Source organism: Sciurus carolinensis, chromosome 5 (assembly GCF_902686445.1).
Source record: "Sciurus carolinensis chromosome 5, mSciCar1.2, whole genome shotgun sequence".
NCBI classification, from domain to species: Eukaryota; Metazoa; Chordata; class Mammalia; order Rodentia; family Sciuridae; genus Sciurus; species Sciurus carolinensis.
Genome location: NC_062217.1, coordinates 22,586,508 through 22,658,596, shown reverse-complemented (window position 1 = coordinate 22,658,596; position 72,089 = coordinate 22,586,508).

Here is a 72,089-nt window from a genome sequence, read left to right as displayed (position 1 = left end):
ATAAATGGGTTAAAGGATGGTTCCCTTCCAAGTTTTCTGAGGAATCTCCATACTGTTTGCACCAATTTGCATTCCCACCAGCAATGGGTGAGTGAACCATTTTCCCCACATCTTTGCAAACATTTATTGTTACTTGTTTCCTTGATAATTGCCATTCTGATTGGAGTGAGGTGGAATTTCAGTTTAGTTTTGACTTGCTTTTCTCTAATTGCTAGAGAAGTTGAACATTTTTTCATACATTTGTTGACCATTCATAGCTCTTCTGTGAAGTGCCTATTCAGTTTCTTTGACATTTATTGATTGGGTTATTTGGATTTTTGATGTTAAGTTTTTTGAGTTCTTTGTGTGTCCTAGAAATTACTGCTTTATCTGAAGTGCAGATGGCAAAGATTTTCTCCCATTTTTTAGGCTGTCTCTTCATGCCCTTGATTGTTTCATTTGTCCTGAAGAAGCTTTTTATTTTGATAACATTTCATTCATTTATTCTTGGTTTTTCTTCTTGCACTTTAGGAGTCTTGTTGAGGAATTTGTTTCCTAAGCTGACATCATGGAATGTTGGGCCTATATTTTCTTCTAGTAGGCACAGGATTTCTGGTATAATGCCCATGTCTTTGATTCGCTTTGGGTTGAGTTTTGTGCAGGATGAGAGATAGGAGTTCAATTTCATTCTGCTACAGATGGATTTCCAGTTTTCCCAGAACCATTTGTTGGAGGCTATCATTTCTCCAATGTGTATTTATGGCACATTTGTCAAGTATGGGATGACTATTTATGTGGGGTTGTCTCTATGTCTTCTATTCCATTGATCTTCATGTTTGTTTTGGTGCTAATATCATGCTATTTTTGTTACTATAGCTCTGTAATATAATTTAAGGTCTGGTATTGCATTGTTTCCTGCTTCTCTTTTCTCACTTAAAATTTTTTTGGCTATTCTGAATTTCTTCTTTTTTCAAATGAATTATATGTTGCTTTTTCTATTGCTATGAAGAACATTAGAATTTTAATAGGAATTGCATTGAATCTGTATAGTGGTTTTGTTAGCATGACCATTTTGACAATATTAATTTTGCCCACCCAAGAACATGGGAGGTCATTCCATCTTCTTAGATCTTCTTGAACTTTTATCTTAAGTGTTCTGTATTTTTCATTGTAGAAGTCTTTCACCTCTTTTGTTATATTGATTCGCAAGTTGTTTCTCCCCTTCCCTAAGACTATTGTGAATGGGATAGTTTTCCATTTTCCTAATTTCTCTTTCAGCCAATTTATCATTGGTGTAGGAACACAATCTATTTATGAGTGTTAAGTTTATATCCTTCTACTTTGCTGAATTTGTTTATGAGTTCTAGAAGTTTTCTGTGAAGTTGTTTTGGTCTTATAAATATAGGATCATGTCATCAGCAAATAGGAATAGTGTGAACTCTTCCTCTCCCATCCATATCTCTTTAATTTTTTTCTTTTGCCTAATTGCTCTGGTTAGAGTTTCAAGGACTATGTTAAATAGTTCATGAAAGAGGGCATCTTTGTCTTGTTCCAGTTTTTAGAGAGAATGCTTTCATTTTTTCTCCAATCCTAATGATGCTGGCCTTGGGTTTAGCACATAGAGCTTTTAGAATATTGAGGTATGTTCCTACTATCCCTAGTTTTTCCCGTGTTTTGAATATGAATGCATGTGTATTTTGTCAGTTGCTTTTTCTGCATCTATTGAGGTAATCATGCAGTTCTGTCTTTAAGTCAATATGTGATGAATTACATTCATTGATTTCCATATGTTGAACCAACCTTGCATCCCTGAGATGAACCCAACTTGATCATGGTGTGCTATTTTTTAAATATGTTTTTGTATGCAATTTTAATATAACCATAATTGACTTGTAGTCAATACATGAATGGACCTAAGATTTTCTTCCTTTTTCCATGGTTTTATTTTTGTTTTCTCAATTCAATTTTATTTATTTTTGATGACGACTCCCTAAACTTGTGCCATCCCTCTAGGCCTCATTGCCATTATTTGGTTAAGGTTCACTATGTTCGTAAATACTCTATTTATTTTAGAATATCTTGAGGATATTCAACTTTCTTTCCACATTTGTTCTCATGAAGAAAGTGTGTAGATCACAATTGATTTGTGTTGTTTTTATGTATTTTAAGAGTATATAATTGTGGGTGCACTTTGTGAGGTATTGTCATTACTTAATCTTAATTTTTTTTCTGGATTAATATAAATTTCGTAGCTTCTTCAAGCTGTCATTATAAAATAAAGTTAATAGTAACAAGTCACTTTCGTTTTCCTTACCTTACCAGCTTTCTGATGAAGGGAGGACTCAATTTTCCAGGAAAAATCTTATTGACTTATCTCTAATATGTCTAGTTTCTGTCATATATTCATAGAAACATATTTTTAAGTTACATCTGCAGGCCACAGCTAAGTATTCTGTAAATATGTTTTTTTTAAATATAAGCTTTAATTGACATCTACATGATTAATCAAGTTCCAAATTCCTACTGAATAATCTCCTTCCCAGTTCAGCTGGGAAAGTACTGTGGATACTGTAACTTCAAGGGGAATGGAGGAACAATGCCTCTTATTGCTTCAGTCCTCAGTCCTGCTGAGTGTTCCTAAATGTTACATCTTGATTTGTAAACTTCTCTCCTTCTACATGTCTCTCCCCTTCTATACCTCCATCCCATTCTGTTTCCTCTTTCTTTTAATTTAAATTATTTATTTGCCTCTTCATTTACTTTCTTATTAATTCTCCATAGTCTATAAGATTCTAATAATCTGTATAATTTGAAAGTAATCTCAATGGTAGAAATCTAATATACCTTCACTCACCTCACCACTCAGGCCCTCCAACTAGGGACATTTGAATGAATCAAGTGTTCTGAGTTTTTGAGTCTTAAGATTCTATCCTAAGTTGCTTCTTCTCACAGGAGACTTTCCCATTTCCATTCATATAAATTTGTTAGGCTATTCTATAAATTCTAATATATGTCCAACATGAAGCAGTAATACCTTTTGTTGAAATTGTGTAATATTATGATAAATGTCTGAAAGTCTCCTAAGCTTGAGATATACTTACCATATTGCTAAAGTATCATATTTTCAATTGTATTTTCAAACTAAATCGAGTGGGCATATTAGAACCTAATCAGTGACTTTTCTGTGCTGATAAGAGGAGAAAGTTTTAAGAAACTACCATATGAATGATAATACATATATTCATTTAAATACTTCTGTATATTATATTTGTATAAATTTGATTGCTTTTAAATTTTGTATATTTAATTGATATGGAATGTCATTTTTTCTTTTCTTTTCCTTCTGATTTTTTTTTTGTATGACAGATAAATCTTATTTCAGCTTTTCCATTATATAATTAGTCTTATTTATTACTTTCTTGTCTATCATCACTGCATATTATATTCAATTAGGTCATTTGGATTATCAACTTATTGGGTTGAGAAATGCCTAGTTTTAGAGACTTGTGGATTTGTCAATGAGGGAGTTTCCAGAAATGATTGGCATGTGTCATGGCAAAATGACAGGTGAGATCCACCCTGAATGTGGACAACATAGTTCAATAGGCTGGGACCTGAATTTAGCAAAAAGTGGATGAAAGAAGAAGTCAACTTAGAAGTAAGCTCAATTTTTCTGAGTGGGTGCTTTGATTCCTATTGCTATCACCTAAGGACATTGAACTCCAGCTACTTCATTCTTCCAAAAAGATTGTGACCAGCAATTCTCCAGAGAGTTCCTAGGCCTCCAGTGTCTGACTGAGGTTGCATGATTGGTCCCTCTGTTTCTGAAGCTCCAGCGTCTTGAACTGAGGAGCTGCTGGTTCCTCTGGCTCTACAGTTTGCTGACAGCCACTGTAGGACTATCTGGCTTTGGCTGGTGTAAAGCACCCTATATATTCCATTTATATATATTTATATTCAACATATTGAATTTCCATTTATATCAAACTTACTGAATTATTTGAAACTTATTGAATTTATAGGAAACATTGAATTTCAATAAGTACTAAGCTACCTCCAGTAATAGAAATACTTACATTAAAAATCAAAACCTTTACAGATTGTTTCCATAAAGTATCTGAGTACTTACCAATCATCTTTGATTGCATATTTTATATTTAAGTCACAAAGAAGAAGATTTTAGCTGTTGTTTGCAGAGTTCTAAACAAGTAGTTTAAGTATTTGAGTTTGAATCAATTTTTCCTTTATAAATGACTGTCAACTTTAAAAATTATGCCATACATACATTAAGAGGGTTTTTGTAAAAATTGAATGAAAGTACTATAAAATATTATATGATATGAAATGTTAAACATAAAAGTCAATATGTGCAAATACACATAAATAAATATGCATGCAAATACATAAGTATGTAAGTAAGTCTGGACTTATGTTAATTGAAGAGGTTACAACATATATAAACTTTATTTCTCAAATACAATAGAGAAAAACATAAAAGAAAGTTTTATCAAAATATACTCATAAACTATTTCTTTTAATATGTAAATTGTTTATATTTTATAATATATTTTATCATTAAAAATTAATTGATAGTGAGGTTATACATTTCAATGTCAGTTCTTAATGATGAATAATATTATTGTTATAAACATATTTTTGAACTACCTAAGTGTAGTCAGAAAAAATATAATTTGCAATCTTTATACAAAAACTGGTATTATATTCTACTTAACATTTGAGATCTGTAATGTTTATTCAACTACTTCTAAGTGTGAACTAAATTCACGTGTGATATAGGCTACAGCCTTTTTCTATGAATGAAATAACAAGTAGCAAAATTGAATTGGTATTGCATACATTCTCAAATACTTTGGGCTGCAGAAAGTTCTTATTGGGTGTATATTATGTTTAGCTGGAAAGTCAGACTACTCATAATTTAAGTACTCAGAATATAGTTTAATCATTTTAAGGGTTGAAAGTAACAAATGTTATTAATAAACTATCTTTTATTTATTTCAAGTGTATTATTCATAACTTATGTAGTGTTTTGAAGACATTGTAATTAAATATAAAAAATTTAATGAGAAATGAAATATTGCCTGAAGTAATAGTACATAATGGTGAAATATTCCTTGGCAGTATACCACTTTAATGGCAAAATTTCACAAATATGTTCCCTAGAATGCCATACCTAAATTATGGGAGATTTTACTAAATTCTTAGTGAAAAAGAAGATTTCATGTATTTTCAAACTGGGAAACAATACATACCATATCCTTTCTTGGTAATTTGTGATATTCATTTGCTATTATTAATATCTACAATTAATCTGAAGACATAATGTAAAAATATGACTAAGATACAATTGCTTAAGTAAATTTTGCTAGATAATTATTTTGTCACAATATGCCTACAGTAGCTTTGCAGAATATTATTCTGCAGTCTTACAGGAATGTACTTTGAGATGCTTAATTATAGACGATTTTTTAAAAATTCAGCATATATTTAAAAGCAGTATATGCTAATATTTTTCTATGCATTTTAGAAATATTTACTAGTTTAAATATAATGCCAAAGTTGTCAAAGAAGCACATTTTCAAAAATCTTTATTACACCAATGAATAAAAATGATGCACAATACATGAAGTTTATTACCCAGACTCAGAACTACAGAGTTCTATATTTAGGATGTGGGACCAGAGTTTGTGGGTTGAGTCTGGCCTCAATATATGACACTAGATATTATTTCCCATTTATCTTTATTTACTTTATTTTATTACATTTCAATTAATTTCATTATATCAGCTATAGATTATAGAACTAGTTGTGCACGTTCAATGGAGTCCACCTATCCACACCTACATGTGTGATGGGAGACCACTGCAGCTTGTACTGTAGTGATCCTTTCCCAGGGGGAAGTAGATCAAGACAGAGCACGTGCTGAAATTATAAGAAATCCTGATGGTGGCAGAGCAGTAGTAGAACACTATGAAAGCTAAAACATGTAATAAAAGAGACTGGATCTCTGGACATGACTAATTTAATGGATGTGTCTGTGGTCCTGTGGAGACACTCCCTGGAAACCATTTATTGCGAGGACTGAGTCAGAGGCTGGATTCTGTATTAAGAATAGGATAAATGAACAAACTGAGTAATTACTGTAGCCATAAGCACACAACTCTATTCACACTCTGGGAAGGTCCTGGAGATCTGGTACCTTATTCTTTTTGTCCTGATCAAATTGATACATGTACAAAGGAATCACATTCTTAGGTCTAGGAAACATTAATTCTACTCTAAGCCAGAAGAGTGTTGACTGAGATGCAATTGCAAAGGTAACTGTATATACTGTTTAAAAAAAAATTCTTTTATACTTGAAATTTGAATCTAATCTTTTTAGGGCAGCTTGTGATTAGGTTCTAGTGCTAACAAGAAAACCAGTTGGAACAATAATTTAGAAATTTACATTATATATATTCTTATTGCTTTTAAATAAATAAGTCAATAATCTCTTAAAAAATAAATTTGCAAGCATGGACTGAGGATACTGAGTTTTTGTTTGATCTGTCATTTACTAGTAATTTGATTTTTGATGTTATGTAATTCTCCTATTGCTTAGTTTCTTCTTCTGAGTTTTTGAAGCTACATAATCTCTAAAGCATTTGAAAAGTTTAAGTTTCTTTTGGGTCAAATATTAAAAGATGCTCTCATGGGTTTATAATTGTGTGTGCTGTCTTCAAATGGTCAGGCACCAAAAGAGGTTAACAGAAAATTTCCTTGGTGTCCTGTGTTGAAATTCGATGTGATAACAGGAAAAGTAGTATTATCATATATATAATATATATGATCATCTATCTATATGTATATACATACATGTACATATACATATACATATGTGTGTGTGTGTGTTTGTGTGTGTGTCTCATAATTAAAATCACCCATTCTTCCAGAAAGGATTAATTGATTCTACAGAGTTTTGTGTCAAACTTAGACAGACAGTAGTAAGCCACACACAGCCCCAGCTTTCATTATAGTTTAAGAATATTTATGAGTCTTGGCGCATAAAAAGATCTTACAGCCAAGAGCAATAAATGCTAAGACAAGGATAAGCACATGGAATGAGTAGCCTAGATGAGCTAACAGATTTTATGAGTCACTAATAACTTTTATTTTTTTATTGAGTAATGACTTAGAAACTCAGAACGAAGGATATGTGATCATTATCCAGGTGATGAACGAAGGACACCAGAAGATGAAGAGAACAAAATGCAAAAACCTGGAAGTGAGACGAGTTGGATGTTTAAGAATTGTAATCAACGTTTGTCCGGAGCATTGAATTTAAGAATAAAAAGTGGCACTGACAAGGCAGCATTTGTTGGAAGGATCCAGATGGACGATTACAAAAATTTTCTGAGGAAAGGCATTAAAGCAGAATGGTCCATTTAAGATAAGCAATTTGTACCTATGTAAAGATGGAATACAGTGACAATATTTGTTCTTGATTTCTTCTGTTCTTTCCAATACACATGGAGTTGAAAATGTGAGCTCAGTTTCCTTTCTTTCTCTCTCTCTTCCTTTCCCTCCATGTTTTGTCCCACAGATATGTAATTTCTCATTGACACAGCTCTGCTGTTTTTCAATGATGTTGATTTAAAAATAGATGTGATGTAACTGGTCCCACTCTATTAATGTTAATTTGCCTGCACTGTATCTGATGTGTTAAAAGAAAAACTATAGATGGATTAAAGTTGGCAGAGTTTATTTGAATGAATACCCAATTCATGAATCAGGCAGCCCTCAGCATAAAAAGAGTAGTGAAGTTTTATAGGGGAAACTCAGTAGTGAAGAAAAGCAGTCACCCTATTGGTTAAAGCTAGTTAACTACATGATTGCAACATAATGTGATGACTTGGTGGCCTGTGATTGGCTAAAACCCAGTACAAGCAGAGTTTTGAGATAAACTTGATTCACGGCTTCTGCTAGCAGGTGAGGTTTGCACAAGCTACAGGTCTCTGCAGCTGAGATGTGTTCCAGCTCTTAATGGTCTACTATGACCTCCTGTGATGCAGCAGACCCCTTAGTTCACCACAAATTTCTTCTTTCTGGGTTCTTGTCTTCTGAATTAGAAGAATGAAATCCAGAGACCAGGATAAGTGAGTGCCAGACTAGGATCTATTCAACTGTGCATAGAAACAAAACTGCCACAAAAGAGAAGGGACTCAACAGGGGTTGCTATCTGAGAATGCTGGTATATGAGTGTATATAGAACTTGAGTCTATGTTATTGGTCAAACTTATGAAAATTAGGGTTTAGAAAAGTATTAATGCTATTGGTCCAAAATTAAGCTAATTAGGATTTGGAAATATAATGATGCTATCAGTTATTCCTGAATCCCATTCATGTTTGCCTTGCTTCCATTTTCTCCTGCTTTGGGAAGCAGTTAAGGTCATTGAATTGCATGTGCTCAATGGTGGTAGTGGGGGAGTCAGGGGGTCTGGAGTTGCAGCACAGCATGAAGTGTACTTCTGCAGTGGGTATCCGCTCTATGCAGGCAATGATGCTATGAGGTGGCAGGTCCTCTCGCCCTGGATCTCTTCCTCACCTACTTGGTACCTCAGACCCATGCCAGCATGGCAGGCTTCCCACAGCAGGGCATGCTTCTGCCTGCGCGTTAGCTTGCGCAGGCTGCAGGTCTGCTGCTTTACCACTCCTCTGCTGCTTTATGGCAGGGACCATAGGGGCTGGTCGCATGGATTGGTGGCTGGGGGAGCCATGTCATCAGCTACCTGTGATCAACTGAAACTCAGAAGTTTGCTATACTCCTAGTTAGGTTTTAGTTTATCTACTATGTTAGGATGCGGTTACTTAGATGCACAAGGTTGAGTTCTTTCTTGGACAAACCAAGAAACAGAGTTTCAGCAAACATCTCTGAAAACTAGAAAATTCTCATGGAAGAGATTGCACATGTCTTGTTGAGTCTGGAGAATCTAACATTTTTTCATAATTGCAATGGCACTGTTCTAAGATTCTTTAATTTATAAATATTCTCTGAAGTTCCCCTTCCCATTTATTTGTGGGAGGGAGTGATATTTGAACACTACCACATTTGTTGATATTACATTTTAAAAAATAATGTTTACTTCAGGCCAGACTTTACAAGGCCTGGGTACAATTTAATTAGTCAACATTTTCCTTTCACTGTCCTTTCCAATTTTACAACTAAAATATTTAAAAATTTAATTAAATATATTTTATGACATAAATAATTCAAACAGAGAATAAGCAAAAACAATGATTGCTTTATAAATCATTTATTCCATTTTAATCAGATATGAGTCTTACCAAAATCACAATTTGGAAGATGAATATCTAAAGTTGACTAATTTTTTTGTGTGTACTGGAGGCAACAGAGGCTTTTAAACATGACCAATGTGATTAATAATGATTAATATTTCAAATGCGATTTGCTAACATAATTGCTCTGTATTAGTGTCATTAACAAATCATAATGTTTTGTCTATTTAAAATTACAAATGTCAGCTTTAATGAAACAAAAATTTACTTACACTAAAAATATTTTAAACACTACAAACAGGAGTTTGGAAAATGCTTTTGAATGGCTGACTTACTTATTTGGGTGGAAATTCTTTTTTAATTGTCTCATTTCAATTGTACTTAGCATCTAAAACCGTTGATCTCCATATGCTCTTTAAAGTATCTCTTTGAAAAGGGCAGTACTGTAGAAAACTGAATTTACCAATTTTTGGTCTCAAACATTAATATCAATAATTAAAATGTTAAAATGTATTTCATAAAAATGTTCTTTAGAAATTTCTCAACCATAAAAAGGATAAAGAAAAAGTTTTACTTTGAGATGTCAATTATAGATTCTATTGAAAATACTACATTACTTATTAAAATATTCAAAATCTCATTTAAGTTGAAATTATTATGTAAAATTCCATTAAAATCACCAGGTCTCCTGGTAGTTAATGTTCAATGGAGAATGGTCAAGCTCAATATTTATAGAATCTTTCTATTTACTGCCAATATTCACAATAAAGACTTTTAATTATTTTAGCACACCCCACTATGTTATTCACTGCATTAAGTAAATGATCTACGTAATACAATTGGTTCTAATATCACTGGATATATATATAAATGGAGTTTTGAAGTATGAGAGGTTGCAATTGTTAGGAGTTTTACAGCAGATGTTAATAAGGAATCTCAAATTTCTCTTGCATTTTAGCAAAGAAACTTTAGTTCTATGTTTCTTAAGGTAAGAAATGAAAATAATGATCCTTCTTTACTTATTGTGAGTTTAACAACAACTATAACAACAAATAATGTGTGGGTGAAAGCATTCATGAGCTATAGAAGGAAACCATTGCTTTGTTGACATTGACAAAATGAATATAATTACTGTAGGATTATTTAAAAAACTAAGCAATAGCGTAAAAAAGTAAATAATAAAATATCTGACTTTGTGAGCACTGAATACAAGTAAGCTAATTGTCACAGAAAAAAATAACATATCTTTTTGAAACTGCTCATGAAATCTTTTTTGTACAGATGAATATCATAGTAAAATATACTATGTGCCTTTTAATAAAAATAAAATTAATTGATTAGAATGTGTTATGTGGGCTTAATGTATATTTTCTTTGCCAAAAAAAATCAAAAGGATAATTCTAAACAGTAAGCTTCTGGAAGTGGTCTACAGTTTGTTTATATAGTTCTCAGGCTTTTTTCAGGTCATTGACTTCAGTCATACTAACATTGACACAGTTTCTTTTTCAAAAGACATTATTACCTCATGTACATATATGACTGCATGACCAATGGGATCCTACAATATGTATAGTCAGTAGAATACATTTATGTATGATATAACAAAATGTATAAATGCATTCTGCTGTCAGGTAAACAAATTAGAACAAAATTTTAAAAATTAGGAAAAAAAAGAATCAACCATTAATCCCAGGTCAACATATAACAACTATCTAGTGGCTCGGATGTATAATACGGTTTTAAAACATTGGAATTTTCATCTCATTTTTAACCATAGACCTAGAACAAATCCTTTATTTAAATAATAGTGATCAGATTAGCCCAAAGGCACTAAAGGTAGGGTATGGTACGGACAAAGTAGCTCTACCTTTTCAAATAAATGTTGTATATGAGTTTACCAATGAAACAGAAGTTCTGAGTCTCAAAACTATCTTTACCAAGTTGCAGAAAAATTTCATGATTTAATACTAAAATATGGAAAATATGAAATTAAGCCAGTATAGTTCAATCTCTTAAAGTTCAAAGGCTCACTAAATTTAAAAATAATTCTTGCTATTTCTTCACAAATCTAAGATCAATTTCCAACTTGGATCTCTATAAACTAATTTCACTAATTTCAAAGTCAGATTATTAGATGTTGATTAGGTTTTCTTTTTTTTTTTTTTTTTTTCTGTCTCTTCCCTTGTGGAAGAACTTCTATAATGCGTCATAAGAATTGAACCAAACTTAACATTGTCAACTTCAAAGAAAAACACCCAGTAATATGACTACTGAGTTAAGAAAATAATTAAACTAAATAGTATTGGAATTAATAAAAATGAAAAAAACTACCAAGGGGAAAATGAAGACATAAGGGCAGAAAATAAGTCTGAGCTTTTCTGTTCAGGGTCAAAGTGACTTTGTAGTGCTGCCATAAACAGAGATTAGGAAATAAAAGGAAGTTAAAATCTAAGTAAGGAAAAAGACCCTGTCACATTTTCCCTAACTTGGTGACTTATTTCTTGTTTATCATACTTGGCATAAGTGAAAATTATAGGCAGATGTTTTGTTGTGTTTCTTCTTTTCTGAGAAACAAGAAAGAAAGGAAATAAATACAAATAACTGCATCAGAGAGAGATCAGAATGATAGACTTTTTAGAAAGGTTTTCAATAAGTCATGTTAAACTCAATGTATTCTGAAGAATTTTCAATGATGTTATATCTTACTGAACAGAAAGATGCATATCAATGGAACAATGTTTTATCTATGAGTTCAATATCTGAGGAAAGGAGCTATAATATAAGCAATTCAATTAGATATAAGGGTTTCTGAACATTTTTTAAAATATGTTTGGCATTTTTTGAAAGATGTGAACAGATCTGTTGTAGTTTATGCGATGTCCCTTTCAAAATGAGAAAACAAGGTACACTGTATAAAATGTATAATTGAAGATCCATTTTTCTCTAAAAATGATTTTGGAGAGTAGTAAATGATACAGAATGGGACCCGGGGTTATACATTTTTTTGCATCTCTGATTGTAATTCATAGATATTAGTGGGTGAGAAGAGGTATCATTATATTCTCCCAAGTTTAAATCATTTATTTAAATTTAATTATGTCTTTTAAATTTAACAGAATTATGCTAGATTGATGGATAAATGAAGGAACAAGTTTTCCAATTCTTGAATAACACAAAAATATTATGGAAGACAAAAACAAAAAAGAAGATGAAAATGCTATGTGAACTAGCAGCCTGCAGAAGGTAATAGCTGGGTCCAGGAAGAAAGGCATGGCTTCAGTCCACACTGGCTTTTATTCTCTTCACCATACACTTGCAAATCTTCAGCATGGCTACCAAGGCTTTTATGTCTTTCCCTGACTTATATCATGTTTGCATTTTCCATTTAGCTTAATTATATCTGCTCACAAAATTCCAGTCACACTGTGTTTCTTTCCATTATTAGAACACACAAGATTCTTCACCCAGTTTTTAGACTTGTTATTCTGTATCCTGAAATAATTTATGTTGTGAGGTTCCTTATTTTCCCCTGGGTCTCACGATTTGTTGCTGTTGTTATTGTTCATTCATTTTTTTCTTTTCCTCATGATACTGGGGATTGAACTAGGAAACTCTACCAACAAGCTTCATCCCCTGGCCCTTTTATTATATTGAGACAGGGTCTCGCTAAATTGCCCAGGCTGGCTTTGAACCTTCAATCTCAGTCATCTGAGCAAAATAAATAACCAAAACAAGGCAATTAAACTAACAAATTTGGAGAATTTTGAAATTCCATTAATTTTTAATAGTGCTTTTAATTAGGGGTATATCTCCATTGCAGAATCTTATAACTCTCTTAATATTTAGCAAAATAGTGATTCTAAATGGAATACAAATTTCAAAGAGGGTAATAGTCATACTTTGAAATCAGATGTTGAGCAAAATAGGGTCTTGCATTAAGGGAGAGGATGATTTTGGTGGGGGTTGGAAGAAAGAGTTGAGAAATTGCCTTAAATATGCTTATTTATACCAAAGAAACCTAGATACCCTATTGGACCACAACTAACCCCAAACAATCTTATCTGAAACAATGCTTTCAAATGTATTCAAGTTGCCACTTTTCCATTTGAATTTCATTAAAGTCAGGGCATTTAATTTTTCTAACTTTATCAAAAGTAATTGAATTAATGTCATTCTATGTCCCATCTTCTTTCATCTTCACCTTTATCATAGTTCATATAATCATTTTCTAAATAAAATTATCCACTTCTGTTGATGACTTTCTTGATTAATTAAATTTTTCTTGTGATTTTAAATATTAGCTCTAAATGCTGCTTTAGTAATTTTATGCTCCATTTTCTCAATCATTCGTTATAGCTATGAGCAACATGCCATTAAAAGGAGGGTTCATAGGTTATAGATTATGATTTTCTTCTAAATGTGAGATGACTGTCTGGATGTGATTTACATGGTAAGAAAGATTTATTGTAACCTTTTCTTGTTTATATCTTCCTTCAGATTACTAGCAGATTTAATTATGTCAGTATACCAATATTTTCAAGTATATAATGCCTTCAGGAAACAAAGACAGAAACTGTTGAAACTTGAGGTCAGCACTTTTGAAACCAAAGTGATAGGTTAAACTTTTTTTTTCCAAAATTGTAATTTGTTAATCTGACACAAACTTAACTATGCAGTTTAGAATAAACCTAATTCTCTAATTTCTTTCAAATGATTTTATAGGTCCTTCCAATTTAAATTTTCTAAAAAGGCCTTTTAAAATACTGCACTTTGTAAGGAAAATATCTTTAAAAAAATGAACTCATTAAATCTGCAGTAAAACTGAAAGATTATTAAGAATTTAGAGAACAGAGATTTTAGGAAAAACTCATTAGAATGAATAAACAACAATCATTTTCAAGAGAACGTTATTTAATTGACCTAATTTTATCATTTTTCTCTTTTTGTGTTGAGGAGAAGTGTAATTTCTATCAGGATATGTGAAATATAGTGAACAGTATTTCCCTACTTGAAATTAAATTTGAATATGATTATCAAAAGATAATTTGGTACTTAGAAAAACTATATGCCACCATAGAATCCTCTTACTTTCTAACATCCTTTGAAACTATGAAAATTTATGAGTTGATTAATCACTATTCTCCTGATGGTTGTACCAGGCAAGTTTTTCTTTTTAAATCATGAAGAAAGAAGTAGATTCAGAGAAAATGGGGCAGAACATAACTTCACAGGTTAACAAAAATACAAGTAGACATGTTCTAGAAAACTCAGATGCTAATTGTCAGAATTTCAAACAAAATAATTCCAAGAAGCTAGTTGGTGAAGATTCAGTTGACACTAATGCTGACTTCTGTAACTTGTAGTATTTCTTTTTTTTTTTTTGAGCAGGGATGGTGGTGCTACCAGGGATTGAACTCAGGGACACTCAACCACAGTGACACATCCCCAGCTCTATTTTGTATTTTATTTAGAGATAGGGTCTTGCTGAGTTTCTTGGCACCTTGCTTTTGCTGAGGTTGGTTTCGAACTCAAAATCCTCCTGCCTCAGCCTTCCAAGCTGCTGCTATTACAGCTGTGTGCCATTGTGCTCGACTGTAGTCTTTGTGTCTTGGATTGGATATTAACGAACATTAAAAATTGAAATCAGCATATAGACCCTCATTATCATTTAACAAATCTAGCTGGTTACCTCATAACCATAAGCACTGAATGAATGCTAGTATTGTATTATTGATATGAATTGAATAACGATGAGAAAGATGAACCAGGCATAGTTATCAAGATTAAGAAGACTAAGGAAGCATGGTTGTTTTTGTTAAGTTAATGAAACTTGCAGAAACAAATAATGCATACCATTTTGGAAGGTTTGTGCTTGATCTTGATTCATAAAGTACATGGGTTGCTAAGAGAATGAGTTTTTGTTTCACTTGATGAATGGAAAGGCAATAAAACTAATAAAAGGAGCATATTGTAAAGCTAAGAAAGATTCCTACAAGAGCAATTAAAGTGTTGAGGAATAAAATAGCATAGTGTTTGAGGTGCTGTTCATTATTATTGCTGAGGTCTAGGCTGCAAGGAGCTAAATGGGTAATTAATGGAGACTCTTGTAAACCATGTTACATACAGAATGTTTGTGACACTGTAATTTTAGTGATCGTTTCCTTCTCATTAAATAAAAGTCTCCATTTTAATCTATTATAGTAATATAGGTAATAGATGAAAGATGGTAAAAATCTTTCAGAAAAGGAGTTATTTGTGGTAGAACAGTGATAAATATGAGATGAAGCATATTAAGAATATTTAAGAATTATAGTCAGCTCAACTTAATCATTGAATATATTTAAAATAAAAGGAAAAGTAAACTAAAAATAACAGTAAAAGGAAAGAGGATGTGTCCTGAACTTCTGGATGTTTAAATCAGTCAATGATACGTTTACTTATAGAATAAGAAACAAGCTTTTGTGATTAAAACAAAAGGCAGTAAATACAGTTAAGATATATTTACTTTTAATTAATTCATTTGGTGCAGTTCTGGAGATAGAACCCAGGGCCTCCAGTATACTAGGCAAATGATCTACCATTGAGTTACTTCCCCAGCCTGTAAATATTTCTTAGGTTGAATTTGAGGTCATTATATGTATAAAATTGATTTGTTTCAAATAGGTGAAATTACTATGCAGGTGGTGTGAAACACATTGGACAAAAGAGTGAATTATTATTCTCAGTAAAATAATACTTGATGCTTGTTGAGCATTTATTAAGTGTCTTAGTATTAGCACATATTAAAAATTCTAACCCCTTAAACACATAAACTATCTGAGACATGGGGATTTTAAATCACTCCTCCGGTTTTGCAGAACTAGGAAATGTGCTTTTAATCATGGCATCATGGCAACTATCAACTAGAAATAATTAAGGAGGAAGTGGTTTTCAACTAGGTCAAATAATGCATAGGTTAAAATTGGTTATTAAAACCCTGTGAAGATATTTTAAAATGTAGTCAGAAACAAGATCAGATAGAGGAGAGAACTTACAATATTGTCTGGTAACATATGCATTTATATTTGCACAATTTTGTACAGCGCAAAGAGAGATTTAGATCTTGGGACTCAGAGTCTAACACAAAAGTCTCTTCAGATCTGAGAGATGAAAATGTGGTGAGACTATATAGAACAAATTAGTAGACAGAGATGGAAACTTTTGACAAAAGGAGACAAAATTTTCAGGTCTTGAAGTAAATGGAAGGATTGAAATAACAGGAGTGGAGAAATTAGTGTTAAACTGTAGGAAATAAAACTACTTTCTCTAAGTTTCAGTGAAAAAAATGAGTGAATATAACAAGAGTTTGGGATTTTATTTTACTTTTTGGAACAAAAATGTGATTGAGAGAACTCGTGGCTTAATTTAGTATTTTATGATTTTTCTCAGTCAACATTGTAATTTGAGATAATCTTTTTTTAGAAAATAATTGGAGTGTTTCTCCCATGTTATTTGAGAGTGCAGTGATCATATATGTACTTTTTATGTGCAATACACATAAAATCAACCTGTCATTATTTTTCTTAAAATAGACAAAACAATTTTTAGTTTATTCCCATAAGCATTGCTCCTTACAGATGATTATAAATGATGAAAAAATATAACAAAATAGCAATTTAAACTCCATTCTCTCACTTACTGTGAGAATATTAACTCATATCATAACACACCATGTAAATTTGAAACCTATCAATTTCCTCATCATCCTACATATTTATTGTGAAAAATAACTCTACAGTATATAAGTTGAGATAAGTTTCTAGAATGATTGTGCAGAACTCAGCTGATTTACTCCCATATGAAATTGGTGAAAAAAAAATATAGGTGTATGTTTTTAGGTGTTCATACCCTTAAAATTCATACAAATTTATAAATATAAACATGTTTATATGAATCTGAATAAATTTCATATAAAGTTTATTATACATGTATATACACTTTGTCTATACATAAATAGTATATATGTACATACATTCATGTATACATAAAATAAATTCATATATATACACACCCCATATATATATTTTATATATATATATATATATATATATATATATATATATTATACAGACACACACACATTTTTGCATATTATCACAGTTGGCATAGCCCTCATCTCTTTCCAAAAAAACTATGTTTAAAACAGGGCCTAAAGAAGTTCAAGCCTAAGACCATTCTGAAGAACAATGGAATTTGTGGTAAAAAGCAAGTTGAAGGGAATGCTGGGATTTAAAGACAATAAGGCCTAAACTCTAGACCAACTAATTTGTGATCATAAAAAGGGATTAAGATAGCTGGGTAAAAATCCCCTGGAAGTCTGAAAAAACAAAGTGTGGATTTCAAAGTCTAGTCTTTCAAAGGAATCTGTGTTAGTCAGTTTTTTGTCACTGTGAACAAATCACCTGATAAGAACAGCTTAAAGGGGGGTGGGGAATTTATGCTGAACTCATAGTTTTAGAGACTCAGTCTATGAATGGCCAACTCCATTGTTTTGAGCCTAATGTGAGGGAGAACACCATGGCAGAAAGGTGTGTGTGTGGAGTGGGAGGAACTGTAGGTGGTAGAGAGAGAAAGTGAAAGAGAAGGAAGGGCCAGAGATAGAAAGTCTTCAAAGGCACACCTCCCATGATCTACTGCCTGCAGACACACCCCAACTCCTCTTGTTTTCAGTGTCTCCCAGTAAATTCATTAAAATTATCAAGTGGCAAGTGGATTCATCCACTGATGAGGTCAGAGTAGTCAGGATCCAATCTTTTCACCTCTGAACATTGCTACTTTGCCTAACATGAGCTTTGGTGGGATATTCCAGATCCAAACCATAACAGAGCCATAATCTGGTAATGTGATATTGTAAAGCAATGCATCCTCCAGAACTTTGTGAGAAAACATGCATGAATCAGCCAGAAATTTGTAGAATTTAACAGCTGGATTCAGTGAGTGAAAAAGAGAACTTAGGTCTCTCTGAAGAACAACAACATTGGTTGAACGCTGCAGGGGAACAGAATTCACTGAAATAAATTAATGATCCTATGCAAGTAAACAAGCAAAAAACAAACTCCAGAATGGGGATTAGGACAACTCAGAGTTTTAACAAAACATGTTCACAGTTGAGCATAAATTATAAGACAAAAGAATACATGGACCACACACCTACAAAAGTCATGCAAGGCACAGAATTGGCCTCTAAAAACAAATATATATCAAATTTAACAGAAAAAAAAATCTTCAAGTTAACCATTGTGAATATGTTCTAAGAACATAAAGAAAACATAGTCAGAGATAAAAAGGAAGGTATGATAACAGGCTCATGCCAGATAAAGAGTATCCTTGAAGGGATGGAAACTACATAAAAAGAATCAAATGAACTACAACTACAATGACTGGAATATTAAAAATTCACTGCAGGGATTAAAGAGTAGATTAGAACTGACTGAAGAAAGAAAAGAGAAATTGAAGATTGACAGAGATCATGTAAATTAATGAGCTGAGAGGAGGAAAAGAGGGCAAAAGATCAACAGTTTTAGAACAATGAGCAATCACAAACACACCATTACCCATGAAGTCACCCTGTAAGAGACAGAATAGGTGATATAATTTCAAGTTATAGAAATCAAGAAAGGAAAGATAATGAAGAGTAGATCTGCAACTGATGTTTGTGTTGTGACTAAGGGAGGTGATGACAAAGAAGCCCTTTTCATTTGACAAGTATATCATTGTTTAGTTTTGAGAGATGGTTTCAATAAATATTGTTGAGGGCCAGATTTTCAATGTTTAAAGAACAGAATTTGATGGAAGCAACACTGGATAATTTTTTTATTAATAAAATATTTCATAATATAAAGATAATGATAGAGGAAAATTCTTCTGTAGAGAATTTTAAGGGAAAAATGTCTTATGCAAATATTTTAAAAACAACATTTAAAAAGATAACGCACAGAAACAAAAAGGGAGAAAGAGATGTAAAGTGTGAATATGAATGATACAGGAATGATACAGTTTTTACTAAATTATGAAAGAGAATGTTGCAGTATACTCAAAAATGAGGAGGGAGAAAAGGAAAAATGAGTTAATGTAACTTAAAAAAATTTGATTCTTAACACTAATCACAGGAAAAATTGAATTAGATAATTCATTTTACAATTTTAATTGACAGACTTTACAATCATGCCTTCTTTTTTAGGCAAGATAATTTTTAAAATTAATTTTTATTATTTTTATGGAAGATATTAAATTTTTTTGTCAGCTCTGATCAGTGATGATATATTAAACAAAAATACAGATGTTATTTTCAAACATGGGTGTTTTATGATTGTTAGGATGATGATGATGATGATGATGATGATGATGAAGAAGAAGAAGAAGTATGTGTCCTTCAAGGAAGTATCTCCTTTAAGGCAAGAAAACCTATTAGAACATGTAGAAAAGGGGTGAATGACAATTTTGTTAAATAATTTTGTTAAATAGAATTATCACAACAAAACTTATAATGAGAGTTTACAATTATGAAAATATTATGACAATTTTGGAAGAGAAATGTTCTTGCCACATACTGATGCGTAAGATCTGATCCCATCTTTTTGAATTCTAGTGTATGTTAGAATGCAAATCAGTTACTTCTCTTTTTCCTTTTGTCAACACTTTATTAGCATTTTCTTTTTTTCTCCATATTTGTATTGGTTCATAATAGTGGAATTTGTGACTACATATTCATGTATATAACTGCACAATTTGATCAATTTTGCTCCCCAGTATTTATTTCCCCTTTCCCTCTCCTCCTACCTCAACTCCACGGATTTCCCTGCAATTTTCTGGAGATTCCACACCCTCCACACACCTTTCTTTTCCTTTTTCCTCTCTAGCTTCCACATATGAGGGGAAACTTGCAAATGCTGACTTTTTGAGTTTGGCTTATTTTGTTGAAGTTATTTTCTGAAATGCCATCCAGTTTTCTACAAATGACATAATTTTTAGATTTGAAATCAATCTCTAGAAATAACTTTGAGATCAAGTGTTTTACACATGACATCACATATTTTCCAGGTTTCTGTGCAGTACTGACAAGAAACAAATTCATAACATTGTATCATACATACAATACACATATATATGATAATTTCATGCTTTTTTAAAATAAAATTTTTCTAATAAAAATTCAGATCTGTTTTAGTTTTTTTGGCTTCATTTATTTTACTGCCAGAATGATACCTTTGCTAGTATTTCTGTATAGTTGGTAGGATTCTTTTTTCTTTTTTGCATTATGTTATTAAAATAAATTCATAGATTGATATGGTTTGTCCAAATAGTATAAATAATTTTACCCTCTTTAAGAAACTAACATAAAAATTTATATTTATTTGTTAATATCATAGCACCCTTCCAATTTGTCCTTATGCATTCAGTGTTCAATAGGTTGTATGAACTTAACATTTGAACCAGAGTTGTAATAACAATATTTGATATGCTGAGATACTTAAATATTTCCATATATATTAATTAGTGTATAGTGTTTAGTTTTGTAATTTTTACAAAATATAAAAAATGCTACCTATGATGAAAACAATTTCTAGTCTTGACTTCTTTGAATGAGGAGAACTTTGTAGAGGAAAAATTATATTGTTGACAAAATTTCTCTCAGATTTAAATTTATATCAAGTGTCCCATTTAGCCAAAATTTTTTTCCAGCAAATCTATTATTTCTCATCATTTTATTTATTTTCTATTACAGAAATATAGCCGACAATTTTCAAAAACTACAACCTAAAATTATGTATTCCCTTCGTATCCTGTTTAAACCGATTTCAAGATTTATATTTTCATTAGATGATTTATGCACATAAATTTAAAAATATACAGTTAGAAAAGTTGCTCATTTTGTTTCTAATCTTTAATGTTTCAGAGTAGATTATTTTTCCTCTGATTTTCTTAGTTTTCCTCTCAATATAGGCAAAAATATTTAATATTAACAGTCACAAAAAACAGCAAATGAAAAATTATTTAAGATATTTGGGATATTTTTGCATGAGAACAAATATTTCTAAAGTCATCAACTATTTTGTAGTCAATTGCTTCATATAAATTTATAACGTATAATTTTGTTATTTTAATTTTTAATAAGATACAAATTTGTGATATTTTCCTTGAAAATATTAGAATGCTCTTAAGTTTATTAAATATTTAGGAGATGATTTGAGTATTGTATGTTTCAAAATGATTAAGCATAAAAATAATTCCACTAACAATAATATTTTTCTTATATTTTGCTATTTTAATTTTTTTAATTTTTTACAGACTGCATTTTGTTTCATGTACACAAATGGGGTACATCATTTCATTTCTGTGCTTGTGCATGATGTAGAGTCATACCATTTGTGAAATCATACATGTTCATAGGGTAATGATGTCTGTTTCATTTTTCATACACCCCTCCTTTCATTTCCCTCTATATAATCTAAAGTTCCTCCATTCTTCTCTCACTCCTACCTCCATTTATTTTGCTATTTTTATGGAATTACTTTTGCTTGAGAGGTGGCTTTAAGTAAAATAGATAAATTAAAGTCGATTCACGTAGTGCAAACATTTCAAGGAGAAAATAACTTTTTTCTTGAAATTTTCACTCTATATATTTCTTCTTTGAGAATATAAATGTATGTGAATCCATTGCCTAGTATGCAATTAGATTCATGCATTCCTATATTATTCCAAGTTCTCTGATGACCTGTATCTAGGTCAGTTCCTACTCTCGATAATGTAAGCACCGTCATATTGTCTATCCTTGTAAATTTCTCCTTACTATTGTGTGTAAATTTTTCTCATAAGCAGGTATACTGATAAATGAACTTTGGGTCACTGTGTGTAAATACCTAATATTTGCTATATATTAATAGCCTATTCATTACTTTCCCTCATGATACAATCACTCTAAATTTCCATTAGCTTCTGAAATCAACTTTTTAACTTTTCAAAATATTGGTCATATGCTATGTCTTTTAAAAAATCTCCATTCCTTTCTAATTCGTAATGAAGTACGATTTTATTATAGAATATCTTCATGGTTTGCCACACTATTAATGGTCAATTCACATTTATTTCTCTTTTGTATTTTATTATTATTACTCTACTTGATGCAGGATTTCACTAAATTGCCTAGTCTGTCCTCAAACTTGTAATCCTCCTGACTCAGCCCCCCCATGTGGCAAGAATTAGAAGTCCAGTTACTGTTTGTTTTTTATGATATCTAAATTTGCTACCTTATTTTCAGTAACTCATTTGATAGTGTATAGATATCAATTTTGGTAACTGAAGTATTTCAGTTTGTTACCTCCAAGGCAACATGTTCAAGGTATGTTTTGTTGAATAGTAGTCTTCTATTTTGAAGGAGTAAAATCTGCTTTATTCATATGTAGTTTATGATATACTTGCTGTTTTGTTTGCAAAAGTCCCTTCTATCATGATAATTCTCACTCCTATTAGGTTTGTAATTGTCTACTCCACATTTACTTTTGAAACTGTAAGGTGACATCTCTTTTCACCAATTCTAAGCTAGAATAGCAATAAACCTCTAATCTAGGTCTCATTTTCTAAAGTTTACATCTTAAATTCACTCTCTTCAAATTTGTAAAGTTATTTAATTTGCACTAACAACCTCAAACTCATCTAGGGAAACGATTTGGAGAATTTCACAAGATAATTTTTTAAAATGTTGTGTAAATTTTTACCAACAAATGATATATATTTTGTATAATCGATTACATCAGAAATCTTGAGAAATCGCTTTTATGGAAGAGATTTTCTTAAGAACTTCATTAGTGGCTACACCCACAGCTTCTCTATGGGTGTGAGTGAAACAGATGGGGTAGAGTCAGGTGATTGACATAGTCGACCATGCAAAGCTGGGACTGACTTTCAAGAACTTAGAAAAATGTTTTATCCAAAAATAGTAACTGATTTTTTGAAAAAAAAAATAGAATGAAAATGCTTTTATTAAGACATAGATATGCTATTTATACTATAATCAAAATAAAAGGAACAAAACTAAATATAATACGGGAATACTATAAAATACAAGTCAATATATTAATAAGAAAGTGCTATGAATAAATATAACCTGTTTCCTTGTCACTAAGAATGACAACTCTTTCTTTATAGTCCCAACAGTAAATCAACATGATAAAAAATAATTTAATTGAAGTCAACTCAGAAAAAAAAAAGCATGTACACAGAATGTGATCAGTCAGTCATCCATCATTGTGAGTCAAATATTATCCTTAGGACAAAAATGTCTTAGAATTCTGAAACAAGCTGGAGCCATAACATAGAAAGACATAAAACAAATATTCATACAAAAATAAATTATTTGTGATTCTCTCTATTATTCTGAAAGAAAGGCCAACACAATTGCAAAAGCATGTGTTGGGTTACCAAAACTAGGGAGGGTAGGAATTAAGGAGAGTGTTCCTGATTAAAGGAACTGAAGTAAGGGTTTCAGTTGATTTCAAACAGCAAAGGCCTAGGTGGTTCTCTCAGGGTACAGATAATATGGGAAGATAATTATATCTGATGTAACTTTCCTATGAACATGTTTGAATACACCACCTTGAATCTCAACATTGCGTACATCCACAAGACTAGGATCCTAATTAGAAGGAGATATATATCAAAATAGATTCTACTGTCATGTATAACTAAAAAGAAAAAAAATTAAATAGAAATTTAAGTATTTAGGTTATTAGATTTATATTGTTTCACAGTAATAATTGTATAACTATAATATTATTTATGTTTATTAGATTAAGTATGTAGATAAAAGTTGAACAAATAAGTTTATATTTAAATCATTTGCAATCAAGGTATGTATCAATTGCCATTCCATACTTAAAAGATGCTGAATGTCTAAATACTACTCAGAAAAAATTAAAATTTAAAATAAAATTACAACTAAATATTTTTTCTAATAAGAGAAATAAGAAATTTCAACATCATCACTTGATTTAAGTTTTGTAGGTCAAATACAGAAATTAGGACCAATTCAATAATGAACTAAAACTGTCATAATAGTTATATTTTACACTTAGAATCAAAGAAAAACCAAACATTAATAAATTTGTTCCATATTCACTAATTCTAATAGCAAAAATCAATGTTTCTCTGTACTATTCTTTTTAAGAAAGTTATTCATAATAGCTATGAAGATTTGCTATAATTGATAATGAATTTGAAATGAATTTTATAAGAGTATTTACAATGTGGGAAATTTAGATTTATAGCAGTGGAGAGAAAAACTCTTCCAGATTAGGACATGTCTAGAAATGTTAATTTGTAAATTTTATTTTTTTCTCAAAATAAATATGAATGCATTTTTGTTGGAGACTTTACAGAGTCATTAGATTTACACAGTAGGACTAAATCTGAGCCCCCATTATAAACAACTGCTACGTTGCTGAGATAAGTGAAATGGCAATTTCAGATAGTGAAAACAGGTGATAAGAACTGAGACCAGAGATACAAATAAGGTAAGGACTATAATGGCACCAGTTTTATAGCTGGTGAGTTTACTTGACAATGATTTTGGTATCCAAGTAAATTACAGAATTCTCTCTAAATTGAAGACACAGAGATCAGAATTTGAGGATTCTGAGTATCCTTGAATTTGAGGAGTAAAATACCAGAAAAGAAGAGATGGTCAGATAAATAGCTCCAGAAAACCACAAATATCTCCTTGAGTCTTTGAATAAACAAATTGCGCATGCTAGAACTATCTCCATTAGGAGATAGATGATAGACAAATAGATATATTGATAGAAATTATATATAATTATTTATATATATTACTTTAAGTAAAATGAGCTAATTTTTTGCATTTTCATACTCTGAAAGACACTTAACTTCTCTGCATTGAGAGAGTGAAATGAGTCAGACAAAATGATTCTGCATTCAAACTTACTTAGCATCTATTAGAGACAAGTTCCAAAATAAGAAAGTTGCTTGTGTGGGTTTGCAATAAAAAACTTGATTTTGTCCTTTGATTTTTCTCAGCTATTTATTCCTAAAGTGCTATGATATTTCTATTCCACAAATAACCACTTCTCTATACCAAAGTACTGGTAAATATAACTGAGCTAATATGAGTAAGTATATTACATTAGTGATGTAAGCAAAAAAGAAATATGAAACTGAAATGAATACAGCACATATCACATTTTATACTAGAAAGAAATTCTTTGTATATAATTAAAATTTAGTATCTCTATGAAATATTCTTTAATTTAAGTTACACTATTCAGAATCATTTCATCCAAATAAATATTTTGGGGTAGAAGCACTGACTCTTAGAGTCTGTTCTAAAAATACATCATCCTGCTACTGCCTTCAATTTATGTTCCTGCTAATCTCTAAATGTTTGGAATGACTTTGTAAAACATTTAGAAATTGATGAAGATAATCTCGATTCCTCTAACACAGTGGTAGAAATAAAACAGCAAGCAATTTTAAACTTTCATATATAGCAATATATCTTCAACATTTGATACCAATACAAAGCTGCCACCTGGTTAATATGTTCTTCTATCTTCCAGGTAATCAGTTTCTTCAGTGAAAGTTCACCGAGTTTCTAAAGACTAGAGAAAGCCGCAACATATTTTTTCCTCTAAATTATAACTTTATTGAAAATTTAAGGAATTGATGGAATAAAGGTGCATTGGGAAGTCTACTTACACTCTTCTAAAGAAAGCTATTTAAGTAGATTTCTACCTAATATCCATTGGGACATAACTCTACTTACCTTCATAATTTCTTGCATGTATTGGTTGTTGGAATATCTATGCTTTAGGTCACTGTTATAATAATGAATCCAGTATCAATTTATGTGGAAATATGCATTTTATAGTAATTACTTTGTGTTAATGTATTACTTCCTCCTAGCTAACTATACATTTCAGGTTTATGCCTATGTGCTTAACTATATTCATGGGAGTCTTCTTGAAATGAATGATGGATTATTCTACTAAAATGCCTTAACAGGTATTAAGAATAATAGTCTATTTCATAAATGATGGCAGCAGGAGATATTTACTAAATTACTTACAATTTAAAAAAAGTTAACGTGTAAAAAATATGTAAAAAGAGTACATTGACAAAATATTCCTAATTGCAGAGGTATTAATTAGAAAATGAACTCAAATTAAATATTAACTCAAATTAAAGATTAACTGTGGGCTTAGGGTAAATTTTTAACTATTGTAATGTGAGAGCTAAAAACTATATGTCACATCTTTGTTCTGCTTTGAATATTTCTGAATATGCTGTCATCTATTACTTATCAATATTACATCTAGAATAGTTTTGTTATACCATATGAATTTTCCTCACTGAATAATTACATTGTATTTAAATTTTACTATAATCTAGGCAGTATTCTATTTTTAATTATTTTATTTCAAAAAATTTTACAATAATGTTATGCTGAATAGATTTGAACATTTTTGTTCATTTATTCCTATTTATGTAACGCTTTCTAATGCAACTATAAACAGTCTTAAAATTTCATTTATAAATATATGTTGCTGATATAAACACCAAAAAACCTAATTTTTATACACTGCATCAGCAAAAGATGTTTTGATACTAATTTAATTCACTAAATCCTTATAAAGTATATTAATTTTTCTATTTATATTTTCTAAGTGCACCACTGAATATAAAAATAAGGTTAAGTTTTATTTCTTCCTTATTAATCTTAACACTTCATTTGTTTTTCATGTCTTATGTTGCTGAGCAAGAAATTATTCTAAGTGGCAAACTCATTTCAAATCTAGTTTGAGAGAGAAGTCTCTGAATATTTTATTATTACATGTGACAGTCGCATTTTAAGAGCTATTATTTATGGAACAAAGAATATTGCTTTCTATTTCTAGTTTGCTAAGTGATGATGGAAGCAACTCTATCTCACTTTCTACTGATATTAACTGTTATTATCATAATATGATAAATCCTCTTTCATATTTAAAGCTCACATTTGTCTTTTTATTTTCTATTCTCACAGTTTTTTTTTTATCAAAGTCATTATGGCAACCTTTATTTATTCTATCTCACAAATACTAAAATACCCAGACACCTTTCCTTTTATCTTTTGAAATGATCCTTGATCTGCTTGCTTATTAGTTTCATATATCAACTTTTAGATATCTTAATTTCAAACTCATAACTAGTATTTTATGTCTTAATTATGATTTGTCCTTAAATTTCCTTCTATTGCTTTTCTGTTTCATTATCAGTGCTGACTACAAAAAATTATCTATTTCTTTTTATATGCTTCCAAAGTACTAAATCATACAGTAAATTTATTTTTCTAATGTTTCAGACAACTTATCTATGAAATGCTTTTTGCCCAAGTTTTGTGTATGTTAATTCCCTAAAACAGTTTTATAATTTGTTAGTGATAGTTTGTTTCTTTTTTATTGTCTATGTTTTGAAAGACAACTTTTGATACTTTATGTTTTCATAACATTTTAAGTTCACCCAGCTTCCACAGAGTTGATAAGCATTGTCACATTCAACTTCTTTTTTGAGTTATTACATTTTCTATATTCTTATACAATACTATAAAATATTTAATATTTAAACTTTATATCTCATTCTGATTATGTTAATGCCACATGTTATTAATTAAAAGTAGTTTTTATTGAAGAACCAATGAATACATGTATTTTTATAATACATTTCTTAGTTCTATGAATTAATTTATTCTATTTCATGAATTTCTGATTTTGTGTTTATTAATTGTGCATTATCATTAGACTTACATGTATCACACCAAATGAAAGAGTGGTTAAGTCATTGGAAGTGTTCAAAGTAGTGATTTTAATAGGATTGTGAAGCTTCCTCTTAAATTCTGAGCCAGTGAATGGGACAGTATACACAGGAAGCCAAAGATAAAATTATTAACTTACTACTAGCAAAAACTGTATGCAGGATGCATTTTGTATATGTGAGCCAGAATATGCTAAAAAATCACTGCTTTACTTTGGCAGTATAAATCATTAAATGGAATGATACAATGAAAGTTTAAGCCTACAGAGAACACTCGCTTATGGCGATTATTACTTTGCAGAAACCTGAGTCTTGTGAATAGACTGTGGAAAAATGATGGGGAACAATGACAAATGAATCTAACTCTTCATGTTTAGGAATCTTGGTAGTATATTTAAAATTCAACCAATAAATCTGTAAGTGGAAGTCACCTGGTAATCAAACCAAATATTGAGTCTCCATGTAGTGATAAACAGTGAGACTCAAAATACCAGGGTTATTTAAAGGAAGAAAAATCATCTGTGCTGAAATAGGAAAAATAGGAAGAAAATGTTCCTCACCATCCCCTAAAAGGGACATAAACCTAGAATTTAGTTTGTGTTAAATGGCAATTTAAGTACCCAAATCAGTACTGTACTAACAATATCAATTTGCAGGCTTCCGCTGAAGCCTGAGAAGCTCAAAGTCAGGACACTGAAGAAGATGAGGTAGGATGGAAGCCAGTAGAAAGAAGAGGTCACATGTACCACACACCAGTAGAATTGTGACTAGAAGCACAGATCCACACAAATGGAACTTCCTACTTCTACCACCACTGCAGAAAAAAGACTTATTATCTTACTACATTCCACATTAGACTGGGATGGAGATTTTGGTTGATTGTCATTTACTTTCAAAAGTTAGAAATCATATTATCACAAGAATGAAATGGAGAAATCAAATGTGTTTAGCTTCACATCATTTATAATGATTTATAATCATTTATAATGATTGCTACTCATAATACACTGAATATTTAGATCATTAAATTCATTATTGTAAGTTTTATGGAAAAATCAAGATTTGTTGAAGTGAAAAGAAGAATTGTATGTTAAATTCAACAAAATGCTAATGATATAATAAGAACGTTTGGAATATTATTTTATTGTTACCCTTTCAATGACACTGGCATTGTCTTAAGTTGTAAAATATTTTCTACATTGATTATTTAAGATTATAGAGTTAATTTTATTTGCTATTTAACAGGCTATGGTAGAAGAGACAATATACCAAGCCTTGAAAAAGCCATTAAATACCAAGAGAATCATATTATTTGTCAAATTTATTTTCACTAAAAATAATGAGATAAAATCAGTATTTTCTACTTACATAATTTGAGGTTGAAAATCAAACAGAAAAGAACATATGGACATAATTCTTGATCACTCAACAATCCAGTTGAAGACCTGGCAGCTTTTTTTTTTTTCCTCATGCATTATAATTCAATAAATAGAGAATGAAATACAGGGAATTTTTTTCAAACAACTAAAATTTATTTTAAATGAGTTAAAAATAGTGTAACTAGAAAATTGCAAACACAATGCTTAAATGATTTATAATTCCTCTAAAAATTCATCTCAACAGTTTTCTTTTTCAGAAAACATTAAATGATATTAGTTATTCAGAAGATAAGCAGAACCTGTTTTAAGAATTTATACTTCACGGGCTGGGGCTGTAGTTCAATGGTAGAGCGCTTGCCCAGCACTTGTGAGGCACAGGGTTCCATCCTCAGCACCACATAAAAATGGACAAATAAAAGAAAGGCATGCTGTCCATCTACAACTACAAAAAATTTAAAAATGTTTTGTACCTCAATAAACCAGAAAATCTGGAAAACATTGACAAATTTCTAGACACCTCTGATCTGCCCAAATTGAATCAGAAAGATATGGAAAACCTAACCATACCAATATCAAGTCGTGAAATTGAAACAGCAACTAAAATCCTTCCAAACAGGAAAAGTCCAGGATTTGATGAATTCTCAGCTCAGTTCTACCAGACCTTTATAGAACTAACATCGGTCTTTACAAATTATTCCATGAAAGTGAAAGGGAAGAAACACCCCCAAATACATTTTAAGAAGTCAGTATAGCCCTGGTAGCAAACCAAAATTGATGCCTCACAGAAATAAAATTACAGACCTAATAAACCCTAATGATTATAGAGGCAAAACATCCTTAATAAAAATATTAGCAAGCCACATTGGAAAACACATCAAAACTACAAAGATCAAGTGGGCTTTATTACAGGGATGCAAGATTGGTTTAACATAGGCAAATCAAGAAAGGTAATTCACTACTTAAACAGAATTTAGGACAAAAACTACATGATCATCTCAATAGAGATGTAAAGAAAAGACCCTTTGGTAAAATCCAACACCCTTTCATAGTAAAAAGACTTGAGAAGCTAAGGATTGAAACATTTGTCTCAACCTCATAAAGGCCATTTATGACAAACACAAAGAGAATTATACTAAAGGGAGAAAACCTTAAATATTTCCTCTAAAATCAGGAACAAGACAAAGTTCTCAACTTTCATCACTATTATTCAATATAATCCTCACAACATTACCTAGAGTTAACAGACAAGAAAAGGAAATCAAGGGATATAAATAGGAACAGAGGAAGTCAAGTAATCTTTTTAATGATAGATCCCATTTCTAGAAGACCAAAAAGCTCTACCCATAAGACTCCTAGAATTCATAAATGAGTTTAGAATAAATGCATAAATCAATAGCTTTCCTTTACATGAACAGTGATTCAGTAAAGGAAAAAATAAGGAAAATCAACTCATTTATAATAACTTCAAAAACAAAAACAAGCATACAAACAAATTTGGGGAACAAATCTAAACAAGGAGGTAAAGAGCTCTACAATGATTATAGAATGCTGAAGAAAGAAATTGGAGGCCTTAGAAGTTGGAAAGACATCTTATGTTCTTTTAAAATACTGTAGTATCAAAAGAAATATACAGATTCACTGCAATCCCCCAAAAATATCAATGGCATTCTTCACAGAATTAGAAAAAAATAATTATTAAATACATTTGCAATAATTCTAAACCCATAATAGCCAAAGTAATACTATGCAACAAAAGAGAAACAGGAGGAATCACAATTTCTGATCTGAAATTATGCTACAGAGCTGTAGAAACACAAACAAACCGGTATTGGCATTGAAATAAACATGAAGATCAATGGGACAGTGTGAAGGACACAGAGACCAAGTCATATATCTATTGATATCTGATATTTAACAAAGGTGTCAAAAATATATTTTGTAGAGAAGACAGCCTTTTTAACAAATGATGTTGGGGAAACTGTATAGTTGTAGGTAGGAAAATGAAATTAGATCCCCATCTCTCAACCTGCACACACCTCAAATAAAAATGAATCAAAGACTTAATAATTATACCAGAAACTTTACAACTGCTAGAAGGAAACATAGGTGGCACCAACTTCTTTAAAAAGACCTCCGAAGCTCAAGAAATAATTCAAGAGCTAGTAAGCGAGATGCCATCAAACCAAAAAGCTTCTGCACAGGAAAGGAAAGGATTAAAAGCATGAAGAGAGAGTCTACAGAAAGGGAGAAAATGTTGGCCTGCTACTCCTCCCAGCCATATGTAACAAACCCATCCTCACGCTTGTACTTGGAGGCTGCATTTACATTTTTTATTTTGTTTATATGCTGTGCTCAAATATGGACAAACATTTACACCTTTTGTCTGAGACTTAATTTTCTGAGCTGAGATGATAGATTTGCCTTTAAGGAGAGATAAGTGTGCAACTATCATGTCATTATGGATAGTGATGAACTTTCAGTGGTCTTGTGGTGGGCACCTTTACACACAGGAGAATGAATGTATCTGAGCTCTGTTGAAAGGCTGGAATGTGGACATCTCAATATCTGTTTTATATCAATACACAAGAATATCTTGTATTATCAGTTCAAAGGCAACCATTATGAATTTAAGAACAGCTACTTTATGTTAATTAAATTATCCTGTGTATGTTTTTAATTGTAAGTTTAAAGTCATCAGGAAGTGAACTGGAACCCTTTGTCTCAAAATAATTTTTTAAAATCTAGTTCTTTTTTTAAATTGAAATTATACATTTTTATTTTGTCTTAATCACTAGACATGTATTTTTTTTAAAATCCTCTTCTATACTGAATAAATGGGTCATTTTAAGGTTCATATCTTTCTTTCTATCATCAATCATCAATTTGTGCATGTTGTAAAGTCAAACACTCATATATAATGTATTTGTGAAAATCAAAAAACTATGCTTTTCCAAATATTTTAAGTTCAGAACTTAGTATTATTCAAGAAAATCATATATCATGGAGATAGAATTTGCGATTTTTCAGTAATTTCCCATATTGCCAACGTAGTAGATTCACTATATAAAAATAAATTGAAATGGTATCCTTTATTCACATGATGCATCATAAACTGTAAGCTAAAATAAATTTCAAAACTTCTCCAGATGAGAAATAAATAAAAACACCAAAGAAATTGACATGCATCAAAACAATGTTAAATGAAAGACAACGCTGTGTTAACAAGTACTTGCTCCTGTTAAATCCTTTAAAGTGGTAAGTAAGAAGTCAAGTTTAAGTAATATAATAATATGCATGAATTTAAACCTGGGAGTGAACAACTCCTGCTTTAAAAGACACTCGGAGAAAAGTTTGCACTTTCTGAGATTTGAAGTATGAGTTGCAACCCTATAATAATAACATTTTCCTAATATATTACCAAGTAGAACGTCATATTATACTGGCATGCTACCTTTTTGGTATGGCATGGATCCCTTTGGCAGTCTGTTAAAGTCAATTTTAAAAAAGGCATCATAAAATATATGATAAAAATTATATATTTTCATCAGAAGAAAGTTATCTGAAACACTATTATCAAAATGTAAAAACAATAAATATCATCTTCTTTAATACATTAAAATATTTTAAAACATGCATCATCCTGCACAGGTACATTGAATAACCAGCCTGAAAAACAATGAAAACTGTAATTGTTGTGATTCAGATTAACAATGATATTACCTTTCTTGCTAATATTATTGTTTGTTGCTTATAATTAAAGTTAAGAAATGATACATTTTATAGATGTGAAAGTGAAAAGGTATTTTTTCACATGTAAGCTCATAGATCTTCTGAATTCTATCATAATTTAATAATAACATTGCCTGTTAAACTAAACTCTTACAGGACATTACCTAGAAAACTTATATTTATGGATAATGAAGATATTTCTGTTCTATGACCTACAAACACTGAAATCTTAAAGAAGAAATTCCTGTGAATCATAGCACTTCTATTTCCATAGATATTATTTTGTAAAATCCTATTCCTTTACTCCAGTAATTCTAATTTCCATTAATTTATTATAACTTCACTTTCCTCACGTTTTTATTTTTAAATATCTTTAAACTTAGAAAATAATATTCATCTTGATTATTTTATACAATTTCAGCATGTCTACTACCTTCAGGAATATATACATGATGAAATAATTTGTATTCTCTTTGAGAATAAAGCCAAATAAGAGACATGTAAGTTTTCTCACCTGGTGAAATGAAACCATGCAAAACAGTTTATGATATGTAATTTTTGAAAGATTATTGTATGAAAGAAATGGTAACATTCTAAGTCACATTTGCAAATTTGCAACTTATTAATCACTTGATGTTCTACCATTTAAGTGTGAATTCCAGTGCTGATTCATTGCCTTTGGCAATATGAATCCTATATATTTGATGTCATAAATAATTACTAAAATATGCCTTAACTGAAAGGCATTCAAAACATAATATATTATTTATCTATATCCAGAACTTGCTTTTCAAAGAAGGATATCTATTCCTTTATGCATTTTTATTTATTTTCTGTCATTTATCTATATGTTAATATATGGTATGTAAGAGATTCTTAAATACATTAAATAAAAAGATAAAAAATGTGATTCATAACAGGACAAAATTGCAATAGAAAAAATAAATACTATACATAATCTTAACTCTTGTACAAGACTAGAAAACAGTTAATAGTGTGAATAACATAATTCTCTATTTCCTCTGGGACAAATATGAGCAGACACAAAAGTGATTACCTGAACTGTTTATAGAAACTTTGAGGATAACATACTAGTCAAAAATAATCCTTTAATGTGACTCTTTACAATGATATATTCATAAGAATAAATCTTCAACCTCTCTGCTGCAATAAGTTTCCAGGGTTTCATAAACACTTTTTTTGTTAGTAAAATTTTGATGAAAGCTAACTGTAGAATCACAAAGGAAATAATATAGAAATAAGATAATAATCTTAAGGACATACACTTTTCTCCTCTTTTATATTCATTTAAAATTAGGATATTCAAATCAATTGTTCTCAAATTTTGGCATATATAAAATTAAGATGTTTATTCTTAAGTGTGAAATTTCATCCTATTAGTTATTTCTTCACTTTTGTAGGGGAGGTAAAAGAATCTGTAGTTTTATTAGTCCTGCCAGATAGTGTTAATGCAGGTGTTCCCTAGAAGTCGCTTGAAATAAAAATGTTTCATGGTGAAGGTTGTGTTCCTTATTTTCTAAAACACCCCCATAAGTGTAATTGTTTTCAGCTAAACTTCAGTGTTTTGAAAAAGATGTAAAAAATTTCAAAATCTAATAATTCAAAGACACATTTTTAGGTATATTACTCATTGTTTATAAAGTAGCATGTTATTAAAGTTAACATCTACTATCTCTCATTCTCCTTTCATCCATTCTTAAATGTATTAACCAAGTATCTTTGTGTATCAGATCATTATTTTCTGTATTAATGTGAATACTTACTTGTGTGATATTAAACACAGCCTAAATAACCCCATTTCTAAACTTTTTTAATAATAATTTTATTCTGCTCATGCACCCTTATTAGAGTATTTTAAGGTGAATTTCTAAAAAAATAAAAATGCTGCAGCAGAGGTTATGCACATTTTATATTTGATAGTTACTGCCAAATTGGCTTTTAAAAATATATATGTCCATCAATATTGTATGAGTTCCCATTTCCACAAATTTCTGTGCACTAGTTATAATCATTTTATGCCTTTCCAATCACATTGTTGCATCAATATTAATTTCTTTGATCTTGGATGAAGTTGAACAGTACTTAATATGTCAAAAATTATTAATTATTTTGTTGAATAGTAGAATTCTATTTATTATTTTTTCTATAAGATTGTTTATCATTCATTTATTTGCAGATTCTTTGTAAATGAATATTATCTTTGATACATTGTTTATTTAAAAACAATTCCTGTGTTTCTTAATATTACTCATGACAATTCCAAAATAATTTCCATTTGAATTTTAATAGATATTGCTAAATTTATACTTTGCGGAATAATCTATCTAGTGAAACTTTGTATTCAGGAAATTATTTACCTTTCTATTTGAGTGTACACATCCTCTGATGAATTTTCTAGTGTCGTTCATATAGTATTGAGAGTACTTTTAGATATCTCTCATAATTTACTAGTTAATGTATTTACTAGTTAATATATTTCATAATTTTACTATTTAATATGAGATATTTTGTGAAAGCCATTCATACATTATTTTTGAAGAAAATAATGACTATTTTACATATCTGTATGTTACTTAGGGAGACTACATGCACATGGTTAAGAGCCTGGCTCTGTAACTAACTTCTGGACTTAACTCTGACTGCTTGAGAGTGTACATTCAGATGGGTGCAGCTGATCCGAACATCAGCTACATCATCTGAAAATGCAGGTACAAATGCAGTCATGCCTCCTAGCAGTCATTCTGGAAATGCTACTAATATTTTAACTTAAGTCTGGTATTCTCTATAGTTTTATTCCAGACACCATTGGTGAAGAGAGAAAATTTTAATTTTTAACTTGTAAAATATTTTATTTGTTATTGATAACTTTTGTGATATTTAGTAAGATTTGACTGCCTAAACAATCTGAAGGTTTCAGTTACAGGTAAACTGCAATGTTTAATAGAGGCAAAATTCTTTTACTTTTTGAAATAAAATTAGAATGTCCTGCTCCTTGAAGAAGAGGGGCATTTCTTTGTGATGGTTCATCTTTGTTGTCAACTGCACTGGAATGAGAGATACCTAATAATTTGGTAAAACACACTTCTAGGTGTTGTGAGATTTCCAGAGAAAATTGGCAGATGGGTTACTTAATGAAAAGTGAAGACCCATGCCACATATAGGAGGTGCCATAAATAGGCTGGGGACATGGATGGAAGAAGGATGAAGCTCACTCACATGTTTCAGTAAATTATTCTTAGATGGGTGTTTTTGACTTCTGTCATCTCCCACAGACCTGAGACTCCAGGTTCTTCAATCTTTACTGTGAACTCTGACCAGTGACTCCTCAGGGAATTTTGAAGACTTCGGTCTTCAGTCTCAAACTATGGCTACATCATTGGTCCTTCTTGTTCTGTAACTTCCAGCTTCTTGGTCTGAGTCCCCACTAAATGTTCCAAATCTCGAGCACACAGATGGTCATCATGGAATATACATCACAGAAGTGTTTTGTGGGACTATATATCACATAAGTACTCAATTAAATTTTGCAACAGCTAGTGTGACGTATTATTAGCCTCCTTAGACAGGTCTCTAATATATTTAAATCTTTCATTCTGTATTTTTTTAATGTTATGGTTGTGATATGAGATATCTCCCAAAAGCTCTTATTAATGCAGGAATATTCAGAGGTGAAAATGATAAGATTATGAGATTCATAACATAGCAGCCCATCCTAATTTGAGTGGACCAATGGGGTGGTAACTGGAGGCAGGTGGAGTGTGTCTGGATGAGGTGAGTCACTGGATGCTTGCCCTGGAAGAGTTTTCTTCCTGTGCCCCTTTGCCCTACCTTCTCTATCTCTCTCTCTCTCTCTGTAGCTCTCTCTCCCATTTCTGCTTCCTGATCCTAACATGAGATGAGCAGCTTTCCTCTGATGAACCCAAGTGATGTGCTGCCTCACTTGGGCCTAAAGTAATGACCTTGGCTATCTATGAATCGAAACCTCTGCAACTCTGACCCAAGTAAACATTTTTTGCTATCAATTGTTCATGTTGGGTATTTTGGTAACAGTGATGATAAACTGACTAAGACACCTACTAAATACAGTTTACAAGAAAAGAGGTATTTATATAGATAGGTCAAAGACAAGAAAAAGTATTTCCTGGGAACTGTGAAGGAAAACTTAACATGACTATAATACGTAAAGTTTCCGCACTACTGGGAAAACCATGATTGTACCATAATTACAGAAACATAACCAAAAAAAATATGCCACCTGAACCCAGTCAATCCATCTAAAGCAACATGAATCAATTGAAAATGCTTTTCCAAATCAAGTTATCAGTGATAGATGCATAGTTTGTAAGCATGTCAATATTGGACATACACACCCCAATTAACGAGCCTCAATCATCCAGTCAATAACTGAGTTTCTACATATAATGTCAAGTCTTAAACCTGTGAGAGTCCTCTGGTCCCTGGAATCTATGATTTCTTAAAACTCAGAATCAGATCACCAGGTGGCACTACCCAAAACAGTCTGTACAGTTCTTTAGGTATAGCTTCCATATGCTCAACATACAAGGGACGTTTCATTCCAAAATACAGCACATAGAAAGTGCTGGCCCATAATTGTAAAATCTAACTAGTACATACTGCTGGTAACTTGATGAGCCTTCTTTTTACTGCTTAAAAATTAACTATTGTTGATTTTTGGTTTTACTTTTGCTCTTCATTTCACATTCAGAGACATCTTTCTTTTCCTGTAGAAAACAGCTTTATTTTTTCACTGAAAATTCTCTTGTACCTATTACTTGCCCATAAGATTTTGAGAATGCAAGGCCTCTATCTCTCTCGTTTAGTTTAAGCTGGACTTGCTGCCAGTATGTGTCTTTTTAAAACTTTTATAGGACATGGGGAGGCAATGTGCATATTTTATATGTGGGAGTGATATGATTTGTAGACATAGGGAAAACTGTGGCAGATTATATGTTCTAAAAGTAGCTGCACCAATATACCCATTCCACAATCTTTTCTTTCATTTTGACTTGACATTCCTCCATTGTGATGTGTGATCTCTGTTTCCTATTCCAAAAGGTGACAAACTCCTTGTAACTCTTTTAACCATAAAATATGGCAGAAATTTTGTTATATAAAATTAAAGCAGGGTTTTAAGTGCAGTGGAACACTCTTAGATTTCTCACTTTGAGGGAAGCCAGCTGCTTGCTGTGAGAACTCTCAAGCAGTCCCTTGGTGAAACCCAAGTAAAGAAGAATTGAGGTCATTTTCAATTTTCAGAAACATGAGTGAGATAATTTGAAAGCGAATTCTCCAGCCCATTCTAATCTTTGAAAATTGCAATCCAAGACACCATGTTGCAAATTCAGGATGACAGTTCCCAAATGAGGACTGCCTAACTAAAACCTTCCTGGCCTTTGATTAATTTATTAGGTGATCATAAAAGATGATATTCAAGCCAATATATATTCAGGAAGTTGCTACACTACTTGAAATAGAATAGTATTCAATTAAAATAAACAAATGCATTTTCCAAACATCATAGTTAAATTGGAATAAGAATTACTTTATGAAAGAGAAAGGTTTAAGTGTTTCCTTGATATGCAAGAAAGCTATAAAAACGAAATCTCTTAGAAACAACATCTCTAACAAGGGTTTAGAGGACGTTATCACCACAAAACGAGATTAAAGGTAGACTGAAATTACTCAAAATTAAAGTTAAGAAAACAATACTTCTACGCTAAGTATTAAAAACTGTAACCTCCTGCTAAAAACTGAAAATAAGGATAACACAATCTAGAAGTTTTAAAAAAGGTACAGCAAAATGAATTTATATACATATATGCTCTAACATTAAAATAAAAGACTATCCAATTTTTTCTATTTTTTTTTTGCAAAATTGTGTTCTTGAGTGAAAGAACAGAAGTATCAAGGATACATTCAAAAGTATATTTTAGGAAAATCTTCCCCAAGGAAAGAATTATGGAATTTGAATAGTTAAAATGGGTTACTGCAATTTATTTTATTTTATTTTTGTATGTGTGTTATTTTCAAATGCATCTTCATATAGAAACTGGTTATCTGTTTAAAAGGGAAAGTTAAAATATGTATTTTTATTATTTATTAGCATTACATTACATGATTCATGCAATAAATAAGAAATACGTAATTCAGTTAAAATTAAATAATGTCTTTCCATACCACAAATTGACATACATTCATGCATTCTCTACATAATAAACAATCATCTAATATTTTTAATGAATGCTCTACTTATGCAGAAATTGTCCCATATATATTTAAGTATGATTATTAGCAAAATTGAAGTGTTTCTGTGGTTTGTACATGAATTATTATTTACTCCATTTAAAACAATGTAATATAGGAGTCTTCTTAAAATTTTCTTTACACTTTTTGTTTTCCAGAACTATATTAGATTAAGACAGGCACATGTGCTATATACTGATTATCATAAATGTGTAAAATGGAAAACATCACAAATTGTTTGCAAAACAAAATATAATGTAACATTTCACAAAAATTGTATGTATGAGTCTCCCTTCCCCCAACTTCATATAGTAGAAATAATAAAGAAATTTCATATAATAGATCATTTAATCATAGAGAAAGAATTTGAGTAATTCTTACTAAAATACTAGAGTATTACTTAAATGTAAAATTGCAGCAAAGTTTTCATCAAAGTGAAGATTATAAAAAACCTAACTTGGACACTATAACATATTATTGACAATGCAAACTTTATATTTAAAAATATTTTTTTAGTTCTTGACAGAGCTTTATTTATTTAAATGTGGTATTGAGAGTCTAACCCAGGGCCTCACACAAGCTAGGTGAGTACTCTACCACTGAATCACAACCCCAGACTCCAACCTTTATATTTAGAATTTATATTTATATTTTTTATAGTTATGTACAGAAAAATAGTGTGGCATTATATATTGATATTCTAAATAATTATGAATATATAACCTATATAAATATATATTCATATAACCTATGAATATATATTCATATAAAATAAATGAGGCCAGAGATCTACTTAAATTCATTACCCCAATAATCTCATTGTGAATTAATGATCTAAACATAATGACAAGTTGAAAGAATGGATGAATATAGGAATCAAATGCTATATGAATATATATTCATATTTTAAATAAATTAAAATATAGCAAAATAAGTGTAAAAAATTATAACACTGATTTTATATATGAAATATAAAATAGTACATTCAAAAACCTGGAACCCTAATATACATTAGGAATCAATGAGATGAAGCACTGATTTATCTAATAAAAAAATAAAAGTAACTTTCTTTTACAATATAAAAATAAATGTGTAATGATAACCAAATATTTGGTGGTAATATTTTGTTCAAAATTATGCATTAAATATTTGAAAACTATAAAAAATGACATATTTACAAGAAAATATAATTTATGTATATAAAAAAGAGAAATTAAAAACTAAATACACAAACCACTGTGAAAACTTGGGATGTTTTTAAAAAATGTCTTTCTTTCCTCTACTTCCTCAAAAATAACCAAGACTCAGAAAACTTCATATGTGAGTTATTAGAACTTGAATAAATGCAATATTTAGTTGATATTTGAAATGTTCTCCAGCAAATAGTGAAGACATCTACAGTGGAATTAATCTTTGGTAGTGCCAAATTCATTATGTAATTACATCCATTTTCCATGAATCTACTTTAACTTTAACAATAAAGTTAACAAAGTATCTTATGTTTTTGAAATAAACAGTATGACACTGAAGAGATTATGGAAAAATAAATGTATGGGAACAGTTAGACAAAGTTTTTAAAAGAATAGTAGTGCAAAGGTCTAATTTTACCACCAAGTAAATGTCACCTATTATTAGAATGTTTAAACTGGTTGTAACTAAGTAATAAAATATTATGGCAATAAAACAGAGATAACAGTAAAAAAATACCCAAGGGAATGTAAACTATATTAAAGGTTGCATTTCAAAATAATATGAAAGAATGGATGATTTAGTAAATTGTTTTAGAGATAGTCAGTTTGGAAAATAAATGAGGCCAGAGATCTACTTAAATTCATTACCCCAATAATCTCATTGTGAATTAATGATCTAAACATAATGACAAGTTGAAATAATGGATGAATATAGGAATCAAATACTCATAATCTTTTAATGACTTTTGGCTTTCGAAGTAGTGAAAAAACCCCAGAATCTATGGACAGTAGGTCTATGAAATTGAACTCATTAAAATGAAAATACAAAAAAATACTTTAGGCTGTAAAGGAAGGGGGAAAAAAAAAACAAATTACAATTTAAAAAAGTAAAATTAAAATTATAACTGTAAAGCATAAATATATGTGCTGTAAACATATACTACCTATATTCATGTATATACCTATATATGATCTTGGTAAATATTCATTGCAACAGATACAACTATTAAAATGAAAGATTTTATCTTATTACATTGAAGAGTAAGTTAATATTAATGGGATTTCCCCCTTATTAAACCAATAGAAAAATATTTATAGATGTAGATATACAGGTATTTCACATCTGCAAATTCTCACACATAAACATATAATTATACCTAAAGACAAAAAAAATTTTGACCTATATATTAGTCCTTCTTTGGAGCAAGTTTTTCCATTCCCTGTCACTGTGAAATTTGTAAGGTCATGTGATTTGTTTTGAGCAATGAATTTTGAGTGGTAGTAGATATGAAGTATATAGTTCTAGAAGGTTAATTTTGATGTCAAATAATATATGGAGTTTAAATTCAAATGAAAAATGAAGTATGCTTAAGTCAGACAAATTTAAACCAAGAGTTTCTTTAAATATAGTTTGTTTCAATATAGTACCACTGTATTACAGTTCTTTAGAGAAAAATAACCAACAGAGTACATATATAATTATGAGAATATTTATTAAATTAATGTAGATTATCATAAACTGAGTAGTGGCACAATGGCCATTTGGAAGCAGGAGAGCTGGGGAAACCAGTAACTGCTCAGCTCCAGAAGTGGAAAGCCACAGAATAAGGGGGACCAATGATGCAGCCACAACCTGAGGTTGAAGGCCTGGAAGCTCTGCCCAGAGACACTGGTGTGAGTCCATGTTCAAAGGCTGAGGTCTCTGAAGTCTCAGAGCTGTGCGGGATGGCAACAGCATAATATACACCTGCTCATAATGAATTGAGCATGCGTGAGGGCGGGCTTCACCCTTCTGTTTTTTGTTCCATCTGCGCCCCAGATGGGGTGGGTCTGTCCTCCTCGCTTCACGGATGCACATGCCAGTTGTCTCTGGAAATACCCACACAGACACATCCAGAAGTGTGCTTTAACAATTTTCTTGGTGTCTGATAATCCTGTGAGGTTGACAGCCAGTATTACCATCACAAACTCCAACAGACTGTGCTCAATAGAGAGGACCCTGATGAAATCCAAAAGCTCTGGAGGACTGTAGGAGATCGTGCTAATTGGAGCAGGAATCTCTTAGAATTCTGAGCACTAGCTAGTGGAGGGAAATCTACACAATTTGCTTCATCAGATGATGAAGCAGTGACAGTTTTTGTCATCCTAGCTTATTAAATAACAACCACCTTTACTGTAACTCCACAGAATGGGGATATTAGAAATATCAAGACGTCTGACCACAGGGTTACAAATGTTGATCTCAGCAGAACTCAGCATAGACGAGGCATTAGAACTATTCAAAATAAAATATTCTTATTGTGAAAAATTCTGTATAATTTAGAATTTTTAAATGAAACACAATGTAGGATGTACAGATATTTAAATGGAGTCACATTTTGATTATTATAATTATTATTGTTCAGGAAATAAATACATTATAATTTATTGTTTCTCAAATATAAGCCTACATGTACACATTTTGAAATTACATATTTACATAAAGAGTAAATACACTAAAGTAGAGTCTGCACTACTATATATTTTGACAAGATAAAGGTTTATTCAAGAAATTCTTTGGGCACGCAACTTCTCAAAGTTTATCTTTAGACTGTATGCACTTTAATGATAAGATAATTCTTCAGAACATATACCTCTAAAATAGATTTCAAAGATGTTAAGAGAATAAGTATGTTGCAACATATTTAGTTTAGGTTAATATCCACCAAGGCAAGATTAACAGTCTTAGTTATGAATTGAGTCCTGAATTTGACTTCATGTTAAATGAAAAATGTTGATGAAATATTTGAGGAATTTCTCCTAGAATGACTAGAAGAATATAAAATTTGCACTCTTGTTACTTCATAGAAGTTAGGAGCATTTTTTGCATTTCTTGATTAATAACAATGTCCATAAGAAATTCTAGCCCCCAGCACCACACTGCATCATTGTTGACAACTAAAAAAATAAAACAAAGTCATGAATATTTAATGTTTAATAACGATTTACAAAATTACAAACCATAACAACAGGAAAGGATTATGGCATTGGAATTAAATCTCTTCTTACTAACCATGTGGCACAAATAATGATACTACATATTGATGCAAGATTTTGCAGGTGACTATATTTCAGTGAGATTTTAGAAATAAGACACCACTATATTTCTATAAACTGAATATATATATGAAGTGTTATCTTCCCATGGCAGAAACTAATTACCCTATTCTTTACTTCTTGGAGTGGGATTAGTCCTGGAGATGAAGGCAAATATTAAAATTGGTCTCAGATGACCTAAACACTGATATAAAATGCAAGGGGCTAATTAGGTTCATTTCATTAAGCATGAAATGAGGTTGAAACTCTTCTCAAAATGAAAACTGTCACTATTTTAAAATACTCATCCTATATTATAGTCAGTCTTGGACAAAAAAAAAAAAAAAGCCATTCTTTGGTTTCCTACATGGTGAACACTACTGGGAATATATTTTCTACTTTTTAAAATAGTGCAGTTCAACTGAACTTTACTACTGAACTTTTAACCAAAAGTAACAGACACTCTGTAAAATAAAATAGTTTTCTTCAAAAGTATCAGAAAGTGAATTTTTATGAATACTACAATTTTAACTGTGATTAAAATTTGTTTATTATGTGTAAATCCTTGCTATAATTAACCACTGATGTTAACTGTTTTATCACATATCCAGAATATTTACTTGACTCTTAAGTGTAATTTTCTTTTTCCCTAAGGATAGTAGTACAAATTTATGAACATTCAATTTTTGTATTGGACAGTGATGTAAATAAAAGATGACTGTTAAAATTAGAAAAAATAATAAATTCAATTTTTATTTAGAATATAGAACTATAAAACATACTTGCTCCCATGAAAGGATTTTAAGATGATTAAAGAAAAATAATGTTTCATGATATTATCAAAAAGCAGAGGATATCACAGTCTTATAAAGTTGTACTAAACGGAAAATAATCCCTTCACAGTGAAGTACAAATCTACTTATTCAATAATGCACAAGTAAAAAAATCCATTACATAGTATCTGCATATTTGTAAGTGTCAAGTAGGTATCTGTCAGGAGCAGACTATTAACCATAAAAGAACATAAATGATAAATTCAATTTTATTAAAATAAAAGCAAATGTGTATTAAAACTTCATTGTAAAAGAAATGGCAAGATGGAGACTGAAATAATTTTTAGAATATTTACAAAACATTTATTAAATAAAGATCTTGTATGAAATACATAATTACTGATGAAAATAAAAAAATTTAAAGCAGAAAGAGTAAGACACAAAACACCTCTCTCTCTCTCTCTCTCTCTCTCACATGCACACACACACACACACACACACACTCACTCATAAACACAAGCATGAACAGTTTAATGTGGACTGAAAATACAAAAAAGAAATGAATAGCTTCATTATTCAGATATTCTCACAGTAACTAATATGAAATATCAAATACTCATAAAATGAAATTAATAAGATAAAAGTGTTCCAACAAAATGTTAACAAGGAATTAAAACTAGTGGAATGCTGATACATTCCTGATACTATGGTAAAATATTAGAATTGGTCTTAAAAATGCCTTTGCATACTAAAAAATATACTGTTCTTTGCATTTTAAAGGTGAAAAAATTCAGGCTTTATATCCAGTTATTCCACTGCATAAATATTTTGGAGCACAGTAAAACATATGAACACATTTTCCTCATAAAGGAATGTGCATAACAGATATTCATAATAACCCCAATCTGGAAGCAATTCAAATGCTGAAAGACTGGAGAATGATTAGCACAGTGGAGTATATTCATTCAAGGAAATACTTCTCAATAACAAAAATACACTAACGATAAAGGCCATGTACTTGTGTCAAAATATTACATTGTAGGAAGAAAGGCAAACCAGAAAAGTTAGCATACTGCATTTTAATATGAATATACTATTTTAAAGGATTTTAAACTAATCTGTGGTAATAGAATGCAGAAAATTGGGTACCTTCTAGTTTGGGCCGGTGGATTGCAGGGATTAGATCAATTAGAAAAGTCATCGAGGAAACGTTGTGGTTGGGAGAAATGTTCTGTATCTTGACTGATGTAGTATTAACATGGGCATATACATGTCAAAAGCATCAAAATGTTCATTGAGAATGGATATAATTTTGCATATGAAAATTGCACCTCAATAAATACTATGCAAATTACTCTACAAGATATTAGGATCACAGAATAATATTAGATCATTCATAGCACATTGCTATTTAAAAATCATTGCTGGAAGAAATAAATGTACTTGAGTCACAATAAGAGACTTTAAAGCTGAATTTCTGCTTCGTATTTATCTTAGTGATAGTGATGGGGGTGAGGTAGGCTCAAAAGAATGGCAGGGATGTTAGAAGAGATAGATCAGTGAGCTCTCTACAGGAAATAAAATGCTTTGACATGGGGATTTCCTGGGGACTTTTAATACCAGGAAGCAATGCTGCAAAGTGGAGGGAGGGAAAGTAGTCTGTGTCAGCGAGTTTCCTTCCTAATGTTCTGGAGGCTTTTATTTTCTGATAAACATATGCTGAATAATTATTATTGAAACTGATATCATTTAATCTTATGTATTCAACTAATCTATCCTTCCACACTTAATTGAGTATGAACATTAATTCTCAATGTACTCAAAGTCCATTTTAATAGCTCTGCTGCCTTATTACATTTTAGTGCTATGTTGTGAATTGTTGTGGGGTCCAGAAATATTCATGTCTAGTCAGTAAATTGTTAAGGTTTGTGAAAATGCAACCACAAATTTAAAAATAGATAGATTCATGATTTTGAAAATTTTAAACATTCCTTCTTGATTTGGAGGGAAGTCATTTGACATAATGTTTACAGGTGTAGAAAATTTATTGACTAATAAACAGATTTTTTTTTGTTACTTATCAGGAAGTAGTATAGTCACTGTAAGGTGAGGGTTATTTATCAGAGGCCATTGCTTGTCTGCTCACGTCACTCAGTTCTCCACATTTACAACCACATCTTCCTATTTTTCAGCTTGCAAACGCAAGGGGGTCTAAGGAGGACTGCATGATATTTAAATTCTCTTAGTATATTGATGTGAATTTAAAGACTCATTTCAATAGCCTTTTTAAAAAAAAGCTTACCCCATTTGTTAGCATGAAGTTATGCTGGAGAAGCATTGGAGACCTTGATGTGTTTCTTTAAATCAAATATTGTTCAGACATTGTTCAAACAACTGAGACATTTTCTCTAAGGAGCCCATTCAGTGCAACTTATGTGCATGCTCCAGGTTAGTACTAGAGAACCAATCAATCCCTTTGGAAGCATCCTTATCCATCTGATGGAATTTATTCCTTATTTCTAATAAATTTCAGTTCTCAGTCATTCATCCTGCCTCCTAATAAGAATTTAAGTTCCCTAAAAGAATACACAGTTGCTCCTATGGAACCTGTTCGGAAGGGAACCCTCCGTTCCCTCTCTATTTCTTCGCTCCCTACCAGTAGACTTGAACTGCTGGAGAAAGATAGTGGTCTGACTGGGACCATATAGATGTGATCTTGATTTAGATAGTTATCTGGTTTTCTGGGTTTTTCTTCATATTACAATTCCTAGGGAGAGAATGTTTCAGTTGTGGTACACAAAGTCATGACACTATTTTTTATGACACTAAATTCTAGGTAGGTTTGTTAAGTAGCACCACACTAGGAAAATATATACTTTCTGTCATTAATATAGTGGATCACTATGCCTTTCTGCAGAAAACTATAATGTTTAGGTCTTTTGAACTCTATGAATAAAAACAGAATAATTAAAATACCCATGTGATAACTGAGTGGGTATACAGTACTTTCCTGTCCCTATTAATGTGAACATTTTTTTTTGGTTCTGTTTCTTGAAGAGAATCTAAGGAATATCTTCAGAAGACCTGCATATCAGCTTCCAGAGCCTATTAATAATCAATAAAATTAAAGATAACACATTTTGAACTGAAGTTGATATTCAAGTTATCGATTAGATAAGTCAACGATAATGCAGTACCATTCACCACTCTCCAACTGTTTCTTTTTTGCTTTTTTTATGTATTTTTAGAATATAAGCTTATTAATTGAATAGGACTATATTAATGATGACCACACCTATATCATTTAAACATTATAAGGTAGCAGTTAATGCTGTGGTTTCACCTGAGATGTGGTAGTTATTCTGATTCATTATCTTGACTAAGGGAGTAAGTTTGAATGGTTTTGCTTGGTTTATTTCATCATAATGGCTTTTGCTGCATCAGTTGCCAAGTGATAAGAGCATCCTCTGGCCTGCTGAAGAGAGATCCTTTGTTAATTTCTTTTAAAACTCAACTCCATTTTTTATCATATGTTCAAAATCAGAATAACTACATGTAACTTAGTGGTACAGTGCTTTGTGTGGGTGTGCTCTTTCATAGTAGGGTGCCTGCAGATAATAATAAAGTACTGTATATTTGAAAAGTTAGAAGAAAGTACTTTGAATGCTTTCATCATAAAGAAATCATAACTATTTGAGGTGATAGATATGTTTAATCTGATTACAAAATGCACACATGTATTAAAACATCACAGAGGTACCCTATAATTATGCACAATTTTTATACATTTATACATCAGTTAGAAATTTAATTTAATTTAAATTTAAAAATAATAATACGGGTATCATGGGGTTACTTGTGAGAATTAAAAACTATAAACTTATTTGATAATATAAAACATGCAAAACCCTTATAGTGGGGAGTACTCAATAAATTGAGTCTTATTTTTTAAATGGACATAGCAATATTAATATATATATATTAATATATATATATAAACACATTAAAACAGACACATAAAGAGCAATTCAGTCTAATTTGTAATCAAGGCAATACAGTCAAGATAGAAAACAATACAATTTTATATTCATGTCATTACAAAAATTATGTAATAAATATTACAGATTTGATGTGAAATATTTTTAATAACCAGCCAATTTTGTTTATTAACTTAATCAAAAAGTAGTCTAGAATAACAACATGTAAGGTGCTATTCTTGTCACATGGAATATTAGTGAATATGATAGTGGGGTTTCATGACCTCATAAAGCTCACATTCTTGTTGAGGTTATTAGACAAAAGAATTTGTGAACAAAAATCAGTACAAAAAAAATAGCAAAAAAAAAAATTGGGAGAGTCAAATAAGGACTCTGAATGAAGTCTGATGGTCAAGCAAGCTTCATTAAGAATTAGGTTTGAGCAGAAATCCAAATGTTAACTTTGAATTTGAGAAGAGCAGTTATATGATATGACTTATATTAAAAAAAATTCCTGTTGAGAATAAATGATATGGTGGCACCAGAAGAAGCAGGATGGGCCGTGATTCAGGACAGAGAGGACATCTTGAATGACATTTGAGGCAGTGGAGGTAGTTAGAATAAATTGAGGCAAGAGTTCTGAGAGAAAGGCACTTGACTCAAGTAACTGGCAGAAAAAAGTAACCTCAATGAAATTGGGTGACATCAGATGTAGATGATTTTTAATTCTGTGTTGTCACCATGGAGCAAGCATGATGAGAGCAGCACTGGATACCAAAGCATGAGACATGGAGCTTCTCAAAAGAAAAATAATGAAGGCTGGAGGAAGGGTTGCAATTTGTAAAGCAAAGTGAGAACTGTCAGTAAAAGAGGAAGTACAAGATTTGCCAATAATACTTTACATCAGATAATGATAGACAACTTTGTATCAGATAATGACAGAAAACAGTGATAAATAAATTGTCATTATCTTGGTAAATCTGAGCAGTTGAATACGCTCTAACATTCGTACCAGGAATGAACGAAGTAATTTGTGCATGTATTCTAGGAGATCTGTATAACAATGGTAAAACCAAACCTATGGAAAATAAACTTGAAATGACTCAAACTAACATTGATACAGAATGGAAAAACACCATGGTATGTTCATGCAAGATGATGTTATACAATAGCAAAGATAACTAAGCTACAGTTATGCAGGAAATATTAATTAATGTCATTAAATCTTGGAAAATGCCAAAATTCAACATTTTTATAAATAAGGTTAACAATAACAAAACTAAATTATAGTTTTTACAGATGTGTACCTATATGAAGGTAATCTACACATATATAAAATCAAAGAAATGATAAAATAGAGCAGTTTTCTTAGAGGAAGTAGAATACAGAAGAAACAGGCAATTTAAGTCATTATTAACCTGTACAAGAACACAGGTTATAATTCTTGTACAGGGTACTGGTAACATACATGCTTTATATAATATTGAAGTATTAATTAACTAATAATAATCTGAATATACCAATAATGAGAATGTGTTCTGATATATTATGATGAAGCCAATTATCTGCAGAGATTAAAATAAATCTCATCACACAATTGAAAAAGAGAAAATCAATACAACAATATCAAAGAATAGACCATGGCATAAAAAATGATTTTACAAAATGGTTTGGTCAATAACTAGCAGAAAATATGATCAAGACCATTATTGAATAGGAACAGAAATTAAAACCATGAAGAGAAATAATTCTATACCTAATTGAAAGAAATTTTCAAGTGTGAAAAGTTCATGTGTTGACTAAGATATCAAATGATAGGAATCTTAATAAAATATTGATTTAAATTAAAATTAGAGTAGCTTTTGAAAAATGAATAAAATCATAATATATTTAAATATATGGATCTAAAATTATGATTCAGCAATTACACTTCTACTTAAAAATTCTAGGGAAGTTCTTTCATATGCATATCAGGAAGAATATTCATATTACCAATTGTTCTAATTTCATTAAAACATTGTAAGAGACCAAATTCTCAATAGACAAAAGAATGAATAAATAGGTTGTGACATATTCATTTGATGACATTATACAGCAATGAAAACAAGCAATTTATTTCCTTGTAAAATACATGGATCTAAGAAATAGCACTGAGCAAGAAAAAGTTTCAAATCAATACATATAGTATGACATATTTATATATAATAAAGACATGCAGGAGGAGGATAATAATAAAATTTTGAATAAACTCTACCCTTGGGAGACAATAGAAGGAGAATATAATTGGGGAGACTTTCAGTAGAAGTTAAAAGTGACAGTAATATTTTACTATTCCCTAAACTGGGTCAGGCGTATAAATCCTTTGTATGTGTGCTTGTGTATGTGTGTGTGTGTGTGTGTGTGTGTACTTTATAATAAAGATTTAATACAAATTAAAAAGAGTGACCCAGGTGTTGTATTAGGGATTGAGGGAAGTGTGTTTTGCCATGCAGGATGGTTCTATTAACGAAGAACAGTGAGTGATAAGATTTGACAGAGAAAATGAGCATTTATTATGAATAATGTCATTTTCCAATGTTTTGTTCATGGAAATGAAAGAACATGCGTACAGCTAGATAGCTCAATAAGACGACATACCCCCAAGCTTCTACCTATGCACACATTGCCAAATAAACCCAACCATCAATCAATCAAATGCTGACTATCATGGATGATTGAATTGACACCTTAAGCACAGTCGCTGCACCCCCAAAATCAACCAATGTTAGAAAACTTGTAAATAGCATTTCTTCAAAATATTATTTAACATGTATGTCTTACTTAAAATCAATATTATCTACTCTTGTTTGATTGTATTTCATGATTTTAAAACTGTTATTAGTTCTCTCCATTACTAGTTTCATTGTGTTTCAGTCTTATGAGTTCTGAGACACATGATCATCCTTGTGGGAAAAAAAAAAAAATGCTAAATTCATTTATTAGTTCTAGAAGTTTTCTGCTGGAATTTTTTGAATCTTCTAAATATAGAATCATGTCGTTGACAAACAGTGATAGTTTGAGTTCTTCTTTTCCTATTCGTATCCCTTTAATTTCTTTGGTCTGTCTAATGGCTCTGACCAGAGTTTCAAGGATTATGTAGAATAGAAGTGGTGTTTTAGTTTCTAGTTCTGTCTTGTTCTAGTTTTTAGAGGGAATGTTTTCAATTTTTCTCCATTTAGAATGATGTTGTCGAAGGGTTTCAAGATGGCGGACTAGAGGGCGGCTGCATTTCATGTTGCTCCAGGACGCAAGATTCAAAAGAGGAGATATTGAGAGACTTGGGACCAACTCAAAGCCGCCGGGTGAGTCTCTCCCATTGGGGAGGCGTTCCGGATGGGGCGGTAGCCCCGGAACGCAGGGAATTTGTGAAGTGGAGTTGCTCGGCGAGACGCCCCTCCCCCCGCTGGAGCAGTAAACACGGACAACTGGGATCATCGTAGAGGAGGCGGCTCAGCACAGCACTTGGTCTCGGAGCAACCACTGGGGCTCCAGGCGGCTGCCCTAGGAGGAGCTGCGGGGCGAGCTGTTTAGACCCAGAACAACCGCTTCTGAACACCGGGGGGCTGCCCGGAGGAAGAGAAGTGTGGCGGGATGCTTGGTCTGGGAGTGACTGCATCAGAGCCACAGGCGGTTGCCAGAGGAGGAGGCAAGTGGTGAGTTGATTGGACTAAAAGCAACCGCTCCTGAACACCGGTGGCCTGCCTGGAGGAGAAGCGTGGTGGGTCACTTGGTCTTGGAGCCACCGCTCCTGAACACCTGGGGGGCTACCCCGAGGAGGAGGAGGAGGAACAGGGCAGGTCACTTGGACTTGGAGTGACTGCTTAGGGCTACGGGCGGTTGGTGGGAGGTGGAGACGCGAAGTGAATTGCTTGGGCTCCTAGTGACTGCGTCAGAAACCCGGCCGCTGTCCGGAGGAGGAGGTGTGTGGCGGGTCTCTGGGTATTGGAGCTATTGTATGGGGCTCCAGGTGGTGGCTCAGAGGAGGGGCCGCATAGCCAGGCGATTAGGTGCAGAGCAGGGTCCCAGGAGCTAGGTGGCTTCTTGCTGGAAGAGCCGCACAGAGACACACCTAGGGGCGGAGTGAAGTTTCCAGGACTGCGGGCAGAGTCTCTGGGAGAGGCAGCCTAAGGAGACTCGCCTGCGGAGGGTGAGGCTCCCAGGCCCAGGAGGTAGGTCCGGGCCCCTGGGAACGTTGCAGAGGAAGACAGCCCAGCCCAGGTGGTAGTTAGATTGAGGGGAACCTCTAGGAGGGGAACTGATCAGCAAGACGTCCCCACCGAGTGAGTCTTCCCTGCTGGGTGAGGTTTTCCCACAGGGACAGTAAAACCAGAGACACAGGCACAAACAGGACTTGCCTCAGACCGCAGCCTAGTTCCTTGTTGGATGACCATTGGTCAACAAGTGGAGGCACCTCTGCCCACTAGCAGGGAATATACGCCACCTGAGGGTCACCACCCCTAGAGAGGAAGCTTCTTCGTGGAGCTCCGCGTTATCAACTTCCTCCAAGACTTAAGGCTACTGAAGGATAAGAGGGGATATACTAGCAATCTTCAAGGACATTATAAGTCGATAGAGGAAATCTGCAATATATTAATGACCCACTGATTCCTGAACAATATGAGAAAACAAGGGAAGAAAATGCCCCAAACAAATCTAGATGATACATCAATAAAATCCAACGACAGCATGGCAGAAGAAATGACAGAAAGGGAGTTCAGAATGTACATAACTAAAATGATTAGGGAAGCAAACGATGAGATGAAAGAGCAAATGCAGGCATTGAATGATGAGATGAAAGAGCAAATGCAGGCATTGAATGATAGCACCAATCGACAGTTAAAAGAGCAAATACAGGAAGCAAAAGATCATTTCAATAAAGAGTTAGAGATATTGAAAAAAAAAAACAAACAGAAATCCTTGGAATGAAGGAAACAATAAACCAAATTAAGAACTCCATAGAAAGCATAACCAATAGGATAGAACACCTGGAAGACAGAACTTCAGATATTGAAGACAAAATATTTAACCTCAAAAGCAAAGTTGAACAAACAGAGAAGATGGTAAGAAATCATGAACAGAATCTCCAAGAACTATGGGATATCATGAAAAGGCCAAATTTGAGAATTATTGGGATTGAGGAAGGCTTAGAGAAACAAACCAAAGGAATGAATAATCTATTCAATGAAATAATATCAGAAAATTTCCCAAATCTGAAGAATGAAATGGAAAATCAAGTCCAAGAGGCTTATAGGACTCCAAATACACAAAATTACAACAGACCCACACCAAGGCACATTATAATGAAAATACTTAACATACAAAATAAAGACAAAATTTTAAAGGCTGTGAGAGAAAAGAATCAAATAACATTCAGGGGGAAACCAATACGGATATCAGCAGATTTTTCAATCCAGACCCTAAAAGCTAGAAGGGCCTGGAACAACATTTTTCTAGCTCTGAAAGAAAATGGATGCCAACCAAGAATCTTATACTCAGCAAAACTTACCTTCAAATTTGACGATGAAATAAAATCATTTCATGATAAACAAAAGCTAAAAGAATATACAAAAAGAAAGCCAGCATTACAGAACATTCTCAGCAAAATATTTCATGAGGAAGAGATAAAAAACAAAGAAGCATATCAGCAGAGGGAGGAATTACCCTAGGGGAACTGTCAAATAAAGGAGGAACCAAGATGTGTCAAAAAATAAATAAATAAATAAATAAAATTTTAAATATGAACCAAATGACCGGGAATACAAATCATATCTCAATAATAACCCTGAATGTTAATGGCCTGAATTCATCAATCAAAAGACATAGACTGGCAGATTGGATTAAAAGAAAGATCCAACAATATGTTGCCTGCAGGAGACTCACCTCATAGAAAGAGATACCCATAGACTAAAGGTGAAAGGATGGGGAAAAACATACCATGCACATGGACTCAGCAAAAAAGCTGGAGTATCCATCCTCATTTCAGATAATGTGGACTTCAAGCCAATGTTAGTCAGAAGGGATAAAGAAGGACATTTCATACTACTTAAGGGAACCATAAATCAGCAAGATATAACAATCATAAACATCTATGCCCCAAACAGTGGCTCATCCATGTATGTTAAACAAATCCTTCTCAATTTTAGAAACCAAATAGACCATAACACAATAATACTAGGTGATTTTAACACGCCTCTCTCACCACTGGACAGATCTTCCAAACAAAAATTGAACAAAGAAACCATAGATCTCAATAACACAATCAATAATTTAGACTTAACAGACATTTATAGAATATACCATCCAACCAACAGTGAATACACTTTCTTCTCAGCAGCACATGGATCCTTCTCTAAAATAGACCATATATTATGCCACAAAGCTAATGTCAGCAAATACAAGAAGATAGAGACACTACCTTGTATTCTATCAGATCATAATGGATTGAAGGTAGAAATAAATGAAAGAGTAAAAAACAGAAACTACTCCAACACCTGGAGATTAAACAATATGCTATTATATGATGAATGGATAACAGAAGATATTAGGAAGGAAATTAAAAAATTCTTAGAGGTAAACGAGAACAAAGAAACATCATATCAAAATCTCTGGGACACTATGAAAGCAGTACTTAGAGTAAGATTTATTTCATGGAGCGCATTTAATAAAAGAAGTAAGCTCAACAAATAAATGACCTAACACTACAGCTCAAAGCCCTAGAAAAAGAAGAACAGACCAACACCAAAAGTAGTAGAAGACAGGAAATAGTTTAACTCAGAGCTGAAATCAACGAAATTGAAACAAAAGAAACAATACAAAAAATTGACAAAATAAATAGTTGGTTCTTCGAAAAAATAAACAAAATTGATAAACCTTTAGCCACACTAACAAAGAGAAGACGAGAGAAAACCCAAATTACTAAAATTCGGAATGAACAAGGAAATATCACAACAGACACGACTGAAATACAAAACATAATTAGAAGCTATTTTGAAAATCTATACTCCAACAAAATAGAAAATTTCGAAGACATCAACAGGTTTCTAGAGACATATGAATTGCCTAAACTGAACGAGGAGGACATACACAATTTAAATAGACCAATTTCAAGTAATGAAATAGAAGAGGTCATCAATAGCCTACCAACAAAGAAAAGTCCAGGACCTGATGGGTTCTCAGCCATGTTCTACAAAACCATTAAAGAAGAGCTCATTCCAATCCTTCTCAAAGTATTCCATAAAATAGAACAGGAGGGAACCCTCCCAAACTCATTCTATGAAGCCAATATTATCCTGATACCTAAACCAGACAGAGACACATCGAGGAAAGAAAATTTCAGACCAATATCCTTAATGAACATCGACGCAAAAATTCTCAACAAAATTTTAGCAAATCACATCCAAAAACATATTAAAAAGATAGTGCACCATGATCAAGTGGGTTTCATCCCAGGGATGCAAGGTTGGTTCAACATCAGGAAATCAATAAATGTAATTCACCCTATCAATAGTCTTAAAGTCAAGAATCACATGATTATTTCAATAGATGCAGAGAAAGCATTTGATAAAATACAGCACCCCTTCATGCTCAAAACACTAGAAAAAATAGGGATAGTGGGAACATTTCTTAACATTGTAAAGGCCATCTACGCTAAGCCCATGGCTAATATCATTCTAAATGGTGAAAAACTGAAAGCATTCCCTCTAAAAACTTGAACAAGGCAGGGATGCCCTCTTTCACCACTTCTATTCAATATCGTCCTTGAAACTCTAGCCAGAGCAATTAGACAGACCAAAGAAATTAAAGGGATACGAATAGGAAAAGAAGAACTCAAACTATCCCTATTTGCTGATGATATGATTGTATACTTAGAGGAACCAGGAAATTCCACCAGAAAACTTTTAGATCTCATAAGTGAATTCAGTAAAGTAGCAGGTTACAAGATCAATGCACATAAATCTAAGGCATTCTTATACATAAGCGATGAATCTTCAGAAAGAGAAATCAGGAAAACTACCCCATTCACAATAGCTTCGAAAAAAATAAAATACTTGGGAATCAATCTCACAAAAGAGGTGAAAGACCTCTACAATGAGAACTACAGAACACTAAAGAAAGAAATTAAAGAAAACCTTAGAAGATGGAAAGATCTCCCATGTTCTTGGATAGGAAGAATTAATATTGTCAAAATGGCCATACTACCAAAAGTGCTATACAGATTCAATGCAATTCCAATTAAAATACCAATGATGTACCTTACAGAAATAGAGCAAGCAATTATGAAATTCATCTGGAAGAATAAAAAACCCAGAATAGCTAAAGCAATTCTTGGCAGAAAGAGTGAAGCAGGGGGTATCGCAATACCAGATCTTCAACTCTACTACAAAGCAATAGTAACAAAAACGGCATGGTATTGGTACCAAAATAGAAAGGTGGATCAATGGTACAGAATAGAGGACACGGACACAAACCCAAATAAATACAATTTTCTCATACTAGAGAAAGGGGCCAAAATTACGCAATGGAGAAAAGATAGCCTCTTCAACAAATGGTGCTGGGAGAATTGGAAATCCATATGCAACAGAATGAAACTAAACCCATATCTCTCACCATGCACGAAACTAAACTCAGAATGGATTAAGGATCTCGGAATCAGATCAGAGACCTTGCATCTTATAGAAGAAAAAGTGGGTCCAGAGCTTCAACTTGTTGGCTTAGGACCAGACTTCCTCAACAGGACTCCCATAGCACAAGAAATAAAAGCAAGAATTAATAACTGGGATAGATTCAAACTAAAAAGCTTTCTCTCAGCAAAGGAAACTATCAGCAATGCGAAGAAAGAGCCTACAGAGTGGGAGAAAATCTTTGCCAATCATGCTTCAGATAGAGCGCTAATTTCCAGAATCTATAAAGAACTCAAAAAACTCTACACCAAGAATGCAAATAATCCAATTGACAAATGGGCTAAGGAAATGAATAGACACTTCACAGAAGAAGATCTACAAGCAATCAACAAACATATGGAAAAATGTTCAACATCTCTAGTAATAAGAGAAATGCAAATCAAAACCACCCTAAGATTCCATCTCACCCCAATTAGAATGGCGATTATCAAGAATACAAGCAACAAAAGGTGTTGGCGAGGATGTGGGGAGAAAGGTACACTCTTACATTGCTGATGGGGCTGCAAATTAGTGCAGCCACTCTGGAAAGCAGTGTGGAGACTCCTTAGAAAACTTGGAATGGAACCACCATTTGACCCAGCTATCCCACTCCTTGGCCTATACCCAAAGGACTTAAAATCAGCATATTACAGAGATACAGCCACATCAATGTTCATAGCTGCTCAGTTCACAATAGCCAGATTGTGGAACCAACCTAGATGTCCTTCAATTGATGAATGGATAAAGAAAATGTGGCATATATATACAATGGAATATTACTCAGCCATAAAGAATGATAAAATTATGGCATTTGCAGGCAAATGGATGAAACTGGAGAATATCATGCTAAGTGACATAAGCCAATCTCAAAAAACCAATGGACGAATGATATCGCTAATAAGTGGATGATGACACATAATGGAGGGTGGGAGGGGTTAGTGTTAGGGTTAGAGTTAGGGTTAGGGAGGGGGGCAAGAATGGAGGAAGGACGGACTGCATAGAGGGAAAAGAGGGGTGGGAGGGGTGGGGGGAAGGGGAAAAAATAACAGAATGAATCAAACAACATTACCCTATGTAAATTTATGATTACACAAATGGTATGCCTTTACACCATGTACAAACAGAGAAACAACATGTATCCCATTTGTTTACAATAATAAAAAAGAAAAAAAGAATAATGTTGTCCTTGGGCTTAGTATAGATAGCTTTTACAAGGAGAAGTTGTTCTCTATTTGTGTACAATGTGTTGGAATGCAGTCTACTGTCATGTACAACTAATTTGAACAAGTTAAAAAATATATACATATGAAAACCAAACCAAAACAAAACTTTTCATGTTCGATTGAGTGATTTACTCTACAAAAGTATTTCAAGAGGGTAAGTGTAAAGTGACTAAGAAAATTATGTCAATTTACTAAGTGATATTTTATTTTAATATCAATTTTATATTTTATTGAGGTGAGTATATAATTTGTCATCATTGATTGTGACCATCAACAATCTCTTATTTTTTATGTGTAAGTTGAAATAAAATTTTATTTACTAAGAGATATCAATTGAATAGTAAATATGGAAATGAGTTTGAGCAAAGGTTCAGTTCATTTCTTTGAAATTGTATATAATCTAGTACTTAGGAAAACATATAGTGCATTGTATAATTCTTGCTATCACATTATTGCTAGATAAATATTGAAAAACAATTTTGATAATTTCTTATCTAAAAAATGTAAGCATGTAGTTAGACACAAAGAATTTTTAAATTACAAGTGTAAACTGTCAAATGATATATATTTTGGAATCATTTAAACTTTTAACAGACACATTGTAGCACATAGTCTCCCAGAGTAATCTTTAAGGACAAAACGTGAAATAATTAGGTTTCTTTTTTAGGGCAAAAATGCATTCTATTCCCAATTCTTATTAAAGTCTTGTTAAATGTCTAGAACTTATAAAATATTTTTAACTTAAAATGATTTCACTCCTTTTAAAAATTATAATTGTTCATATGATTAAAAAGTTCTACTGGTAACCATGCCACTTTGCTAGTGTTAGATAAACAAGGTGAAGCAACTCACTTCATAACTCAGCGGGAATAAAGTGACTTTTATTTATTTTTTATTTTATTTTATTTTATTTTTTTGTGGTGCTGGGGATTGAACCCAGGGTCTTGTGCTTGAGGCAAGCACTCTACCAACTAAGCTATATTCCCAGCCCAACTTTTATTTTTTAGAATATTAATCTTAAACATCCACCAGTGTAGAATTTGAATTTTTAAATTTTTTGTGATACCTGAAAGCCATATATATATATATATATATGTACATATATATATATGAACTATATATTCTCCTCTTTCCTGTATATAATATATTGGATGCCAACATTTTTGCTATTATTCTAAGTTATTTTTGTTTCTTCCTGAAAGACTTTATGTAGTATGTTATTTTTATTATTGACTATAAATACTTTATCAGAATTTTTTATGAAGTATATTCAATTATATTTTAATATCCTTACAAGGCATTCAGTGGAAGTTTTGAAACTAAAGCTTAATTTTTAGCTTCAGGGATATTACTCGAGTGTGCCAACACAAGTATCTACTGTGTATACCTCAACACTCTGACCCTCAGGCATACACTCTCTGTATTTTTGTTAAGTATTCTGGAAGTTTCTTTAAATATATTTTTCAAAACATTATTTTACTTTTCAACAGTGTAGTATATGATTAGGAAATATGGTTTAATTTAGTAATTTGAATTTTCTTTCAGTTCTAGGGACTCCTACCCTGTTTGCTGTTCTTTTATTGACACTAGTGCTCTCTTTACTGGCATGTGTATGATTCCATGCCAGGCCTTTTTCTCTTTATAAGTCTCTATCAGTTGCTGTGCTTTGATAACCTTTAGGGCTTTCACCATAATCATTTTCTTCATAACCCACAACCTCTTTATAGGGGTCTCCTCACCCACGTAACTTCAAACACATTGAAACCTACTAAATTATTTTTTGACCTAAAGCTCTGTGTGTAACTTCACATGTATACAAACTTCCACCTAGAAACCAGGAATATCAAAGAGATACAGTAAGTTTCACATACCCCAATCTGAACCTCCAACTTTCTCAACAGATTTCTCCAAACTCTAGTGTTCTCCACCAAAAAAATGTGTTTAGTGCAAAATTCCTTCTAGAAACTTTAGAAGCAATAATACGTCATTAACACTTTTGTACCTCTACATTTCAAGTACTGGCAATTTAGGGTGTGTGCTCCCCATGGTTTTGTCAGTACTCAAGACTAAGGTAACATTTTATTGCTATAGACTCCTGTCTCATTGTTTATAATTTTTCTCAATAATACATTTTAAAATTTTTCCAGTAAATTTTCTAAAGTGCCAGTAGGGAAATGTTCTTTTCTTTCTTTTTTTTGTTTTTTTGTTAAATATGTGTTTCATGCAGTATTATGTGACTTAAACACTTCAGATCCTACTCACTAGCTTTTATTTACAGGTTCTATATCTGTATATGAATTAAATGGTTCTCCATGATAGGCATATTAATTATCTCTGATTATTCATTTTTTTCTGTCTTGTGATGACACTAATTATCATATCAGTTTTCAGTCTCTATATTTAAAATAGAAAAGTGAGAAACAACCAATTTATACATATTCTTTTGTTGAGTATTGAAAATTAGTTTTAATAAGTGAAATAATATTTTACATGTATGCTATATATATGTAATAGCGAAACCAGCCCCACACATTCCTAAGAAGTCATACTATACATGAATATTAATCCTTATTGCTATAACCACGGAAGATGTAAAAATAACTATCATTTTGCTCTATTTTCCATTCATTCATTCTAATGGAAAATAAATATTAAAAAATCATGTGACTGCCACAGATATAAATGTACCTGCTGGCAAAGATGAATGAGCTGCAAAAATGGTCAGTAAAATGGCTTTATTGATTAATTCCATCTGATGTGAATAAACATCCTGAAACCTGAAAAATTATATGAATTACATTTATGAAATGTTAATGATTTTATATAAAAAGTGAAAGCAATACATAATCAATTATATACTGACTTTATCTGTGGACTGGAAATATATAGATCATTAGAACATTTGAATTATTAATATCTAATCCTTTGAAGTAACAATTCTGAATATAAGATATACTGTTTTAGTTGGGGTGCATTGATGCACACCTGTAATCCCAGTAGCTCAGGAGGCTGAGGCAGGAGGGTCGTGAGTTCAAAGCCAGCCTCAGCAACTTAGCAAGGAACTTAGCAAATCAGCGAGACCCTGCCTCTAACAAAATATTTAAAAAGGGCTAGGGATGTGGCTCAGTAGTTAAGGACTCCTAGGTTCAATGCTCAGCACTCTCTGCAGAAAGATACACTGTTTTCTTTAGTAATAGTAAAATGAACTATAAATTGTAGTTTAAAAAGTCATATCATGTATTTTCACGTATATTAAATACGCGTATATTTCTGTGTATATACATATAAATTATAAAACATTTTGGTGTGTGTGTGTGTGTGTGTGTGTGTGTGTGTGTGTATGTGTGCATGAGTGTGTCTGAGAAATTCTATTTGAAAGAAATGAAAACAACTTAGAGGTATAGTACTTTCTTATTTTTTGGTTTCTACAGGATCTGATGAAGAGCATTCTAAACAGTAATCCCCCAAAAAGAATAGTAAGATAATAATGAATTGCATTTGTACAATCTCCACCTCTACAGAGATTCCATCCTAAAACTCTATGGACCTCATGGCACTAAAAAATATCCACAGACATGATAGTCACAAGGAAGTATTTTGTATTTTCTATTTTTGGATGACTAATTTTTATTGGAAAAATAGCTTTTATGCAATGATACTTTTCTACTAAATTCATTTTTGCTAATATAGTAAACTCTTCAGGTTTTATTGTAATTTCTTCTTGTGTTAAAGGAATATGACCCACTAACACACATGCAATTTCTTAGCTGCCACAGAAAAGTTGTTTATGGGCACTATGATGAATGTGAATTAAGTTAATGTGATTTTTTAAGCATGGTATTTTATATCAGTGTATACCATAGAACATTTGAGAATGTAAGTAATATGAGCAGAATGCATATACATAGACTTTATTTACACAGAGAATATTATGGAGTTTTATTTCTTTGTATTTATTTACTATGAATAAATATAAAGAGCTAATAAGAAAACTAAGAATTCCAGGCTTAGTTTGGAAGGAAATAAGATTTGATCACTGTATTATTTCTTAATTTTTTTAGTGTGCAATTTTTTTTTGTTCTAATTAGTTACACATGACAATAGACTGCACTTAGACACACCATACATAAATAGAATATAACTTCTCATTCTTCTGGTTGTACACGATGTAGAATCACATGGGTTGTGCAGTCATATATGCACATAGGGTTATAATGTCTGATTCATTCTACTATCCTTCCTACCCCCGCACCCCTCCTCTCCCTTTACTTCACTCTGCCTAATCCAAAGTAACTCTCTTCTTCCCTAGTCCTGCCTCCTTTTTGTTAATTAGCATCTGCATATCAGATAAAGCATTTGGCCTTTGATGTTTGGGGATTGGCTTTTTTTTTGGGGGGGGGATACTAGGGATTGAACTGAGGGGCACTTGACCACTGAGCCATATCCCAAGTGACATATATATATATATATATATATATATATATATATATATTTTTTTTTTTTAATTTAGAGACAGGGTCTCACTGAGTTGCTTAGTGCCTCACCATTGCTGAGGATGGCTTTGAACTTGCCATCCTCCTGCCTCAACCTTCTGAGTCGCTGGGATTACAGGCGTGGGCCACCACACCCGACTAGGATTGGATTATTTTGCTTAGCATTCTATTCTCCAGCTCCATCTTTTACCAGTAAATGCCGTCATTTCATTCTTTTTTAAGTCTGAGTAATATTTCAATATGTGTGTGTGTTTGTGTGTGCGTGTGTGTGTATACACACATATACATATATTTATTGTGTGTATATATGTGTATATCCATATACATATATATACACATATGTATATGTGTGTGAGTGTGTGTGTGTGTGTATATATATACATATATATATATATCACATTTTCTTTATCCATTCATCTGTTGAAGAGCACTTAGGTTGGTTCATAATTAGGTATTGTGAGTTGAGCTGCTATGAACATTGATGTGGCTGTATCACTGTAGTGTGCTTATTTTTAAGTTTTTTGCATGTAAAGTGAGGAGTGGGACAGCTGGGTCAAATGGTGGTTCCATTCAAGTTTTCTGAGAATCTCCACGTTACTTTCCATAGTGGTTACACCAGTTTGCATTCCAACAGCAATGTATGAGTGTACCTTTTTCCCCACATCATAACCAACATTTATTTTTGCTTGTATTCTTGATAATTGGCATTCTGACTTGAGTGAGATAAAATTTTAGTTTTGATTTGCATTTCTCTAATTGCTAGAAATGTTGAACATTTTTGCATGTATTTGTTGATCAATTGCAGTTCTTCTGTGAAGCATCTCTTCAGTTCCTTAGCCCATTTATTGGTTTGGTTATTTTATTTATTTATTTTTTGGTGTAAAGTTTTTTGAGTTCTTTATATATCCTGGAGATTCAAGTTCTATCTGAAGGGAATGTGGTAAAGATTTTCTCCCATTCTGTAGGTTCTTTCTTCACATTATTGATTGTTTCCTTTGCCGAGAAGAAGCTTTTTAGTTTGAATCCATCCCATTTATTGATTCTTGATTTTACTTCTTGTGCTTTAGGAGTCTTGTTAAGGGAGTTAGGTCCTAGGATGACATGTTGAAGATTTGGGTCCACTTTTTCTTCTATTAGACACAGGGTCTCTGTTCTATAGTGCCTAAGTCTTTGATGCATTTTGAGTTGAGTTTGGTACATGGTGAGAGACAGAAATTTAATTTCATTTTGTTACATGCACTGAATAGAAGTCACAGATACAAACCCACATTTATAGTTATCTCATACCAACGGTGTCAGAAACATTCACTGTATTATTTCTGGTTGTAAAACTGTCACTAGTTTATATTTGCTAAATTTATGTTTAAATTAGTGATTATAAGCAATAAACTTATATATCCCAGTATTAAAGTCACATATTTGGGACTGGGGTTGTGGATCAGTGGTAGAATGCTTGCCTAGCATGTATGAGTCACTAAGTATGATTCTCAGCAACACATATAAATAAATGAATAAAATAAAGGTCCATCAACAAAAAAATATAAAAATAATTTTTAAATATCACATATTTGTAAAGAGGATGTGATTTTTCAACCTTCATTTTCACATTCAAACCTTTAATGTACTAGTTCATGAAAATAATACAAAAAATTAGAATGTTATAAATAAGTAATCATTTCATTTCTACATAAATTATTAGATGTTTACAAATATACAATCATGGGAAATTAGGTTTGAAGTTTTGAATGATAGTAAATTTAAATGAAAGTTTAACTTTGAAAATATTCATATGTGATGTCATTTTCCAACTTTTTTATTTTTCAGGAATATTTCAAAAAAGAATAGAATTAATATGAGAAAATAATTAACAAAAACCATCACCACTATTATCCCTTCATTAACCTTTTCTAGTGTAAACATAGTTATTTCTATGAGCCCTCCACTACTTTGGAGTATTTTATCTTTTTATTTATTGAATGATACCAAAAAAATCCAAGCAGCCAAAATGTTCATGTCTGTCTATCTTTATTTGATTGAATAATTAATATATTTTAAATCATCAAAAATTAATAACTTCCACATTTTGGGGCAAAAATGATATATATTTTCTCCCTTAGATAAAATGTGGTTGGGAATGCTAAAAACAACCAATTCTATGTAAAGTATTTTCTAAGCATAAATGTCTCTTTGGAAATAATGATGTAAGTAGCATTATTATAGTTATGTGATTCAAAAACTTAAAACTTTTATCATCCCTACTGAATATCAAAATTTTAACCATATATTATTTAGCCAGGTATTTATTTTAGTAACAGCTTTGGTACATGGAAACAGCTACTAAGCTAATCCAAGAATGTATATTCTGTTATTTCATGCAAAAACTGCTTTATATTGTTATTTCCATTTTACCTTTTCCCAGTTAGATAAATTAGGAAAGTGGAGTGAGTTTGTTCTGATTTTTTTGAGAATCAGAGAAAAAAGTCAAGGGTGGGTACACAGAACTGAAAGGGGCAGCATGTGTGCACATGGATTGGCAACCCTCAAGGGTCAGATATGAGTGGGAAAAAAAAAACAGGGAGAAAAAGGACGAGAAGAGTGATATATCTGTGTCCAAGGTGTCTGTGTTCCTGTGTGCATGTGTTATAACAGGACTAACTCCATGGAAAGAATTGAAAGGAAAGAAGAAATCTGAAAAATCTTTATATCCAACTTTATTTAGACCACAGAGTTTCTCTGCTGAAGATGAGTGACAGAATCAAAATTGAAGGACAGAGTGATAGGCCCCTTAGGGTCAGAAGTTAGAGTTGCTTCTGGGAGGGGAAATGAAATGATAGTAATGCTTTAATACAGTGGTAGTAATGCTCTCATTCTTCATGATAGCTATGGTTAAATGGATGAATTTAATTTTGCTAAATTTGCTATACCACTCATTATGATTTTCCAACAAATGGAAAATTATACAAACATTTTAAATATTGTAATATATTTGCATAATTTTCCAATTTTATAACTCCTTTAGAAATATTATTTTAACATAAGTATCCCATATCTAAAGCTAAAAACTAATTCAATATTTTTCAGTTGATTTCATCTACTCTCATGACTAGATCGACTAGATACATTGCTGAGATGCAATGTCTGCTTGCTCTGTTGAGCTGGAAATAATAGGTGGGCAGACACTGCTTGTGATATTAAACTGAACAGGACAGAAGGATTATCTAGAGAGATTCCAAACCTAGAAGTTACATATAGCAAATAACTAGGAGACATGCAAGGAAAATACACAAGAACATTAGCTTATCATATTATCTAAAGATCACTAATTTTCTTTCTAAATATGAAATTCACATTTCCAAAATGTAACTAAAACATATATAACTTTGTCTTGATTGAGACATGGAAATCCCTAGTTTTGTTCAGTCAACTATATTACAATGTATTTTGAGGCAGATGGAAAGGAGAAATAGGATACTTTTATTTCAAAATAAATTCTACAAAACAAGAAAATTTTTTCTTCTTTCACAGGAATGTTATAAGGATTGGATAGGAAGAAAAATGGAAAATTTCTTCATGCTTTCACCCAACAGTATGGAATCATTCAACAATAGTTTACCAAACACTGCTCTGGCACTAAGTATATAACTTCAAAGATGTTAATGAATATTCTGGCTTTCAAAGAATTTACACTGTTGTGGAACATTAATAAACACATAGATATGAAACTAAATGACTCTACAAAATACAAACTAATCTGAAGGAAATAAATAAACTGGTATTTTCCACTGTATTTACTTATGAGACCGTGGCTGCCTGGCAGTCTGATTTAGATAAAATAATCAATGCCGTGCTCTATGATCAGGAAGAGGAAGGAAGATGTGTTATCTCAGTTGAGATCTGAAGAATGAGAAGGAGCAAATTAGTGCGCACGCCTAAAGAGAGAACTAATACAGAAAAACTGCATTGGCAGGCAAGAGTTCTGAGTATTTCAGAAAAAGAAAGGGACACAGGAATGTGGAAGAGAGGGAGAATGAGTTCATTAAGAAAGAATTCTGCAGGACGGAAAGAGCCACCACATGGAAGGTAGCTGGATGTGTTTTGACTTCATGCTACATAAAAACAAAGTCACTGAAATGTTAACTTTGTATGGCAGTTCCTGTTTCAAATTTAGAAATGTATCTGACTTTTAATTATTGCAAGGCAAAAGTTGAGAGGATGAAATGAATTTGGTGTCTGTGGAATATGAAATAGAAGAATATTTCATTAATACTGGCAGATTCTGAAGACATATCTGTGGATTGGATATGTGGCATGAAGAAAATAAAAAATTGAAATGATTTTCACCTTTTGGCTTAAGCAGTAGTTTGAATGCTATTTACATTACTATAATTTACTTGGGAAGAAAGTGAATTCACATACTAATCATCTAATAATGCATATGGCATATCCATTCAGATATAACACTTTCACAATTTCTCTCCCTTTTTGCACTTTGTTTTTCTCCTTGGTGTTTATTATAAACTGGTATTTAATATAATAATCTCACTATCTTCTGTTTGTCTGCCCAGAATGAAAGCTTCATGTGGTTAGTGAATTTTCATTTTTTGTTTAATATCACATCCTGGTAATAAAACCAGATTGTTATGTGTTTTAAATGAAAGTGGTTCTAAGCAGATGTTTTATCATACAAGGCCATTGTACAGGAAGGAAGTTAGGTCTCTAACTATAATTTTTAAATCCACCAACATAGAATCTATTTAATGCTATGGGTTTGGATGAGGTGACCTATGGGGAATATTACAGCATGTATTTGAAAGATTGCCTAAACCAGATCCATTCCTGGTGCTGCTAAAACTAAGAAGGGAAGGAGTCAGCAAAGGAGACTGAGCAGAAGAAGAAAGAATAAGCAATGATAAATGAAGAAATAAACCAAACACTGCTCATGCACAAAAATATTGAAATTGAAATAGAATGGTAGAATGCATACAAACCTGCTGCCAAGCCAAGTAAGATAATATCAGAAAGTGTCAATTGTTTGGGAGGCTGAAGCAAATTCAAGGCCAGATGTAGCCTCAGCAACTTAGCAAGACCCTGTCTCGAAATAAATAAATAAATAAATAAATAAATAAATAAATAAAATGACTGGAGATGAGGCTCATTGCTTAAGTGCCCCTGGATTCCATCCCTGGTTCCAAAAGAAGAAAAAAGAAAGTGTCCCTTAGATTCAGGTCAGTCGTGGTAATTGGTAACCTCCATAGATGTGTAAAGGAGAATGGAATGGATGGAAGACTGAATGGCGGGAGATAGCATTTCTCATATTATGATTCTCAATGAATTCTAGATTTACAAAACTCCTTACAAAATTACGAATATTACAAAAAATGTTCTATAAGATCTATTAGATCTTTCCATGAGCTAATAAAATTATAATAATAAATCATTAAATCCAGTAAAGGGGTGATTAATATTTCCTTTGCTCTGAGGCACACACAGAAAACAAACTTAAACATTATTTTTTATAGACCTAGGTTTCATAAAAGGATAGACAAAGCTTTATGCCTTTCTGTATGATGAGAACAATAGGACTCTACTTATTTACAAGGTAGACTCCTTAAGGGCCACACCTTCATTTCAGAGGATTACAAAAAAATTGTTTGGCATTATTCAGAGTAAGTGGATTGGGAGAGTCCAAGCAAGTCTACATTCACATGTTTTGCATATAATTTGAATTACCTGAAATTGCCACTTGCCGCCGACCAGCAGGACAAAACGACACGTACTCTTCAGAAGTTCATGAAGCAGCTTCCACTTTATTCGGATAACACCCTCAATATATCAGCAGTCTCATGCATAAGCAATTATAACCAGATATGTCCATCCAGTCCTATTAAAGGTCAAGCGATCACGAGCTCAAGCATACATTTAAGATATATCTGTCCACGCGCTAAGCGGCTGAACCAATTATCATACAGTCAATGGTAAATGCTTCCTGTTTTTCTCAAGGCGCATTCAGCAGGCCCTTTGGCTCTCTGCCAGTTGCCATCTTGGATGCATGTGGCGTAACCCTGGGCCCCGGGTCTCGCGTGCCACATTTCCCCCTGTCTGTTTATAAAAGAGACCGTGCCTGTCTTAGGTTGTCCATGGCAGAGCAACATCCTTACCCATCATTGGACAATGAGGCTCTAGCCCTCATTTCCTGTCTTAGGTTGGTATGAGCTCCCCATGAATCTTACCCGTCTTTGACTACCGGTCCAGCATATTTAACCAGACTTGGGGGGATGAGCCAGCATCAATTGCGACAAGAACTTGGGGCGAATAATGGCTGTTTCTCTGCACCGATGTATACGCGTTTTATATAAACACTATATGCACAGAACAGATACAACACACAATAAACCTCCCATGGACAAAAACCCAAACCATTCTTTTCCTCATTGAACAGCGGAATGGGGAAATGTGGCCAATTGTTGTAAAAATAGGAGGATATAGAATAGAAGAGTTGGTAAGGGGTACAGGATAGGGCCACGTCTTTACTATCCCCCATAGTTCACGTGAGTCTCCTCCATTAACTTGGTGAGAAATCGCCAACGCCATCAGTGGGAGAAGCCTCCTCATCTTCTTCCTGTTTTGGGGTCTCTGTTGAGGCTTTGACCAATCTCTCCAGCACCCAAATTGGTGATTGTGTGTCCTGTGGGAAAACACAAACAGACCCTCGGATCCAGATTAACACTGGATCGGGCCTTTCCATTGTCCCGATAGAATGTCCTTCCAGAGCACTTGAAGTAGATTTTTTTTATTAGGTTCTGAATGACGGTCAGCAGCCAATCGGCCCTCAGAATCGAGATTTTAAAAAACTTAAGATGAACAAGGCAACAGATAATTTGTCTTTTGGGGATCTGTATGATGCCCCTATTCCCCCTTTTTTGTTTATAAAGCATGTTTTTAAGCGTTAAATGGGCACGCTCAACAATGCTTTGTCCAGTAGGATTATAGGGAATTCCTGTGACATGTTGAATACCAAAGGTGGAACAAAACTGTTTAAAGGCCTGGGACGTATATCCAGGACCATTATCTGTTTTAATTTGTTTGGTAACCCCCAGGATGGAGAAAGAGTATAAACAGTGTGTTATTACATCTTTGGTTTTTTCTCCAGTATGAGCAGAGGCCACAATAAATCCTGAATAGGTATCAATAGACACATGAATGAATTGTAGTTTTCCAAATTCTGAATAATGAATTACCATCCATTTGCCAAATATGATCGGGCTGAAGCCCTTTTGGATTTACTCCTAACAAGGAGTTAGGAATAAGTGTAGCACATTTAGCACAAGACTTGACTATGTCCCAAGCTGTTGCCTTAGTAAATTTATAGCGTGTATGTAGAGTGGAAGCATTTACGTGAAATTTGGAATGAAAAGTTTTTGCATTTTCAAGCATATTAAAGATGTGTGGGTCTCTGGTGTCGGTGTTTGTTAAATCATTGTGTAAACTTAGAGGACCTGGAAGGTCAGTATGAGCCCGAACATGCCCAATAAAAAAAGGATCTTTTCTGTCCCAGATAAGTTTTTGTAAGCATTGTAAATATTTAGTAATAGTGGAGGTGAGGGAAATCAGACCAGTTAATTCTAAATTTTGAATAGCATTAACAACATATTTGCTATCAGAGAATAGGTTAAAAGGCTCATGGTGAGTTTTGAATACTTCTATAGCTACTAATAGTTCTGTTTGTTGTGCAGATAGAGTATTAAACAGCAATGTTTCTGTAACATTATCTATAGTAATAGCACCTGTACCATTTTTTGATCCATCAGTAAATATAAGGGTAGCTCCTATAATAGGTTCTTTTCGGGTGACTTTAGGGAAAATTATAGGATGTTGACTCCAAAATTGGAGAAGAGGATCAGATGGCAAATGATTGTCAAACACAGCAGAAGTACTAGTAAAGACTATAGCCCATGAATTTGAATTATTAATAAGATATTGTATCTGATCAGTAGTATATGGAGTAGTGATTGTTGAGGGATGTGATCCAAAGGTGGAAAGGGATACTTTTAATGCCTTAAGGATTAATTCTGCCACAGATTCAGTAAACAAGGATAAGACCTTGTTAGGGGCATAATTCATGTGAACCCATAGAATAGGACCCTTTTGCCAAAACACTCCTGTGGGTAACTGATTTGTGGCCAAGACAATGAATGATAAAGGCTTAGCTAGGCCAATACGATCAAGATGAACTTTTTCCATAGCTGTTTCAACAAGCTTGAGAGCTGTTTGAGCCTTAGGGGTAAGCACCCGCATAGAAAAGGGGTCAGAATCACCTTTAAGAATATCAAACAGGGGGCTCAAACTTGAGGTGGGTAAATGAAGGTAAAGTCTAATCCAATTAATATCACCCAAAAGTTTTTGAAAATCATTTAAAGTTCTAAGTTTGTCCACCCAAACAGTAATTTTTATGGGTTTAACCATAGTTGCATTTATGATAGATCCCAGGAAGTTTTTGGTGTCTGTCATTTGTACTTTATTAATGGCTATATGTAAGCCCCATCTTTCCAGTGACTTTAGTAAGGAATTATAACATTGCTCTAAGACAGGTTTTTTCTCATGAGCTAGCAAAATATCATCCATATAATGATAGATTAAAAGTTGATGGTTAATTTGTTGATACACACCTGGGTGGAAATTAATCTGATTACCTTGCCCTTCATATGGTCCTTGGCCTGTTAGCATGTTTAGATTCCATTGAGGATTGCCTGCAACTGCATTACATCAGGCAGTATCAGAACATAACTCCTGGTTAGCCACCTTCCATTTTAACATGGCTGCGCTTTTGTTAGGATTGGAAGCCATACCCAATCCCCTTAAAGTCTGATCTGCCTGTTGAAGTGGCCAGGCTTTGGGCCATTCTGTAATTTTGATAATACTTTTGTCAGCCCCAGTACCTAATAAGCCCTCAAAACTTTTGCCTTCTATCACTAACTTTGTCATGGGTCTATCTTTTAAATCCAATGTTAACATGACCATATTTTGGCCAGTAGAACCTAATCCTTTATTTCCCCTAATAATATTCTTTGATGGATATTGATCATGGCAGCTGGGTAAGACCAACAATTGTGCTATGTGATCACCCTGAGCTATTATTGCTACACCTCTTGG